General features: G+C 46.2%; 1 protein-coding gene across 1 annotated transcript; it reads right to left on the bottom strand.

The window, feature by feature from the left end:
• Positions 1 to 42,319: 42,319 nt before the first annotated feature.
• On the bottom strand, positions 42,320 to 58,635 carry NXNL2 (nucleoredoxin like 2). Its single transcript, XM_073653164.1, has 2 exons — positions 58,337 to 58,635; positions 42,320 to 42,491 (listed from the first exon to the last, which is right to left on the bottom strand). The coding sequence occupies exons 1-2, from the start codon at positions 58,633 to 58,635 to the stop codon at positions 42,320 to 42,322; spliced, it is 471 nt and encodes a 156-aa protein (XP_073509265.1).
• Positions 58,636 to 72,089: the final 13,454 nt, after the last annotated feature.

The raw sequence follows: 72,089 nt of genomic DNA, 5'->3' as shown, positions 1-72,089 counted from the left end.
GGCAAACCACCCCCGAGAACAGGCTCTGAATGCTGGCATTGCTAAACTACTGGCCCTTGAAATGCTATCATTCAGGCTGGTGGAGACTGACACATTCCGTAACTTTATGGCATTGGCAGTCCCACAATACAACGTGCCCAGCCGCTTTTAGTTCAGCAGGCAAGCCGTCCCTGCCCTGCAACATCATGTGGAGGGAAAAATTAAACATGCGCTACAAAACGCCATCAGTAGCAAGGTCCACCTGACCACCGATGCGTGGACCAGTAAGCATGGACAGGGACGATACCTTTCCCTCACTGCCCATTGGGTAAATGTTGTGGAGCCAGGTACAAATCTTGAGAGTGGCGCTGTACGTGATCTGCCAACTCCAAGGATTGCAGGAATCCAGTCTGTACACATTGACTCCTCCTCATACTCCAGTTCCTCTGAATCAGCGCTGCAGGAGCCGTCACGGTCTACCTCCACATCGACCCGTGAACGGGTTACCTGTTATGGTGACCAATATGAGCACAGCCGTGGCCAAACGTCAACAGGCCGTATTAAAATTAATTTCTTTGGGGAATCGAAGCCACACAGCGCAGGAGCTCTGGAATGCCATCAAGCAGCAGAGCGACGTGTGGTTTGTGCCAGCGAATCTCCAGCCAGGCATGGTAGTGTGTGACAATGGCCGAAATCTGGTGGCAGCTCTGGGCCTAGGCAACCTCACTCACATCCCATGTCTGGCACATGTGCTCAACTTGGTCATGCAGAGTTTTTTGAGGGACTATCCGGATCTTGATGCACTGCTTCACAAGGTCCGCATAGAGTGCTCTCACTTGCGGCGTTCCAGCAATGCAAGATCACGCATTGCAGCTCTGCAGCGCTGATTACGTCTTCCGGAACATCGCATCATATGTGACCTACCCACCAGGTGGAATTCAACGTTACATATGTTGGAGAGGTTGTGTGAGCAGCAGGCAGCAGTAATGGAGTACCAGCTGCAGCAGGCGCAAACAAGTCACAGTGCGGTCCGTTCACACTTCACCACCACTGGGTGGGCCTCTATGAAGGACATTTGCCACGTTTTGCGTGCCTTTGATTATTCCACGCGGATGGCGAGTGCAGATGATGCACTAGTCAGCATGACTATCCCCCTTATCTGCCTGCTTGAAAAAACACTGCAAGCACTAAGGGACGAGGTTTTGGAAGAGGTGGAGGATGACGAGTCACAAATGCCATCTGCTTCTCTACAGTCTGCGCAACGTGGTTCCTCACAAAGGCCTAGGCAGGGGACACTTTGTGAGGAGGATGAGGAGGAGTCAATGGATGAGGAAGACATCTGTCCAGAGGAGGGAGGTACACAATGCTCTAGTAGTCAGTATCTAGAGCGAGGGTGGGGTGATGCAGAGCAGGCAGAGATCACGCCTCAAGCAGGGGACAGCGTTTCTTGGCCAGTTGGCAGTCTGCAGCACATGGTTGATTTCATGCTGCAGTGCCTGAGAAACGACCGCCGCATCGCCCACATTCTCAACACGGCTGATTATTGGGTGTCCACCCTCCTAGATCCTCGCTACCGGGACAACTTACAAAGCCTCATAACACCATTGAACCGGGAGCGTAAAATGCGGGAGTACCAAGACGCACTGGTGCATTCCATCATGTTCTCCATTCCAACCGAGAGCAGTGCTGCTAGTGCTTTACAAAGCAGCTCAGTGCGTCGAGGCAGTGGAGGAAGCTCTGCACAAAGAGGGAGCAGAAGCAGCGCCTCAGCACAAGGCAAGACCAGTATGGCCGAAATGTGGCAAAGTTTTGTGTCCCCGCCGCCACAAATGTCTACACCATCACAGACGGCTCCAGTCAGCAGGAGGCAACGTTTCCGTCAGATGGTGACAGACTACATGTCTTGCCCTCTTAGTGTACTCCCAGACGGCTCTTCTCCCTTCAAGTTTTGGGTCTGTAAGCTGGATACATGGCCAGAGCTTAGTCAGTATGCATTGGAGGTGCTAGCTTGCCCTGCTGCTAGTGTATTATCGGAACGCGTCTTTAGTGCCGCAGGTGGTGTACTAACAGACCGTCGCATGCGACTATCCTCCGATAACGTTGACCGGCTTACTTTTCTCAAAATGAACAAGGCCTGGATCTCTCATGAATTTGCCAGTCCTCTTCCAGAATAAATAATTGGTTGGCAACAGTATCCAGGTCTCCTGTTCTGTTCATGTTTCTACCACCTGAACTGTAATCTGTAACGGGTCTGGGAGGCGGAACCTCTGAGCTACTATACAAGGGGGCGGTCCTTGTAAGGGAGCGGGTGGCGACCAGGGAAGACGGGCAGGCAGTCACAGCAGGTGACCGGGATAGTCTCTGAGTGAACGGGCTGGAGGTCACGGCAAGTGACCGGGGCAGTCTCTGGATGAACGGGCAGGAGGTCACGGCAAGTGACCGGGGCAGTCTCTGGATGAACGGGCAGGAGGTCACGGCAAGTGACCGGGGCAGTCTCTGGATGAACGGGCAGGAGGTCACGGCAAGTGACCGGGGCAGTCTCTGGGTAAAGGGTAGGTACGACCTGTGATGGCAGAGCCTCCAGGTAGGCTAGCAGGCAGATGGTAGATGTGTGCTCCCAGGTGAGCAAGCGAGAGTCTCTGGAATGGCAGGTGGTCACAGCACGTGACGGCGGAGCCTCCAGGTAGGCTAGCAGGCAGGTAACAGGTGTGCGCTCCCAGGTGAGCGGGCAGGAGTCTCTGGAATGGCAGGTGGTCACAGCACGTGACGGCGGAGCCTCCAGGTAGGCTAGCAGGCAGGTAGCAGGTGTGCGCTCCCAGGTGAGCGGGCAGGAGTCTCTGGAATGGCAGGTGGTCACAGCACGTGACGGCGGAGCCTCCAGGTAGGCTAGCAGGCAGGTAGCAGATGTGCGCTCCCAGGTGAGCGGGCAAGCTGGTCCATAGACAGACTGACAGGAGTTGGAGGGCAGACCGTCGGACCTCAGGCTAGCAGGCAGGTAGCAGAGGAGCGCTCCCAGGTGAGCGGGCAAGCTGGTCCTTAGACAGACTGACAGGAGTCGGTAGGCAGACCGTCGGACCTCAGGCTAGCAGGCAGGTAAGCAGAATATCAGGCAGGAATCAGACAGCAAACTGGCAGGAATCTGGCAGGTAACTGGCAACGGGACCTGAGGGCTGAAGCAGAGTAGTGAACAGTGCAACAACATTGCTCGGGCACCTCCATTTTGGAGGAGGTGCCTTATATATGGTGAAGTCCTCCGGCCATTGACCGGGGACTCCTTAGGACGGCGCGCGCGGCCCCTTCAAGAGGGAGGGAGCGCGCACGCCCTAAGCACAGTGGCCGGGAAGGAGCGCGCGCTGCCAGCAGAGCGGGAGGAGGACGCCGGGCTCGGAGCAGAGGGGTGAGGGGAACAGCGTCCCTGCCTAGCAGAGGGCAGGGACGCCGGCGCTACATAATCCCTGAGCTCCAACACCGCCAGTTGGCGCTCGGAAGTGCCGTCTGCACAGTCAACACTTGCTGCCGTGTTATTGGGGTTCAGTAACGTCAGCTGTTCCCCTGCTGTGCGGACGGCAATTTCTCCTGCTCTGTCCACATTCTCACTACTACAGATTTTAAAGTTGCTCCAATTACACCTCTGGCTCCTCTGTTTTCAGTATTATCCCTGAGCTCCAACACCGCCAGTTGGCGCTCGGAAGTGCCGTCTGCACAGTCAACACTTGCTGCCGTGTTATTGGGGTTCAGTAACGTCAGCTGTTCCCCTACTGTGCGGACGGCAATTTCTCCTGCTCTGTCCACATTCTCACTACTACAGATTTTAAAGTTGCTCCAATTACACCTCTGGCTCCTCTGTTTTCAGTATTATCCCTGAGCTCCAACACCGCCAGTTGGCGCTCGGAAGTGCCGTCTGCACAGTCAACACTTGCTGCCGTGTTATTGGGGTTCAGTAACGTCAGCTGTTCCCCTGCTGTGCGGACGGCAATTTCTCCTGCTCTGTCCACATTCTCACTACTACAGATTTTAAAGTTGCTCCAATTACACCTCTGGCTCCTCTGTTTTCAGTATTATCCCTGAGCTCCAACACCGCCAGTTGGCGCTCGGAAGTGCCGTCTGCACAGTCAACACTTGCTGCCGTGTTATTGGGGTTCAGTAACGTCAGCTGTTCCCCTGCTGTGCGGACGGCAATTTCTCCTGCTCTGTCCACATTCTCACTACTACAGATTTTAAAGTTGCTCCAATTACACCTCTGGCTCCTCTGTTTTCAGTATTATCCCTGAGCTCCAACACCGCCAGTTGGCGCTCGGAAGTGCCGTCTGCACAGTCAACATTTGCTGCCGTGTTATTGGGGTTCAGTAACGTCAGCTGTTCCCCTGCTGTGCGGACGGCAATTTCTCCTGCTCTGTCCACATTCTCACTACTACAGATTTTAAAGTTGCTCCAATTACACCTCTGGCTCCTCTGTTTTCAGTATTATCCCTGAGCTCCAACACCGCCAGTTGGCGCTCGGAAGTGCCGTCTGCACAGTCAACACTTGCTGCCGTGTTATTGGGGTTCAGTAACGTCAGCTGTTCCCCTGCTGTGCGGACGGCAATTTCTCCTGCTCTGTCCACATTCTCACTACTACAGATTTTAAAGTTGCTCCAATTACACCTCTGGCTCCTCTGTTTTCAGTATTATCCCTGAGCTCCAACACCGCCAGTTGGCGCTCGGAAGTGCCGTCTGCACAGTCAACACTTGCTCCAGTGTTATTGGGGTTCAGTAAAGTCAGCTTATCCCCAGCTGTGTGTCCGGCAAATTCTCCTGCTTTGTCCACATCCACTGTACTACGGATTTAAAACCTCCTCCAAATACACCTCTGGCTCCTCCGTTTTTAGTATTTACCCTGGGCTCTAATACCGCTAGTTGCTGCTCAGAAGTGCCGTCTGCACAGTCAACGCTTGCTCCAGTGTTATTGGGGTTCAGTAACGTCAGCTGATCCCCAGCTGTGTGTCCGGCAAATTCTCCTGCTTTGTCCACATCCACTGTACTACAGATTTAAAACCTCCTCCAAATACACCCCTGGCTCCTCCGTTTTTAGTATTTACCCTGGGCTCCAATACCGCTAGTTGCTGCTCAGAAGTGCCGTCTGCACAGTCAACGCTTGCTCCAGTGTTATTGGGGTTCAGTAACGTCAGCTGATCCCCAGCTGTGTGTCCGGCAAATTCTCCTGCTTTGTCCACATCCACTGTACTACGGATTTAAAACTTGGCACGGGTACTCCCTCCTGCCCAGCCTGGTTCCAGCACGCCAGCTGTTTCCGGGTAGTGTCAACGTCACTTTGCCTCCAATGCGTTGTCCTGTCGTGTTGCGGTCGGGTTAGCCGACTCTATGGTGGCTGCAGTTTAGGTGACTCCTATGTGGGCTGCGGGATCTGGCAATGAAGGCTGGTTCCATAGTGCCAATAGGACAAGCACCCCCTGTAGGACTGTGGGTTTTGGTAACTGCGGCCGGCTCGCGGCCTTGAACTTTTTTTTACATGGGTACCTTCTGCTACCCATCCGGGTTCCAGTACCGTCAGCTGGTTCTCGGCAGTGCCTTTGGATTAGGTGCCTCCTTCTCGGTATCCAAGTTCCACCAACGTCTGCTGGTCCTTGGTAGTGCTTTCTGGCACAGGTACCTCCTGCTTAGTAACCGAGTTCCAGTACCGTCAGCTGGTCTTCGGCAGTTCCATTGGCTCTTGTACCTTCTGCTACCCATCCGGGTTCCAGTACCGTCAGCTGGTCCTCGGTAGTTCCTCAGCTTTCTTGTACCTTCTGCTACATTTCCAAGTTCAAGCTTTTTGAAATGGTTCTTGGTAATCACTCTAGATCTCCCTGACGAGGACCCTGAAGACTAGGACCCTGAAGACCAACCCTAAGAAGACGAGGACCCCGAAGACGACGACCCTGAAGACGAGGACCCTGAAGACCACCCCGAAGAAGACGAGGACCCTGAAGACCACCCCGAAGAAGACGAGGACCCTGAATACCACCCCGAAGAAGACGAGGACCCCGAAGACGAGGACCCAGAAGACCAACCCGAAGAAGACGAGGACCCCGACGACGAGGACCCCCGAAGACGACGACCCTGAAGACCACCCCGAAGAAGACCAAGAAGATGACCCTGAAGAAGTTGACCAAGAGGACAAAGAAGAGAAGAAAAGCACCAAGATACAGAAGAACAAGAGACAGAAAACCAAGAAGCAGAAATACAAGAAGCTGCAGAACAAAAAGCGGAAGAACATTAAGCATAAGACTAAAAATCAGAGCAAAAGATAATATCTAAATTATAAGCAGAAGATGACTAAGCAGTGTATGGGGGTGAGTCCGTTCCTCCTCGTGGTGCCCCTGGAAAAGACCTGCTGCTGCAGGCCAAACTGAACGCGGACAAATCCTGTTGTAAATCTTTTGTGACGGGCAGAACGAAAGGTGTAATGTCCAACCTTTTATAGATAACAACTACAGGAATGCCTGCCACAAATAAGAATATGATGAAGAAGAAGAAGATGAAGAAGATGAAGAAGTAGAATATGAAGAATGTAAAAAAAAAGAATAATATGAAGAAGGTGAAGAAGAAGAAGATGAAGAAGGTGAAGAAGAAGTGGATGAAAAAGATGCTGAAGATGATGAAGGAGAAAGTGTGGGAGAAGTAAAAAAGAAGGTGAAGAGCATGGAAGTAGTGAAACATAAATATCTGACAAAATATAAAAATACTGTCACGCTGTCTCTGTATACTGGAGGTAGGGGGCCTAAGCTGACCCTAAGCTGGGGCCCTGACTAATCCCTCAACCTGGAGGTACTGTTAAAGGTACAGAGGTCCAGGCCACCAGCGTAACCCCTACCTCCTGAGGATCCCTGCACCTAAGTAATCTAGTCCTGAGAAGGACCCCGATCACAACAAAAGGGGACAAGTAATAATATGCCCACACACAGTACTTAGACGAACGAGACAGTACAAGGGAAAAACCAAAACCACCTTGCATACAAAAACTACACAACTACAACAGAGGGAACACCAACGGGAAAGGAGATAAATGATAAAGCGAGGAAGGGAAAAAACTCTCCGAATACACTTATCTCTGAAACTCCAAATACCACGATCCGCTCTGTTAGTCTGCATGAAATGCTTTCACCGACACTTCCCTAACAGACCAGCAGGCATTTGAAGGAGTCTCACTACAGCAGCATTGATTGCAGCTGGGCGAGGCTGGACCTCGTCTAGCACAGAGAGAGAGAGAATTAACTCCCTCACTGCCGAAAAACACAAAGCACCAAAAAGTCAGCTGCGAGAAGTCAGGCTGTGTAATCGTGACGATCTTCGTGGCGACACACCCGTGACAGTACCCCCCCTTCTACGAGGGGCCTCCGGACCCTCAGGGCCAGGTTTATCCGGGTGAGTCGTGTAGAAGGCCCGAACTAATCGGTCTGCGTTACTATCCGATGCAGGAACCCACATCCTCTCCTCAGGACCATACCCTTTCCAATGAACCAGGTACTGAAGGGACCGGCGATTAAAGCGTGAATCGATGACCCTCGATACCTGGAACTCCAAGTTACCATTGACCACCACTGGAGGGGGAGGTAAAGGTGACGGTACCACCGGCGCCACATACCTCTTAAGCAACGATCTGTGGAACACGTTGTGAATTTTAAACGTAGGGGGGAGGTCAAGACGGAATGCCACCGGATTAATTATAGAACTGATTCTGTACGGCCCGATGAACCTGGGACCCAGTTTCCAGGAGGGAACCTTAAGTTTTATATTCCTGGTAGACAACCATACCCGATCGTTCACACTTAGGTCCGGACCAGACACTCTCCTCCTATCAGCCATACGTTTGTATCGGTTCCCCATAGTATTCAGATTCTTCAGTACCCCTGTCCATACTGAAGCGAGTGATGAGGAAAATCGTTCCTCCTCAGGAACCCCCGAAGAGCCCCCCCTACTGAAAGTACAAAACTGGGGGTGAAAACCATATGCCCCAAAAAACGGGGACTTACCAGTGGACTCGCTCCGCCTATTATTAAGAGCAAACTCTGCCAGAGGTAAGAAAGAAGCCCAGTCCTCCTGGTTCTCTGACACAAAACACCGGAGATATGTCTCCAAGCTCTGGTTCATTCGTTCCGTCTGACCATTGGTCTGAGGATGAAAAGCCGATGAGAACGACAAATGCATCCCCCGCCGTGCACAAAACGCCTTCCAGAACTTGGACACAAACTGAGACCCCCGATCAGACACCACCTCGGAGGGTACCCCGTGAAGCCTCACAATCTCCCCAATGAACACCTGCGCAAGAGTTTTAGCATTAGGGAGAGCAGGAAGAGCGATAAAATGTGCCATCTTGCTGAACCTGTCCACTACAACGAGTATGACCGTTTTACCCGAAGACGGAGGGAGGTCCGTAATAAAGTCCATAGACAGATGAGTCCAAGGACGCTCCGGGATCTTCAAAGGTAAGAGGGCCCCAGACGGACGGGTATGTGAGGTCTTAGAGCGCGCACAAACCCCACAGGACGCGACAAAAGTTACCACCTCCTTATGTAAGTTAGGCCACCAAAACCGACGCGAGAGGAGATCCACAGTTGCTTTACTCCCCGGGTGTCCTGCAAAAACTGAGTTATGGTGTGCCTCGATCACCTTTTGTCGCAACTGATCTGGAACAAACAGTCTCCCCGGAGGTCCAACAGGGGCGTCCCCCTGAGCCTCCAATACCTCCTCCTCCAGCTCAGAGCATACTGCCGAAACCACCACCCCCTCCTGAAGGATAGGAATCGGGTCGTCCGTATTCCCGGCCCCAAGGAAACTACGAGATAAGGCATCCGCCTTTACATTTTTTGACCCAGGACGATATGTAACGACAAAATTAAACCTGGTAAAAAACAATGACCACCTAGCTTGTCTGGGATTCAGACGTTTCGCGGACTCCAGATATAGCAGGTTCTTGTGATCGGTGATAACGGTGACCGGATGGACTGCCCCCTCCAAAGAATGGCGCCACTCCTCAAAAGCTAACTTAATGGCCAAGAGTTCCCTATTGCCGACATCGTAATTCCTCTCAGCGGACGACAATTTTTTAGAGAAAAAGGCGCACGGATGCCACTTACCAGGGGACGAACCTTGTGACAATACTGCTCCCACCCCTACCTCGGAAGCGTCTACCTCTACAATGAATGGCTGTGACGCATCAGGTTGAATGAGTATGGGTGCCGAGGCAAAACATTTTTTCAAGGAGGAGAATGCTTGACAAGCCTTGTCAGACCACCTAGAAAAATCCGTCCCCTTTTTAGTCATGTCTGTGAGAGGCTTAACCATGGACGAGAAATTACGAATGAACTTCCGGTAATAATTAGCAAACCCCAGGAAACGTTGTAGTGCCTTAAGATTCTCTGGCCGATCCCACTCAAGAACTGCCCGCACTTTCCCAGGGTCCATACGAAAACCGGACGCTGAAACCAGGAAGCCTAAAAACTGGAGTTCCTGTACGGCGAACACACACTTTTCCCATTTGGCATACAGTTTATTATCCCGCAAGATCTGTAACACCTGCCTAACGTGCTCCTGATGAGACACCAGATCCGGCGAGTAAATTAAGATATCATCCAGATATATGACAACAAACTGTCCCACCAGGCGGCGAAAAATGTCATTAACAAAGTGTTGGAACACCGCCGGGGCATTAGTCAGACCGAATGGCATGACAAGGTTCTCATAATGCCCCTCCGGAGTGTTAAACGCCGTCTTCCACTCATCCCCCTCCTTCATCCTAATCAGATTGTACGCCCCCCTGAGATCCAACTTAGAGAACCATTTGGCGCCCACGATCTGATTAAAGAGATCGGGAATAAGTGGGAGCGGATACGGATCTCGGACCGTAATCCGATTAAGTTCACGGAAATCCAGGCAAGGGCGTAGGCCTCCATCTTTCTTCTTAACAAAGAAGAACCCCGCAGCCACCGGTGAAGATGAAGGTCTAATATGCCCCTTAGCCAGACTTTCTGAAATATAATCCTTCATGGCCTGCCTCTCAGGACCAGAAAGGTTATACAACCTAGCTTTAGGTAACTTGGCCTCAGGGAGCAGTTTTACAGAACAGTCATACTCGCGATGAGGAGGTAGTTCCTGACACCCTTTCTCCGAGAATACATCCTCAAAGTCCGCCAGAAATGGAGGTAAGACCCAAGGAGTAACCGCACCGATGACCGTGTTCATGCAGTTTTTATTACAGAATTTACTCCATTGGCTTATCTCTCTGGTTTGCCAATTAATAACCGGGTTATGCTTAGTTAACCAAGGAAGGCCCAACACTATAGGAGTGGGAAGACCCTCCAACACGTAGCAAGACAACAGTTCTTTATGTATCGCCCCCACTTGAAGTTTTACGTCATGCACAGCTTGCAAAAAACTTCCCTGACCAAGAGGCCTGGCATCGATCGAGAATATGGGGATGGGTTTAGCCAACTCACTCAATCGCATACCTTGAACCCGGGCAAACCGAGCATCAACCAGATTAGCCCCGGCCCCACTATCCAGAAGAACAGATATCCTCTCAGTTCTCGTACCCACCACCACCTCCGCCGGTACGAGAAACTGAGACGAACCTAGGGACGAAATACCTACTCCCAGATTGCCGTCCACCACACAACCTGGGATCAACAGTTTTCCGACGACTCTTCACTCTGCAAGGGACGGGATGGACACCCCCCAATAAAATGTTCCTTTCTCCCGCAGAAGAAACACCTTCCTGTCTTATGGCGCACCACCGGTCCCCTCCCCCGAAATGATGTCCCTCCTAATTGCATAGGCTCCTCTGGACTGACCAGGGGAACCACCATATGAGGGGACCTTGTAGGAGGTGGAGTCATCACAGGGGGTAGAGTTATCCCGCACCTCTCCCGAAGCCGTCTGTCAACGCGAATAGCAAGGGCCATAGCGGCTTCCAGTGACGCGGGAGAGTCATACTGTGCCAACACATCCTGTAATTTGTCGGATAAACCTTGACAAAACTGGATCCTAAGAGCCGGGTCATTCCACTGGGTGTCCGTGGCCCACCTACGGAACTCCGAACAGAATTCCTCCGCCGGACGATCTCCCTGCTGAATCCTACGTAACTTAGACTCAGCAAGGGAGATCCGATCTGGGTCATCATATACGAGTCCCAGAGCAGCGAAAAACCTATCCACTGACTGGAGAGCCGGGGAGCCCGGGGGAAGAGAGAACGCCCAAGATTGTGGGTCCCCTTGTAGGAGCGAGATGACAATTCCCACCCTTTGTTCTTCACTCCCCGATGACCGAGGCCGCAGCCGAAAGTACAACTTGCATGCCTCCCGGAAAACAAAAAACTTGTCCCGCCCCCCAGTGAACCTGTCAGGGAGAGCTACTTTAGGTTCTGGTCCGGCTTGCTCCTGAGGATACAAAACCTTGGACCTAACGTCCGCCAGCTCCATGGACAAACTCTGCAACTGCCAAGCTAGACCGGCTACTGGATCCATGGTAGCTGGAGAAAAACTAAGTGGTCGGTGAAAATGTCACGCTGTCTCTGTATACTGGAGGTAGGGGGCCTAAGCTGACCCTAAGCTGGGGCCCTGACTAATCCCTCAACCTGGAGGTACTGTTAAAGGTACAGAGGTCCAGGCCGCCAGCGTAACCCCTACCTCCTGAGGATCCCTGCACCTAAGTAATCTAGTCCTGAGAAGGACCCTGATCACAACAAAAGGGGACAAGTAATAATATGCCCACACACAGTACTTAGACGAACGAGACAGTACAAGGGAAAAACCAAAACCACCTTGCATACAAAAACTACACAACTACAACAGAGGGAACACCAACGGGAAAGGAGATAAATGATAAAGCGAGGAAGGGAAAAAACTCTCCGAATACACTTATCTCTGAAACTCCAAATACCACGATCCGCTCTGTTAGTCTGCATGAAATGCTTTCACCGACACTTCCCTAACAGACCAGCAGGCATTTGAAGGAGTCTCACTACAGCAGCATTGATTGCAGCTGGGCGAGGCTGGACCTCGTCTAGCACAGAGAGAGAGAGAATTAACTCCCTCACTGCCGAAAAACACAAAGCACCAAAAAGTCAGCTGCGAGAAGTCAGGCTGTGTAATCGTGACGATCTTCGTGGCGACACACCCGTGACAAATACTTAACATAGTCAATATTTCCGTAACTCAGAACGTCTTAAAAAAAAAATATTAATTCCTGCTATTCCATTTGATTGGGCTAAACCTCTATGCCTTTATTGTCTCCCCCACCTCCCCCAATACATTCTACATTATTCTTAGTTGTTTTCCTTCATGTAGAATTAACCTACAAGGAAAGAAAGGGTTTATTTTCATTCCGATATTTCTGTCCCATTGACTTGCATTGGTTTCCGGTATCGGAATCGGCGATATCCGATACTTTTTCGGTATCGGTCCGATCCAATCCGATCCGATATTTCCCGATATCGGAAGGTATCGCTCAACACTAATAGTGACTGAATACTACAGTACTGATCATTAATAAAAAAAAAAAACAGCTGCTAATATTACCATAAGTGCATTATACATGGGAGCTTTGTATATAGTATGTAGTGTAAGAGTACAGCGATCACCATTGACATTATACATAGGAGCTTTGTGTATAGTGTACAGGCAATACAGTGATCACCAGTGACATTATACACCGGAGCTCTGTATATAGTGTCAGTGTACAGGTAATACAGTGATCACCAGTGACATTATACACACGATCCCTGTGTATAGTATGTAGTGTAAAGTGTCAGTGTCAAGGGAACACACCGACTCGCCGGTGACATCTCTAGTTGCAGTCTTTCATCTTCACTTTTCTATTTCATCCAGTGCAGACCGCCATCACTTCCTCCAGTCAGGACTCATCTTTGCAGAAAATAACACAGTTATCTAGAGTCTTTTCCAGAACACATTCCCCAATTTTTCCCAACTTCTACACTACACCAGATGAAGAAAAAAAAGCGACATAGTGTCGCCCTGCACAGTAACAGCCCCCCCACTGAAAACCGTATCCTCAAAAATAAAATGCATCACAGCAGTAATAATATCCCTTAAATAGCCCCTACAGTAATAATGTCCCACATCCTGCCCCCATATGTACTCCATTCTGGACTCCACATGTCTTCACCCTGCCCTCATATGTTCTCCCATCCTGCCCCCATGTTGTCATCTCTCCATCGTGCCCCCATTATGTCATCTCTCCATTGTGCCCCCATTTTGTCATCTCTCCATTGTGCCCCCACTTGTCATCTCTCCATTGTGCCCCAATTTGTCATCTCTCCATTTTGCCCCCATTCGTTATCTCTCCATTGAGCCCCCATTTGTCATCTCTCCATCGTGCCCCCATGTCATCTCCCATGTCTCCTCCATGGTGCGGCATTACAAAAAAAGTAAAAAAAAAAAGTTTCTCCTTACCTTGCTGCCGGTCCAGCGGTGATACTCCTTCGTCGATCTGAGGCGCGGACACCAGCCAGTCACAGACCAGCAGGGACGTCATACGCCAGCGACATGTGCGCTGACGTCAACTGCCGGCATGTGATTGACTGTCGGCTGTCAAGTGAACCTGCGTCCGAGGACGCAAGTTCTGTTTGCTGGGGCCAGGTGAGCAGAGGGGGGGGTCCTGTTCAGGGCCCCATACGCCAGTAAGGGCAGTAATGCCCTGATGGCGGCCCTGGCTGGACGGTCCTGTCTAATGAACAGTTTATATGAGGAATATAGTAAATCTTGGTGCATGACAAGTCGGAGGATACATTGATAAATTCCGTTCTGTCCTGTCTGTGAGTTACAGAGGGACAACGGGAATCCCTCTTATCTGGGTGTGCAGTCTATGGGAGCCATCACAGCTGCTAGTCATCCCCCCTAGATCAAAGACAACTGAAAAGTTGAGACTGAGTTTTCATAAGACGGGGTCTGGTGAAAAATGCAGGATACAGATCATGTAAAATAAATAATATTATTTCTTATTTCTCATGTATTCATATGATGATGAAAGCACAAATATGCTTTATGTATAAAAAAGTATTTGTGAACTGTGCAGCACTGCTACATGATCATTTATTACTTAGAAACCATGAAATACTATTGGTGTCACTTTTATCTGGACTGTGCATAGAACTATTATTGAATTTGTGACAGTAAAGGCACAATTATTTATTAATTTTAAAATATTGTTATATAGGTGCGATATGGAAATCTTTGAGAAGTGTATTGTATTGCTTCCTGCATTTGACAGAGACATTTTTTTAATAATTCAAATAAATCAATCACATAATAACCAAGAACAATATGAGTCTGCAGTCTCAACATTCTTACAGTATTACTAACCGTGTACCACTAGGTGGTGTATGACGGCTGTCATAGTCTATAGCCATAGAGTTGTACAATAAGATGGTGTGAGGAAAGCCATCCTCAGACAACAGCCCTATCCTCTGGGAAATGTTGCATGGTTTCTAGGTTCACTTAGGGAAAACAAGTTGTTATCACTATGTACACATTATTTGCTGGAATCTCCAGAGGATAACTCATAGTCATTCTTACCTCTCATTTTCCTCATATAAGGAAGTTTGTGCTGCTACCTGCTTACAGCTGTGTGGAATAAAAGACTAGTATGTGTAAGTATATATATATATATATATATATATATATATATATATATATATAGTACAGACCAAAAGTTTGGACACACCTTCTCACTTAAAGATTTTTCTGTATTTTCATGACTATGAAAATTGTACATTCACACTGAAGGCATCAAAACTATGAATTAACACATGTGGAATTATATACTTAACAAAAAAGTGTGAAACAACTGAAAATATGTCTTATATTCTAGGTTCTTCAAAGTAGCCACCTTTTGCTTTGATGACTGCTTTTGATGCCAAGAGTGTGCAAAGCAGTCATCAAAGCAAAAGGTGGCTACTTTGAAGAACCTAGAATATAAGACATATTTTCAGTTGTTTCACACTTTTTTGTTAAGTATATAATTCCACATGTGTTAATTCATAGTTTTGATGCCTTCAGTGTGAATGTACAATTTTCATAGTCATGAAAATACAGAAAAATCTTTAAATGAGAAGGTGTGTCCAAACTTTTGGTCTGTACTGTATGTATATATATATATATATATATATATATATATATATATGTATGTATTCGATATTTGTATTATTTTTACTAAACAATTATTAAAAATCCTTTGCTAAAACTTGCATAACCCTTCAAGATTACCATTAAAACCATTGATCATTTAAGGACATTGCCAGTATTAGACTGCGTGCCCACGATCAGGAATAGCAGCGTTTTCGACACAGCGTAGTTTCGCTGCATCCAAAATGCTGCGTTCTGCATTACAAGCAAAGTGGATGGATTTCTAGAAATCCCATGCCCACTGTGCTTCTATTTAACGCTGCGTAAGCTCCCTGGCGGTGCGGGTTTTCGAGCCGCAGCTTGTTGATTTCTCCGCTACAGAAATTTCCACAATAGAATGTCATTAGATGCAGTAAGTCCACATATTACCTAAAGACAAGTGCAGTAATTAGAACACAGCGTTTTTGACACAGCGAAAATACGCTGCGTCCAAAACGCTGGTATTCCTGATCGTGGGCACATAGCCTTATGCTGTTCAGAATTGGTGGAAAGACTAAATCATGAAGACTGAGATAATATTAATTCTTTATTATAATTTTTTTACAAATATTAAAATATGATGTTAATGCTAAAAGCCAAAAAGTATATAAGGAACAATAATTAAAAGCATCCTCAATTCTCTATCATTGTGGTTCAGACTCATCTTATTTATTTATTTTACTCACTTATATAGCGCCATTAATTCCACAGCGCTTTACAGACATTATCAGCACTGTCCCCATTGGGGATCACAATCTACATTACCTATCAGTATGCCTTTGGAGTGAGGGAGGAAACCGGAGAACTGGGAGGAAACCCATGGAAACACAGGGAGAACATACACACTCCTTGCAGATGTTTTCCTTGGTGGGAATTAAACCCAGGATCCCAGTGTTGCAAAGCAACAGTGCTAACCACTGAGCCACCGTGCTACCCATATAAAACAATGAAATTCATATGTGTTTATGTATTATTTAGATTGATGATGGATAGATAGAAAGACAGACGAACAGATAGACGGACTGACGGGTAGAGGATAGATGGATATTGTCCAATGAAAGCATATTCTGCTAAGGTCAAATGCGTTAAAGACTTTGAAAGCAAATCCAATAAGAAGATTGTTGATAATCACACAGAGGGTGGAGAACTGACAAGAATACTCAGGAGCTGGTTTTAGTTAGTTGTGATCCTGATAATTTACACAAAGCTCCAGGGATTCGATCCATATTCTTTGTTTTTGCCAGCTGTAAAATCAGAAAGATGATACCAAAGCGGGTAACTGCAGGAATTAAGTTACACAAAAGGGAATAGAAACAAAACAATAGAAGGCTTTACCTACTCCGTTGGGGCGACAGCGTAATGAATGCACATGTTTATTACTGCCAATTACAACTTGTCAATACATAGAGAGAACCTGCTCTCGGGCACTTCTAGATGCCCCTTATTATTATTATTATATATTTGTCAAACTTAACAGTCTCTAACGGTAAATCCTTTAACTCATTCACTGACAAAAACCTGAATGCTGCATTTATTCAGGTTGCAAAGAGAACACTATTTAGATTTGAGAGTCCTCAGTGGTTGATACCTTTTAATAGCTAACAAAGAGAACACTTAAATTTTCCTTAGCTGTTTTTTGACATATTTTTTAAAATTTCATGTTGGTACAAAACTATGGAACCTTGTTGCAGTTTTAGACCCTATTTTGTACTTATTTTGCTTCCAATCCCCAGTTCAATCATGAGTCCAAGAATTAAGAGTTCTCTTTCAAAAAATTCATTTGACGTCATGGGTGGAACTACTCTTTCCTGCTCTCATCCATGCTTCATTCTGAAGTATCATCGCAGTGAAAAAGTGCATTGTATTGCATTTTAAAGGAACCTACTGGTTGATCCATGCTGCCGGAACCACAAATAGCATGAATCAGACACTTCTGCGTTTTGCAGCCATTTATGCTTTACCCTGAAATGGCTGTAACCTCTGAAAAGGCATTTATCTGAAAAACAGTGGGTACTGAGCAAGGTTGAGGCAGCCAATTTACACAAGATGACGTCTCAGTAAAAAGGTCAGTAACTGATGGCAAAAACCAGGTAAGGTGGGTAGAAACCTATTCAGACTGCTAGGAGGCAGGGAAGAAGTGGTTTATGTTGTGTGGTGTGTGTCCTCTGGAGAATCTGTGGAGTAGGTTTCAGTAGGAACCGTGTACGTGGTGACTGTGAGTAGGAAAATTCAGTCAGTGGCGCAAGTCGGTGAACTTCAATTCACAAGAGAAGAGCCAGGTTCTCCTGTAAACAAGAAAGTCATATGTTTCATCACCTCCATATTCAAAGCCGCTGTAAATATGGTTTAGGTAGTTTTTAAGAATCGACTTTGACAGTTCTGTGTCTTATTGAGGAGCCGCTTACTCTCTGGACAACAGGGGGTGCTAGGCTTCATCACCTGCACCTTTCTACAGAAACCTCCAACTGCTGCTTATCTTTTTGAACACTAAAAGGCTGGCCATCACAATTCAGAATGTCCAATCCAGCTCTCATAATTTGTCGGCTGAGTGTTTGGAGTCAAAAATCAGGTGGTTCAGCTAACATTAAAAGGAATCTGTCACCCCCTGGGACGTTTTAAAGCTATTAATATTAATATGGCCATACAGGTGATGGAATTGTTCAAATAGTCCTACCTGTATGCCTCATAGCTGCTGTCATTTTTTAATCCTTTATGTTAATGAGTTCTTCCAGGTTCTGGGGTTGTATGGTGCCTGGAAAAAAAATACGCTGCCCCCAGGGTTCATTTGTATACCACCCCCCTCCTATCAGCGTCACACTGCCATGTGACATGTACTCGTGAACCCAGAATCCTGCGCCCTGCAATAGCGCGATTCTACTTACTTTTTCCACCCTTCTATGGCTTCATTGTTCTTCTGCAGCATTTTTTTTCCAGGCACTTGATTTTTCTCAACAGCAAGACCACTAATATGAGGCATACAGGTAGGACTATTTGAACAATTCTATCATCTGTATGTCCATATTAATAGTTTAAAAATGTCCCAGGGGGCAACAGATTCCCTTTAATGTGTAGGGAGACCCTATGACCAAGTCATCTTTCAAAAATGCCTTAACTCCTTAAGGACCTTGGGTTTTTCCGTTTTCATTTTTTGCTCCCCTTCTTCCCAGAGCCATAGCCTTTTTATTTTTCGGTCAATATGGCCATGTGAGGGCTTATTTTTTGCGGGAAGAGTTGTACTTTTAAACGGCATCACTGGTTTTACTATATCATGTACTGGAAAACGGGAAAAAAATTCCAAGTGCGGTGAAATTGCAAAAAAAAAATGCAATTCCACAGTTGATTTTTGTTTTTGTTTTTTACCACGTTCACTGAATGATAAAACTGACCTTCCATTATTATTCTCCAGGTCTTTACGAGTTTGTAGACATCAAACATGTATAGGTTCTTTTTTATTTAAGTGGTGAAAAAAAAATCCAAAGTTTGCTAATAAAAAAAAAAAAAAAGGCGCCATTTTCCGAGGCCCTTAGCATCTCCTTTTTTCGGGATCTGGGGCTGGGTGAGGGCTTATTTTTTGTGTGCCGAGCTGACGTTTTTATTGATACCATTTTGGGATAAATCTGATGTTTTTATCGCCCATTATTGCATTTTATTGCAATGTTGCGACAACCAAAAAACGTAATTCTGGCATTTGGAATTTTTTTCTCGTTACGCCGTTTACCTATCGGATTAGTTCTTTTTTTATACTGATAGATAGGGCGATTCTGAATGCAGGGATACCAAATATGTGTATGTGGGAATTTTTTTTTATTATTTTATTTTGAATGGGGCGAAAGGGGGGTGATTTAAACTTTTATATTTTTTTATATTTTTAAAACATTTTTTTTTACACTTTCTGCATGCATCAATAGTCTCCATAGGAGACTAGAAGCTGCAGTTTCCTGATCGTTTCTACTGCATACAGGCGAGGAGCAGATCGCCTGTATGCAGGAGAAATGCTCCTGTGCTATGAGCGCCGACCACTAGGTGGCGCTCATAGCTAGCGAGACATGACCACCACAGGTGTCTGCTGCAGACCCCGGGTGGCCATGCCCACCCATCAGTGACCCGCGATCACGTGACGGGGTCACTGAAGGGCGGGGTTAAGGCCACGCTTCCGGCGCGGCGCTGTTAATTGCTGCTGTCAGAGATTGATTCCACTCGCGGCTGTTGCAGGCACATGTCATCTGTAAGAATCAGCTGACATGTGCCCGGTTCAGTGCGGGCTCAGCGCTGGAGCCCTCACTGAACCGGGGGTGATGGCCTGGGTCATACTAATGCGCCCCAGGCTTTAAAGGGTTAAAGTGTAACTGTCAATTTAATTTTTATTCCATAAATCAACAGTACACATAAAAGTAAGCAACTTTGTAATATATCTTATCAGAGAAATTTGCTTCTTTCTCTGCCAGAATTGACCAATTATTATGATATATGGAAAATATATACAGTTATATGAAAAAGTTTGGGCACCCCTATTAATCTTAAGCTTAATGTTTTATAAAAATTGGTGTTTTTGCAACAGCTATTTCAGTTTGATATACACTGTGTTCCAAATTATTATGCAAATAATATTTTCTCAGATTTTCCCAAATTACCTATATGAATTGCAGTCATTGTAATTTTCCAGTCAAATAACTATTAGAGTACAATTGAAATGTTTTTGTACAAACAGCCTATGATAACAGTATATTTTTTAAAAAATAAAAAACTCAAACTGCACTCAAAATGCATGTTCCAAATTATTATGCACAGCAGAGTTTTCAACCTTTTCATTTTAATAAAGAACAAAAAAACGGTCATTTTTGAAATTATAAGCATTAGCAGGTTATTACAAACTGAAATCAAACAGTTTTCAACTGAAAACTTTATTCTAGGTGATGCTACATTTGCACATAGGACCGCTTGTTCGAAAGGAGTTTCTGAACTCTCTCATCCATTGAATTTGTCAGGTTTTGGATGGTTTCTGCTTCAATTGTTTTGCATGAGGACAGAATACCCTCCCAGAGCTGTTGCTTAGATGTGAACTGCCTCCCGCCATCATAGACACTCCTTTTGATGATGCTCCAGAGGTTCTCAATGGGTTTGAGGTCAGGGGAGCATGGCTGCCACACCATAAGTTTGTCCCCTTTTATGCCCATAGCAGCCAGAGATGCAGATGTGTTATGTGCAGCATGAGATGGGGCATTATCATGCATGAAATGATCTCGATGGTCCAGATGCATGGAGTGGAGGATGGCTGGTTGATGGACACCCCATGCAAACACGGCTACGGCGCTAACAAGGAGGAGGTGGAGTAATGTTTTGGGCTGGAATCATGGGGAGAGAGATTGTCGGCCCTTTTAGGATCCCTGAAGGGGTAAAGATGAACTCCATAATGTATGTTGAGTTTCTCAAACAGCACTTCCTTCCATGGTTCAAGAAGAAGAACCATGCAAGATCATTTTCATGCATGATAATGCCACGTCTCATGCTGCACATAACACATCTGCATCTCTGGCTGCTATGGGCATAAAAGGGGACAAACTTATGGTGTGGTACCCATGCTCCCCTGACCTCAACCCCATTGAGAACCTCTGGAGCATCATCAAAAGGAGTGTCTATGATGGCGGGAGGCAGTTCACATCTAAGCAACAGCTCTGGGAGGGTATTCTGTCCTCATGCAAAACAATTGAAGCAGAAACCATCCAAAACCTGACAAATTCAATGGACGAGAGAGTTCAGAAGCTCCTTTCGAACAAGCGGTCCTATGTGCAAATGTAACATCACCTAGAATAAAGTTTTGAGTTGAAAACTGTTTGATTTCAGTTTGTAATAACCTGCTAATGCTTATAATTTCAAAAATGACAATTTTTTTGTTCTTTATTAAAATGAAAAGGTTGAAAACTCTGCTGTGCATAATAATTTGGAACATGCATTTTGAGTGCAGTTTGAGTTTTTTATTTTTTAAAAAATATACTGTTATCATAGGCAGTTTGTACAAAAACCTTTCAATTGTACTCTAATAGTTATTTGACTGGAAAATTACAATGACTGCAATTCATATAGGTAACTTGGGAAAATCTGAGAAAATATTATTTGCATAATAATTTGGAACACAGTGTATGTAATAATTGTTGGACACAGTAATGTTTCTGCCTTGAAATGAGGTTTATTGTACTAACAGAAAATGTGCAATCTGCAATCAAACAAAATTTGACAGGTGCAAAAGTATGGGCACCTCACCAGAAAAGTGACATTAATATTTAGTAGATCCTCCTTTTGCAAAAATAACAGCCTCTGGTCGCTTCCTGTAGCTTTTAATGAGTTCCTGGATCCTGGATGAAGGTATTTTTGACCATTCCTCTTTACAAAACAATTCCAGTTCAGTTAAGTTTGATGGTCGCCGAGCATGGACAGCCCTCTTCAAATGATACCACAGATGTTCAATGATATTCAGGTCTGGGGACTGGGATGGCCATTCCAGAACATTGTAATTGTTCCTCTGCATGAATGCCTGAGTAGATTTGGAGCGGTGTTTTGGATCATTGTCTTGCTGAAAGATCCATCCCCAGCGTAACTTCAACTTTATCACTGATTCTTGAACATTATTGTCAAGAATCTGCTGATACTGAGTGGAATCCATGCGTCCCTCAACTTTAACTAGATTCCCGGTGCCGGCATTGGCCACACAGCCCCAAAGCATGATGGAACCTCCACCAAATTTTACTGTGGGTAGCAAGTGTTTTTCTTGGAATGCTGTGTTTTTTTGCCGCCATGCATAACGCCTTTTTGTATGACCAAACAACTCAATCTTGGTTTCATCAGTCCACAGGAGCTTCTTCCAAAAAGAAATTGGCTTCTCCAAATGTGCTTTTGCATACCTCAGCCGACTCTGTTTGTGGCGTGCTTGCAGAAACGACTTCTTTCGCATCACTCTCCCATACAGCTTCTCCTTGTGCAAAGTGCGTTGTATAGTTGACCGATGCACAGTGACACCATCTGCAGCAAGTTGATGCTGCAGCTCTCTGAGGTGGTCTGAGGATTGTCCTTGACTGATCTCACCATTCTTCTTCTCTGCCTTTCTGATGTTTTTCTTGGCCTGCCACTTCTGGCCTTAACAAGAACTGTCCCTGTGTTCTTCCATTTCCTTACTATGTTCCTCACAGTGGAAACTGACAGGTTAAATCTCTGAGACAGCTTTTTGTATCCGTCCCCTGAACAACTATGTTGAATAATCTTTGTTTTCAGATCATTTGACAGTTGTTTTGAAGAGCCCATGATGCCACTCTTCAGAGGAGATTCAAACAGGAGAACAACTTGCAAGTGCCCACTTTAAGTAGCTTTTCTCATGATTGCATACACCTGGCTATGAAGTTCAAAGCTCAATGAGGTTACAAAACCAAAAAAAGTGCTTTAGTAAGTCAGTAAAAAGTAGGTAGGAGTATTTAAAACAAGAAAATGATAAGGGTGCCCATACTTATGCACCTGTCAAATTTTGTTTGAATGCAGATTGCACATTTTCTGTTAGTACAATAAACCTCATTTCAAGGCAGAAACATTACTGTGTCGAACAGTTATTACATATATCAAACTGAAATAGCTGTTGCAAAAGCACTAATTTTAAGAAAACATTAAGCTTAAGATTAATAGGGGTGCCCAAACTTTTTCATATAACTGTATTCTTGTACCGTGTTAGCCAGTAGATAGAAAAATATTTAAATTTGAGAGTCCTCAGTGGTTCACACCTTTTAATGGCTAACTGAAAAGATGGTAACAAATTGAAAGCTTTCGAGACTACTCAGGTCTCTTCATCAGGCTAGTATACCACAAAATCTGAAGAGTTACATATTTATACACAATAAGACACAAAAATAATGCAATAGATAGGACAGGTGATGGAAAGCAAAGTTATTATGGAAGAGATAAACAGTTCTGGCTATAAATATGTTAGCAGTTAATAGATAAGGAATGTGAAGGTTTTATTGTCCTGTGACTAGGTCCAGTGTTATGATGACCTCACAAGTCTGAGTGGCACATTCCTTAGTTGATGTAGAATGACATAAATCCATGCGACACATTCATTCCTGCTCTGAAAGTGTTAAGGGTCATCAGTTTATATTCTGAGATTCTTCTTTCTCTTTGAGATTTGAAGTTACCTTTTAATACCAGTAATTTCATGTCTTTTATGCTGTGATCAGGGGAACAAAAATGCTTGGCTACAGGTAGATCTATTCTTTTTTCTTTTATTGTGTGGCGATGATGATTCATCCTTATCCTACGTTTTTGCCCTGTCTCCCCTCCTACTAAGGCCCTAGATAAAACTGAACTCTCTAGTGATATGGAAAATTATTTCAGGACACTGCGCCTGAGGGAATACTTCAATGCTACAGAAGATTCAGAACCCACCCGAACTGAAGGAAAAGGGATCTTGACAACCAAGAAGAGGTTAGATTGGACACCTCCACCTGGACAAAACCCTCATTTGGATACACATATAGACTGCTTCAGACATGTGATAAAATCCACCATCCTAGACACAAACAGGAGACAAGCATCCAATATCAGTGCCCAGGAGAGAAAGGCCATACAATCTTTGAAAACCAACAAAGAAATCATCATTAAACCTGCTGACAAGGGTGGTGCAATAGTGATGATGAACACATCAGACTACATGAAGGAAGCAAACAGACAACTGATGGACACACGCTACTACAAAAAACTGGAGTCTGACCCTACACAGGACTATTACAAGGAACTAAACAAGTTGGCATCTTGTCTGCCTGACGAATCCATAAGAGCCGATGACCTGATACCAGAGAGTCCAAGAATAGGGACATTCTATATGCTCCCCAAAATCCACAAATCTGGAAATCCAGGAAGACCAATTATTTCATGTGTGGGCACCCTTACTGAGCAAGTTTCTGGATGGGTAGAGTGTGTTCTTAAACCACTGGTAAAGATTACACCCAGCTACATTCATGACACGACAGACCTACTGAATAAACTAGCAGCAATATGTCCTCTACCAGAAGGAATCATCCTGGCCACCATGGATGTTGAATCTTTGTATTCTAATATCCCACACCAGAGTGGATTAAATGCCTGCAAAATCTTCATGGAAAATACAGGAATTGTTGCTGATTCTGTGGTCAAACTTACAGAATTCATCCTCACCCACAATTACTTTGAATTTGATAACAACATATATCTACAGGAAACAGGTACAGCGATGGGAAGTAAAATGGCTCCACAGTACGCAAATCTTTCCATGGCCAAGCTTGAAAGTGACTTTTTGTCCTCATGTCCCATCAGGCCTCTGGCCTACTATCATTTCATTGATGATATTTTAATCATCTGGACGGGGTCTGACCAACAGCTGAAGACGTTCCATGAACACTTTAATCAATTTCATCCCACCATCAACCTAACACTCAACTACTCCTGTACTGAAATTAACTTTTTTGACACCATCATCAAGCTACAGAACAATGAAATAGAGACATCCTTGTACCAGAAACCAATCGACTGTCCTACATACTTTAAATGGGACAGTTTCCATCCAAAACACAAAAAAAACTATTGTTTTACAGCCAAGCCATCAGATACAATCGGATATGTTCCAACCCTATGGATAGAGACAAACACTTTGATGGCCTCAGAAAGACCTTTTTGAATCAGGGCTACCATCCAAGAACAATTGAGAACCAGATTACAAGAGCCACCAGAATATCAAGGAATCATCTCCTACATTACAAAACCAAACAAGAAAGCAACCGGGTGCCTCTAGTAGTTACCTACAATCCAAATCTGGAGGCGCTAAGGAGAGCTGCATGGAAACTACATCCCTTACTACAAAAAGATGCCAGATTACAATCCATATTTCCAGACCCCCCCACTTCTGTGTTTCAGGCTGCCCCCAAATCTAAGAAGCTTCATTGTCAGAAGCTCCCTGTCATCTCCTCCAGCTACAGGTACCTTTCGTTGCAACCAGAAAAAAATGTAAAACCTGTCCGTTTATAATGACCACAGACAAGATAAAGATCCCCAATTCACATCAGGACTATAAGATCCCAGATATCACATATAACGTAGTGTACTTAATTATATGTACCAAATGTCCAGCTAGGGTTATTTATGTAAGGGAGACAGGGCAAAAACTTAGGACAAGTATGAATCATCATCGCCACACAATAAAAGAAAAAAGAATAGATCTACCTGTAGCCAAGCATTTCTGTTCCCCTGATCACAGCATAAAAGACATTAAATTACTGGCATTAAAAGGTAACTTCAAATCTCAAAGAGAAAGAAGAATCTCAGAATATAAACTGATGATGACCTTTAACACTTTCAGAGCAGGAATGACTGTCGCATGGATTTATGTCATTCTACATCAACTAAGGAATGTGCCACTCAGACTTGTGAGGCCATCATAACACTGGACCTAGTCACAGGACAATAAAACCTTCACACTCCTCCTTATCTATTAACTGATAAAATATTTATAGCCAGAACTGTTTATCTCTTCCATAATAACTCTGCTTTCCATCACCTGTCTTGTCTATTGCATTATTTTTGTGTCTAATTGTGTATAAATATGTGACTCTTCAGATTTTGTGGTATACTAGTGATGCGCCCCCTGGGGCTGTGGGGCACTCAGTGGCCGGGCCGGTCATTGCTGGGGGATGTCACGGTGGCAGTGACCCGGTCCGGGACCCAGGGCGGTTAATTAAAGGGAAGGTAATAGGGGAATAAAGTTTTTATAGAGATAATGTTCATGAGGCCACCTGTGGTATGCGGCTATATGGGGCCGCTGCTGCGGTGCAGATCCTGTGGAGCTAATGGTGACGCAGCAGAGTTGGTTCAGCTCTCCACAGGTAGAGCTAAGCTCCAGGGCAGGATATAGTGATGCTATGAGGTAGATGGTGCTGGTGCTGTGTAGTGCAGGGCCGGTGATGGCGCAGCAATAATTCAAGGACACAGTGGGGTGCAGTCTTCAGGTTTTACTCACAGTTGTTCAATTCTCCAGGTTACAAGGGCCAGTGTGTAACCTCCCACGTCGTCCTGTGTCCTCTGGGGTAAGAGTTAAGCAATCTCTCAAGTATCTCAGGAGTACTTAAACGGGACTCCGTTCTATGTACCTTTCCCGATTTTCTCACTGCGCTGGCTCTCGCCCTCCTGCCCTGTGCCTCACAATCAGTGTCCCAAGCCAGTGGCCTCGGGCCTTGTCGGGCGACCTTCAGTCCCCTGGACCCTATACGCCCACCTTTTCAGCGATGTAATTGTGGATGTTGGCTGCAGCACCTTGAAAATGCAGCAGCCTCCGGTTGTCTAGCTGAGCCTGGTTATTCTCCACTAGTTAGGGGCTGGTCCCCTTCTGCGGCCTGATTCCTCCACTTCAGCGTGGATTCGGGCGCACGGGTGGCATCCGCACTCGCCGTGCCCCTGGGATCCCCTCTGTTCCTCCTGGAGCCCTCCTCACTGCTCCTCTCTTCTCTTCACTCTTTCTCCTGGGCGTCTCTGACTGGGCCCTGCTCCTTTCTCCACTCCTCCTGAGCAGAGCTCCTCCTGAGCTCCTGCTCCCAGCTGTCTCTCCTCTGAACTGTCTGACTGCATCTAGATGGTTCCCCTTCTTCTTATACTCTTCCTATCTGTGCTCCACTGATTCACTTCCTCCACCCACCTCCTCTACCTACTTCCACCCTCCAGCTAGGGACCAGGGACTGTGCTCTCCCTTAGGAGCAATCTCGCCCTTCCCTACTGAAGTGGAGTGTATTGGATGTGGGTGTGTGGGTCCCGGGTAGTACTCCCTCCTTACCTGAGAGTGGGGTACCACACCTCTGGGTGAGATGCAGTACCTCTGTGGTGACTGAACCCACAGGGGCGCCACACTAGCCTGATGAAGAGACCTGAGTAGTCTCGAAAGCTTGCAATTTGTTACCATCTTTTCAGTTAGCCATTAAAAGGTATCAACCACTTGGGACTCTCAAATCTAAATATTTTGCAATTATTATAAAAATTCTCTATTGTGCAATAAAATCTGCATTCAGTGAAGACAGATTTTCCCATTACTGAGATAGGAGATGGCAGTTGCTATAGATACAATTCTTTGTAGACGGGGAAGAGGGAGGAGCTAGAGACAGAGCTCCTCCCTCTTCCTCACCCTCCTATCTAGATAGAAACTTATCAGTAGAAGCTGCCATCTCCTATCTCTGTAATTCTGACTTCACTGAAAATAGATTTTACCTAAGAATTGAGAATTTTGATAACGACTGATCAATTTTTCCGGAGAAACAATTTTTTGTGATGAGATTTATTACAAAGTTACTTATTTTCCTATGTACTAAGGGGACTAACAAATACAGTTAAAAGTGGAAAAAAAGTTTTTAAAATATGAAAAGCATAAAAAACACAAAAGTTCAAATCATCCCGCTTTTACCTCATTAAAAATAAAGCAATAAAGAAAAAAGAAAAAAATACACATGTTTGGTATCACTGCGTTCGTAAACATCCAATCTGTCAAAATGTAAAATAAAAAAGTGCGATCAGTAAACAGCGTAACGAGAAAAAAATCAAAATGCCAGAATTATGAATTTTTAGTAGCCACAAAACTGCAATAAAATGCAATAAGAGGCGATCAAAACATTGTATCTAACCCAAAGTGGTATCAGTAAAAACGTCAGCTGAGGGCACAAAAAATAAGCCCTCACCCAGAAACAGATCCCGAAAAATGAGAATGTTACAGATCTCAGAAAATGGCGACCCAAGCAAAAAAATGTTTTTTTACAAATTTCCACTTTTTTTTATCACTTAAATAAAAAAAAACTATACATGTTTGGTATCTGCGTACTTGTACTGACCTGGAGAATATTTCCCTGTCAGTTTTACCACACAGTGAACATGGTAAATAAAAACCCAGAAAACAATTGTGGAATGGCACTTTTTTTTTTGAAGTTTCAACAGACTTTTTTTTCCTGCTTTCCAGTGCATCACATGATTTAAATAAATTGTGTCATTCAAAAGAACATCATGTCCCACAAAAAACAAGCCCTTATACAGCTATGTGGATGGAAAAATAAAAAAAGTTATGGCTCTTGGAAGAAGGGGAGAAAAAATGGAAAATAGCAAGGTCGTGAAGGGGTTAACTGACAAAAAGTAAGGATTCATTTAAAGTGAAAGCGACCCCTGAAGTTGAGCAGGCTTTCTAGCACTTAAAGCAACCTTTTGTGCGCATAAAGGATATGTGTGGCATTTGTGAAAAAGATGGATAGAGCATGTACGTGCAACACGGACACGTGAAAGAGGCCTCAGGATGTTTTTAATTAGTGCTGGATCCAACCGGTGCTTTACATTTGGAGGCTTTTAGTCTAGGAGAGGTCTGATAAAAATGGTTAGAGTCCCGCCAAAGAAAGGTCACTGTGCTGTGGCTAGTGAGCACACACAAATTGGCCAATTTGTGCGCTACATACCTTAATTTTATATGTATATTCTATATTGCAGCAATGAAGTATAAATTCAATATATATTCAGTCTCTGCATACATCAGTGTGCGGCTGTATTTTTTGGTTTGTCTCTAGTGTTGAGCGAGCATGCTCAACACTTCTCGGTACTCCCCCGAGCATCACGCTACTCGGGATGTTCGGCGAGCACCGAGCATTTCCGGGTTACTCGGGCGGGAGCTCGGGTCTCCGCCCTGCATGTTTGGCGCTCTTTACAGAGCCAATGAACATGCAGGGATTGCCAGCCAGTCACTGTAATGCCGCAGCCATGTTGGTTGTGGGCATTACAGTGATTGGCTGGCCGCACAGCGTCACCTCGAGTATTTAAAACCAGGTGCCGCCATCTTGGACACAGTCGCTCCGGATCAGACAGTGTAGGGACAGCGCTGCTGATTTATGGAGAGATATATCCTGCGAAATAGTAAGTGTAGGGTCTGTAAAGGCTGCCAGATCAAACAAACAGTCCTTCTCAGGACTAAAGGCCCCGTCACACGTAGCGACGCTGCAACGATACGACCTGTCAGGGATCGTTGCTGCGTCACTATGTGGTCGCTGGTGAGCTGTCAAACAGGCAGGCTCACCAACGATCAGGGGAGCAGCAACATCGTGGAAAGAATTTTTCCACGATGTCCTGCTCCTTGTTACCAGCCTGCTGAAGCAGAAGCAGGCTGGTAACCATGGTAAACATCGGGTTACTAGGGGCACACGGGCACCTAGTAACCCGCTGTTTATCATGGTTACCACTCTGCTACGGTGAGCGGGAGGTTACCGCTCACTTTAGCAGGCTCGTAACCATGATAAACAGCGGGTTACTAGGTGCGCGTGTGCCCCTAGTAACCCGATGTTTATCATGGTTACCAGCCTGATCGCTGCTCCCGCTGGTCACACACAGCGATGTGTGCTGACCAGCGGGAGGGCAACGACCAAAAAAAGGTCCAGGACATTCTGCAGCGATCAGCGACCTCACAGCAGGGGCCTGATCGCTGCAAAGTGTCACACATAGCGACATTGCTGGTGAGGTCGCTGTTGCGTCACCAAAACCGTGACACAGCAGCGATCTCGCTAGCGATCTCGCTATGTGAGATGGGGGCTTAATATCCATCCCAGATATCAGGCAGGCAGGCTGTATAGGAGACGCAGTGGTTATACCAGCAAACGCTGCATTACAGTCCTGTGTGCTCCTGTTGCTGAAATTGCTGGACTTAGCTCCAGGTCTCGTGGGCCAGGAAAAATCCTTTTTTTTTCATCTAAATCCTCTTTTTTTTTCCTCCTTCACACTGTACAAATACCCGTCTTATAAGACTTGTTGTGTCCCCCCCTCCCCCCCAAAAAAAAAAGTGTGTCTCTGATTTTTCAGACACAAATATATCTGTTGAAAATAGTCTGGTGTAGGCCAGAGAAATAGAAGTGTGGTTTTGCAGTTCCATGGGCCATTTGTATCTAAAAAAAACAGTTTGAGTGTGTCGCTCACTGTTCAGCCGCAAATATATATATTTAAAAAAGTCTGGTATACACCAGTAAATCATAGAATCATAGAATCATAAATTATAACTGTGGTTTTGCTGTTCCATGGTAAAAAATCTCTATTATCCTACTTTTAGCATTTTTTGCTGCAAAAATAAATAGTGTCTCCTGATTGTTCAGACACAAATATATCTGTTGAAAATAGTCTGGTGTAGGCCCGAGAAATACAAGTGTGGTTTTGCAGTTCCACGGTTCAAACCTCTGTATTATCCACTTTTGGGCCATTTGTATCTAAAAAAAACAGTTTGAGTGTGTCGCTCACTGTCCAGCCGCAAATATATATATTTAAAAAAGTCTGGTCTACATACACCAGTAAATTATAACTGTGGTTTTGCTGTTCCACGGTAAGAAATCTCTATTATTCAGCTTTTGGTATTTTTTCCGTAAAGAAAAACAGTAATATTTTCTCCCTGATTGTTCAGATTGTTTAAAAGAGTCGGGTGTAGGCCAGAGAAATAGAACTGTGGTTTTCCTCTTCCACGGTTCTAATCTACTTTATATTACCCTTTTTCCATTGATAGTGCGAGTGTAAGCTATTTTACTTACTTTACAATAGGCAAGGCGCGTGGCAAGGGACGTGGAAGTGGACGTTCTGGTGATGGTGCGTGCAGTGGACGGGGCCACTCTGAAGAGCTGTTCACTGGTCCATTTCCAGATTTGTGCCCCTCGCCTGCTCCGCTTGAAGTGGTGGAAGAGGAGATCCCATGTAGCGATGCCCAAATATTTGAACAGCCACGGCCACAGGAAGTCGACGCTGGCAATTTGTCACAAGAGGTGGACGATGACGAGACACAATTAGCAGGAAGTGAGGAGGAGGATCGTGGTGCGCAAGTGGAAGAGGAGGAGGTGGTGGATGATCTAGTAACTGACCCAGCGTGGCAGGAGGACATGCAGAGTGAGGCCAGCAGCACACAGGGGGAGGGAGGCAGAGTACCCCAACAGGCAGGAAGAAGCAGTGTGGTGGCCGCAGACAGAAGGCGGGCAACCCTTCCCCGTAACACCAACATGAGGGACGTTGCCAGTACAACCGGTAGGTCTTCCAGAGTCTGGAACTTTTTTAAAGACTCTGCTGATAACCCCAAAAAGGCCATTTGTACCACCTGCCATGCCAGCATCAGCAGGGGTGACAAAACTACCAGCCTGACCACCACCAGCATGATCAGGCACATGGCAGCAAAGCACCCGACTTTGTGGGGCGAACCCCAGGGTCCACGACCAGTGTCAGCGGGTGTCACCACTGCTTCTTCCACTGTTTTGCGTGCAATAAAACCCCCTGTTGTGTGTGCAAGGCAATCCCCTGTCCATACTGCATGCAAAGATGCCCCCTCCTCTCAGTCTTCACTTGTTATGGCAGTTTCTCAAGAAACAGCATCAACGTCCATGTCCACGTCCCACCGCAGCGTTCAATTGTCCATATCCCAGACCTTTGAACGAAAGTGGAAATTCGCAGCTAACGCCCCACAGGCCGCAGTCCTAAATTCGCACATTTCACAACTGCTTGCGTTGGAAATGCTACCTTTTAGGCTGGTGGAGACGGAATCCTTCGGCAACCTTATGGCGGTGGCCGTCCCTCGGTACTCGGTCCCCAGCCGACACTATTTTACCCGGTGTACCATCCCCGCACTACACAAGCACGTGTCCCAAAACATCTGCCGTGCCCTCAACAACGCAGTTACTGGGAGAGTCCACCTGACAACGGACACGTGGACAAGTGCTTGTGGCCAGGGATGGTACATCTCCCTGACGGCACACTGGGTAAACATAGTGGAAGCCGGGACCCAGTCGGACCTTGGGACGGAACACATCCTCCCCACACCGAGGATTGCGGGCCCTATGTCAGTCAGAGTTGCCCCCACAGTGTACAGCTCCTGCGCATCATCCTCCTCCTCATGTTCAGCCTCCATCTGAGATATCACCACATCAGTTACAAGCTGGAAGCACTGCAGTACTGCCTCAGCCAAGCGGCAACAGGCTGTGCCGAAGCTCCTAAGCTTAGGTGAGAAACCTCACACTGCTTGTGAGTTGTGGACAGCTTTGAAAGAGCAGGCAGATCTGTGGCTGAGACCGCTGAACCTACATCCAGGCATGGTCGTGTGTGACAATGGCCGTAACCTGGTGGCGGCTCTGACGCGAGGCGAGATCACACACGTACCATGCCTGGCTCATGTGCTTAACCTCGTGGTTCAGCGGTTTCTTAAATCGTACCCCGAGTTGCCAGATCTGCTCGTCAAAGTACGCCGCCTGTCAGCTCATTTTCGCAAGTCGGCTACAGTTTACACCGCCCTTGCTGTGTTGTAGCAGCGTTTGCAGCTTCCGTCACACCGACTTGTGTGTGATTTCCCTACACGTTGGAGCTCTACCCTCCACATGTTGCAAAGGATTTGTGAGCAGAAGAGAGCAGTTGTGGAGTACCAGCTGCTACAAGGCCGTCGATATTCAGGTCAGACTCCACACATAAGACCTCAGGAGTGGACCTGGATGTCTGACATCTGTACCATCTTGACAAACTTTGAGGAGTCCACCCAGATGGTAAGTGGCGATGACGCCATCATTAGCATCAGCATTCTTCTGCAACGCTCTCTGCAGGGAATTAAAGAGGAGGCATTGCAGCCAGAGTATGATGAGTTGGCTCAAGAAGCCGTAGCAGTCAATTACACACAGCCCAGCCTCATCTCATCCCAACGTGCATGGGGGGACAATGAGGGAGAGGACGAGGAGGAGGAAGAATAGGAGCATGTATCATGCGCTGTAGACGGTAGTACCTGTACAACTGTCATACCGTCGGTTCAGCGTGGGTGGCCTGAGGACAGGGGGGAGGAGGAGGAGGAGAGCATGGTCAGTCGTCATCTTGGTGAGGACACGGAAGTCTTGCCCGTTACCAGTCTGGCACGCATGGCTGACTTTATGTTACGCTGCCTTAACCGTGACCCTCGCGTTGTCAAAATGTTGGGTGACAGTGATTACGTTTTCTGAGACCCGCACAGCTTACAGGCCCTGAGGCGTGGGGTACTCTCACAAGGAGTGGAAAGTTTCAAAAGATGGTGAGGGAATACTTTGCCGACCGTACCAGCGTCCTCCGTGATTCCTCTGTGCCTTTTAATTATTGGGTATCCAAGCTGGACACTTGGAATGAACTCGCTCTGTACGCCTTGGAGGTCCTGGCCTGCCCAGCCGCTAGCGTGTTATCGGAGCGTGTTTTTAGTGCCGCTGGGGGAATTATAACTGATAAGTGAACTCGCCTGTCAACTTACAATGCTGACAAGCTGACTCTTATCAAAATAAACAAGGGCTGGATTGGGCCAGACTTCTCATCACCACCAAATGACAGCAGAGTAACATAAAGTCAAATCCACTGTGTTATTTCGGGAGCTGTATTCACATGCACCGCTTCACACCCACACATGGGTATACGCTTCCTCATTTCGGCTGTTTTATGTTCTTCTCCTTATCCTCAGCCTCCACCACCACTATACCACCAGGGTGACCGTGGTCCGTGTTGCCATTATTGAAAGTTCCTCCGTCCTTATTTGTGTCAGCTTTTGCTTGGAAGGCATAAGCAAAGACTGTGGGAGACCCACTCCCCAATAATGGGAATAATATTTTTAAGATGCTGTACTGTATGGTTCTTGTAAGGGGAATTAAAAGCGTCTTGTTAAGTTACTGGGACCTCCACCACTTTTCCGAGGGGCATTAAAAGCGTCTTGTTAAGCTACTGGGACCTCCACCACTTTTCCGAGGGGCATTAAAAGCGTCTTGTTAAGCTACTGGGACCTCCACCACTTTTCCGAGGGGCATTAAAAGCGTCTTGTTAAGCTACTGTGACCTACACCACTTTTCCGAGGGGCATTAAAAGCGTCTTGTTAAGCTACTGGGACCTCCACCACTTTTCCGAGGGGCATTAAAAGCATCTTGTTAAGCTACTGTGACCTCCACGTCTCTTCCAAGGGGCATTAAAACCGTCTTGTTAAACCACTCTGAACTCCACGTCTCTTCCAAGGGGCATTAAAAGCGTCTTGTTAAGCTACTGGGACCTCCACCACTTTTCCGAGGGGCATTAAAAGCGTCTTGTTAAGCTACTGGGACCTCCACCACTTTTCCGAGGGGCATTAAAAGCGTCTTGTTAAGCTACTGTGACCTCCACCACTTTTCCGAGGGGCATTAAAAGCGTCTTGTTAAGCTACTGGGACCTCCACCACTTTTCCGAGGGGCATTAAAAGCGTCTTGATAAGCTACTGTGACATCCACGTCTCTTCCAAGGGGCATTAAAACCGTCTTGTTAAACCACTATGAACTCCACGTCTCTTCCAAGGGGCATTAAAAGCGTCTTGTTAAGCTACTGTGACCTCCACCACTTTTCCGAGGGGCATTAAAAGCGTCTTGTTAAGCTACTGTGACCTCCACCACTTTTCCGAGGGGTATTAAAAGCGTCTTGTTAAGCTACTGGGACCTCCACCACTTTTCCGAGGGGCATTGAAAGCGTCTTGTTAAGCTTCTGGGACCTCCACCACTTTTCCGAGGGGCATTAAAAGCGTCTTGTTAAGCTACTGTGACCTCCACGTCTCTTCCAAGGGGCGTTAAAACCATCTTGCTAAACCACTCTGAACTCCACGTCTCTTCCAAGGGGCATTAAAAGCGTCTTGTTAAGCTACTGGGACCTCCACCACTTTTCCGAGGAGCATTAAAAGCGTCTTGTTAAGCTACTGGGACCTCCACCACTTTTCTGAGGGGCATTAAAAGCGTCTTGTTAAGCTACTGTGACCTCCACCACTTTTCCGAGGGGCATTAAAAGCGTCTTGTTAAGCTACTGTGACCTCCACCACTTTTCCGAGGGGCATTAAAAGCGTCTTGTTAAGCCACTGTGACCTCCACGTCTCTTCCATGGGGCATTAAAACCGTCTTGTTAAACCACTCTGAACTCCACGTCTCTTCCAAGGGGCATTAAAAACGTCTTGTTAAGCTACTGTGACCTCCACCACTTTTCCGAGGGGCATTAAAAGCGTCTTGTTAAGCTACTGGGACCTCCACCACTTTTCTGAGGGGCATTAAAAGCGTCTTGTTAAGCTACTGGGACCTCCACCACTTTTCCGAGGGGCATTAAAAGCGTCTTGTTAAGCTACTGTGACCTCCACGTCTCTTCCAAGGGGCATTAAAACCGTCTTGTTAAACCACTCTGAACTCCACGTCTCTTCCAAGGGGCATTAAAAGCGTCTTGTTAAGCTACTGGGACCTCCACCACTTTTCCGAGGGGCATTAAAAGCGTCTTGTTAAGCTACTGGGACCTCCACCACTTTTCCGAGGGGCATTAAAAGCGTCTTGTTAAGCTACTGTGACCTCCACCACTTTTCCGAGGGGCATTAAAAGCGTCTTGTTAAGCTACTGGGACCTCCACCACTTTTCCGAGGGGCATTAAAAGTATCTTGTTAAGCTACTGTGACCTCCACGTCTCTTATAAGGGGCATTAAAACCATCTTGTTAAACCACTCTGAACTCCACGTTTCTTCCAAGGGGCATTAAAAGCGTCTTGTTAAGCTACTGTGACCTCCACCACTTTACCGAGGGGCATTAAAAGCATCTTGTTAAGCTACTGGGACCTCCACCACTTTTCCGAGGGGCATTAAAAGCGTCTTGTTAAGCTACTGTGACCTCCACGTCTCTTCCATGGGGCATTAAAACCATCTTGTTAAACCACTCTGAACTCCACGTCTCTTCCAAGGGGCATTAAAAGCGTCTTGTTAAGCTACTGTGACCTCCACCACTTTTCCGAGGGGCATTAAAATCGTCTTGTTAAGCTACTGGGACCTCCACCACTTTTCCGAGGGGCACTAAAAGCGTCTTGTTAAGCTACTGTGACCTCCACGTCTCTTCCAAGGGGAATTAAAACCGTCTTGTTAAACGACTCTGAACTCCACGTCTCTTCCAAGGGGCATTAAATGCATCTTGTTAAGCTACTGCGACCTCCACCACTTTTCCGAGGTGCATTAAAAGCGTCTTTTTAAGCTACTGTGACGTCCACCACTTTTCCGAGGGGCATTAAAAGCGTCTTGTTAAGCTACTGCGACCTCCACCACTTTTTCCGAGGGGCATTAAAAGCGTCTTGTTAAGCTACTGCGAACTCCACCACTTTTCCGAGGGGCATTAAAAGCGTCTTGTTAAGCAACTGGGACCTCCACCACTTTTCCGAGGGGCATTAAAAGCGTCTTGTTAAGCTACTGTGACCTCCACCACTTTTCCGAGGGGCATTAAAAGCGTCTTGTAAAGCTACTGGGACCTCCACCACTTTTTCGAGGGGCATTAAAAGCGTCTTGTAAGCTACTGGGACCTCCACCACTTTTCCGAGGGGCATTAAAAGCGTCTTGTAAAGCTACTGGGACCTCCACCACTTTTTCGAGAGGCATTAAAAGCGTCTTGTTAAGCTACTGTGACCTCCACCACTTTTCCGAGGGGCATTAAAAGCGTCTTGTTAAGCTACTGGGACCTCCACCACTTTTCCGAGGGGCATTAAAAGCGTCTTGTTAAGCTACTGTGACCTCCACGTCTCTTCCAAGGGACATTAAAACCGTCTTGTTAAACCACTCTGAACTCCACGTCTCTTCCAATGGGCATTAAAAGCATCTTGTTAAGCTACTGCGACCTCCACCACTTTTCCGAGGGGCATTAAAAGCGTCTTGTTAAGCTACTGTGACCTCCACCACTTTTCCGAGGGGCATTAAAAGCATCTTGTTAAGCTACTGTGACCTCCACCACTTTTCCGAGGGGCATTAAAAGCGTCTTGTTAAACCACTCTGAACTCCACAGCTCTTCCAAGGGGCATTGAAATGTTGTTTTTAATTAACTCTAACCTCCACGACTCTTCGAACGGGCATTGCATTTCCTCCTAATTTTTGGCAGCTTTTGCTTGGAAGGCATAAGCCAAGACTATGGGAGACACACTCCCCAATAATGCGAATAATGTTTGTAATATGCTGTACTGCATGGCTCTTGTAAGGGGCATTGCAAGTTCCTCCGTCCTAATTTTTGGCAGCTTTTGCTTGGAAGGCATAAGAAAATACTATGGGAGACCCACTCCCCAATAATGGGAATAATGTTTGTAATATGCTGTACTGCATGGCTCTTGTAAGGGGCATTGCAAGTTCCTCCGTCCTAATTTTTGGCAGCTTTTGTTTGGAAGGCATAAGCAAAGACTATGGGAGACACACTCCCCAATAATGCGAATAATGTTTGTAATATGCTGTACTGCATGGCTCTTGTAAGGGGCATTGCAAGTTCCTCCGTCCTATTTTTTGGCAGCATTTTTTACTTGAAAGGCATAAGCAAAGACTATGGGAGACCCTCTCCCCAATAATGGGAATAATGTTTGTAATATGCTGTACTGCATGGCTCTTGTAAGGGGCATTGCAAGTTCCTCCGTCCTAATTTTTGGCAGCTTTTACTTGGAAGGCATAAGCAAAGACTATGGGAGACACACTCCCCAATAATGGGAATAATGTTTTTAAGATGCTGTACTGTATGGCTCTTGTAAGGGGCATTAAAACCGTCTTGTTAAGCTACTGCGACCTCCACCACTTTTCCGAGGGGCATTAAAACCGTCTTGTTAAGCTACTGTGACCTCCACGTCTCTTCAAAGGGGCATTAAAAGCGTCTTCTTAAACCACTTTGAACTCCACAGCTCTTCCAAGGGGCATTGAAATGTTGTTTTTAATTACCTCTAACTTCCACGACTCTTCCAACGGGCATTGCATTTCCTCCTAATTTTAGTAAGCTTTTGCTTTTCAATGCAAAGGCGAAAACTAAGGGAGACCCATTCCCCAATAATGGGTAGAAGGTTTTTAGTACGCTGTAATCCACGTCTGTTTCAAGGGGCATTGCAGTTACTCATAATTTTTGGAAAGCCTTCCATTCACTGCTTAGGCCAACAGTGTACAAGAGACCCAGTTGCTATAAATGGAAAAAACGGTTTAGTTAAGGCCCTCTGACCTCCATGTCATTTCCAAGGGGCATTGGAGTGCCTCAAAATTTTTGGTAGGCATTGCACTCACTGTATGCCCTATAACTGTGTAGCCAAACCACTCCTTTTGTTACAGAAACATATCCTACAAGACATATGTGGTTTACTGGCCTGATATTGATGTGAATGGTCCCTGTTCCTCCTGCTCTTTCTCCTTTGCCACTGCCTCATCCATCATTTATCACCTGAAGCTTTGTTTTAACGGGCATCATAGAACTGGGATAGTAGCAGGAAAACATCCAGCAATCCTCGGAGGAGGTAGGATATGCGCCAAAACGCTGACCACCTCAGGCCTAGCCGCTACTACATACATGCGCTTGCATTCCATGAAAACAAAGCAGATGCTAACTTCTATCATCATCATCATGCTCCTCACCTTGGCACTCTCAACTCCCCTGATGGAGAAGCCAGGGCCCACCGGAGGAGTCTAGTTCTCTGGTGGGCTCGTCCAATGCTGCCCTAAAGCAGGCCGGGCTAAGAAAAGTGTGTGGGGGGAAGTTCCAAGGAGAAATAGGGGCGGCTGGGGACCGTTTATGGACACCCGGCTGCCCCCAGGCGGCTGGGGACGGAGTATGGACACCCGGCCGCCGAGCGGCTGGGGACTGAGTATGGATTCCAGGCCGCCAACGCAGCCATGACGTGGTGGTCAGATTCCGCCTCCACATGCCTAAAAGGCCCAATTTCAAGTGCAAGCAAGCAGTATGGTATTGCAGCCTGGGGGTGGGTGGGTGGTTGGCTGCATATTTGCGCTTGCATTGCAAAGAATGGGGTAGGTAAAATTGAACACTGCCCTCGGACAAGAACTTGCACAGGGATAGTTGCAAGTCTGCATCTTCTTATGCGGAAAGGATGACTTCTGATGGGCACACTTTTAGGCAGTGACCTGGGTGTCAGAGATTCTTCCCCATGCTGTTCCCATGTCTTTTCAGCACTGTATGCATGTGTCACACAGCACATGGCCAGATAAGGTTGTAAAATGTTAAAATGACATTTCCCGGTGAATGCATTTGTCACGGTTGAAAGCAATACAAAAGTGCAAAAACGCATAAAAAATGCTACTTGTGAACATAACCCAAGGTGTGGAGGGGTATTTTTTGGGGGGTTATTTATTTTACCTTATACACAAGTCTTTACCCTGGAAAGGAACTTCCTTAACATATTTCACAGGAAAGCACTTTCAGTTTCATTTTGAACGTTTTATTGTGAACCCTTAAAAGTGGCTTAATACCTCTGACCACGTTGTTGACAGCAGTGACATGGGGGTCAGAAATGCTTTCTGGGGCGATCCCCATTCTGTTCCCATGTCATTTGAGCACTGTCACTATCGTTTTGGGCACTTGTTAGGCTTTTAAAAGACTGCCGGGGGTGCAGCCGCAAAAATGCTCGGGTCTCCCATAGACTAACATTGGGCTCGTTGCTCGGGTCAAGCACCCGAGTATCACGGTGATCTCAGCCCGAGCTTCGAGCACCCGAGCATTTTAGTGCTCGCTCAACACTATTTGTCTCTCGCTCTCTATCAATATATATCTTTTTTTATATAAAATGGAAAGAAAATCGATGGGCATGTTGTAAGTAATCATTTTACTATGGCAATTATAACATGTACATGAGTGCGCTGCACTGCTTGATGGAAAGTGAGGAAAGGCAGCATGTGAAGTTTTAGTAGACATCATCTCATTTATTATTATTATTATTATTATAGTGCCATTAATTCCATGGTATATACATAGCAAACAACAAGTACAATAATTTGAACAAAAACGAGTCAGCGACTGGTACAGGAGGAGAGAGGACCCTGCCCGCGAGGGCTCACAATCTTCTTAGAGCAGTTTTGTTCCAACATTCTGCTTACACGTCCTTTTAGGAGATTTAGAGATAAGTAAGATATTACTAAAAGGGGAAAAACAAAAGACAAACAAAAAAAAATCCCTTCTAATGTAAATGTGTTACATAGCATTGAAATAGAAAATTATGTGCTTTTTTTTTCTTGCAAAATCTCAGGCGTTAATACAAAGGGCCAGATGCATTATTGCATTTTTGCACATTTTGTTCATTTACAATATATTCATTTTTCAATTTGTGCCCCCTTTTTAACCCATTCACTGCCTTGGGATTTTCCTTTTTAGAGTTTTCGTTTCTTGCTCCCCTTCTTCCCAGAGCCATAGCTTTTTTTATTTTTCCATTAATATGGCCGTGTGACGGCTTGTCTTTCCGGGTTGAGTTGTACTTTTAAGAACGACACCATGGATTTTCCCATATAGTAAACTGAAAAAAGGAAAAAAAAATCTAAGTGCGGTGAAAGTGCAATTCCACAATTGTTTTTTTGGACTTCTTTTTACTATGTTCACTAAATGCTAAAATTGACCTGTCAATATGATTCTCTAGGTCATTACGAGATTGTAGATACCAAGCATGTATAGGTTCTTCCTTAATTAAGTGGTGAAAAAAAATCCAAATTTTGCAAAAGAAAAAGAAATGGAGCCGTTTTCCAAGACTTTTTTTTATTGTTTTATTTTGAGTGGGGCAGAAGGGGGGTGATATGAACGTTTATATTTTTTAATTAATATTTTTGAAAAAATGTATTTTCTACTTTTTACTGGCTTCAATAGTCCCCTTAGGAGACTTGAAGCTGCGATCTTCTCATCGCTTGTGCTACATATAGCAGGGACAGCATTCATAGGAGATCTGCAATGACAAGCATTGTTGGAAAAATAAGAAATCACTGGTCAACTTTTAACCCTTATAACGCCCTAACAAAAAAAAAAATGTTTCCAAAATTGTGCTGATGTAAAGTAGACATGTGGGAAATGTTATTTATTAACTATTTTGTGTGACATATCTCTCTGATTTAAGGGCATGAAAATCCAAGTTTGCAAATTGCTAAATTTTCCAAATTTTCACCAAATTTCCGTTTTTTTCACAAATAAACCCAAGTGATATCAAAGATATTTTACCACTATGATGAAGTACAATATGTCACGAAAAAACAATCTCAGAATCAGTGGGATGTACCAAACAGACCTATTGCATAATGGATGTAAATGGAAGCAGAGCTTTTGTTATGTGTCTTTTTAAGAACAGAAGAAAAATCCTATCATGCAGAACATTTTTATTTGTTCTAAAAACTGACTCATAACGGAACCCAAACGGACCCCATAATAATCAATCAGGGCCATCTGCTTCCATTTGCATCCATTATGCAATGGATCAATTTTCAACATTAGAGGGAATCTGTCACAACGTTTTTGCCATGTAATCAGAGAGCAGCATTATGTAGGGGCAGAGTCCCTGATTCTAGCGATGTAACACTTACTGGGCTGCTTGCTGCTGTTTTGATAAAATCACAGTTTTCTCTGCTGCAGATCTACCAGTTCTCTGAATGCTGAGCTCTGTATAATCCAGCTCACACCACTGATTGGCAGCTATCTGTGTACACTGTGCATAGGCAGAAAGCTGCCAATCACTGGTGGGGGCAGCGTTACACAGAGAGGAAGGACTACATTGCATGAGACAACTAGTCCTCTAGTGATAATCTCCTGCTGATAACATACTGGTTTTATTTAAACTACAACAAGCAGCTCAGTAAGTGATACATTCACTGGAATCAGGCTCTCTACCCCTTCATTCTGCTGCTCTCAGATTCAGTAGCAAAAACCTGCTGACATATTTCCTTAAACTTAATTTGTCTGTTTCTAAAAATGGAATATACAGAATGTCTAAACATAGTTGTTAACAAAGTCTTAATAAGATACAAAAAATAATAATATTAATTGTCACCAGACTATTATGTTCTCTTATTTTTGAATTCTCACACTTAAGTATTCTATATAGTATCTATCTGACTTGTCTGCATAACGCATTTGCTAAACAAAACAAATTCACATCAAATATCAATCTTTATTCAATAGTTACATGTAATACAATGTTTATACATTTTACAAGTTTAATTATTTGAAAATTTAAGTGTCCTGAGATATAATAAGGTACATTTTACAGTATGTAAAATTCTGTTGAGCCAAATCTATTGCCATCAAATGCATAGAAAACATGTCAAATATTCTTTGGATAAAAAACGCTCGAGAACATACCGGAATTTATTTATAATCCATTTTTTTTTAATAAAAAAAAAATGTCTATTTGACTTATTTGCCAGTGAAGTTCTGAAAGATATCGCCTACTTCAAGCCAAGTCCGAATGCAGGCGAGTCCTCGGTCTCGTATCTGCTTTCTCCCTTTGTCTGTAATTACCTCTCCGTTTTGTTTGACAATGACAAGCTTTGGTATAGCTGTAATCTTGTACTTGGTTTTTAGCTCGCTGTAAATGAAACAGAAGAGATTCCAAATGTGTGAATAGTTTTATACAAGACGAGTAAAGGTCTTCTTATATATTTTTAACAAAAAGGATTCTAAAAATTAAGTTACTAATGATTTGAATTTAGAAAAAAGACAACTAAATGTTTCCAACCTTTTTAGATAGGCACGGAAAAGAAATGATTGTTCAGGGTGTTTGATAACTGCAAGGGTATGTGCACACTTTCCGGAGCCGCCTGTAGCCCCGACACAGTGGAATAGCCACCAACGTCTTCCTCCTATTTTATGCAAATGAGCGGCGCCATTTTTTTTTTTCACCTGCGGACTTACCTCATAGAGGTTAAATCTATGGGTATGTGCACACGGTCAGGAGCCACTGCGGGTTTGACGCTGAGTGTTATGTAGCGTCAAACCCGCCACACACCCTGTGGCCCGTCTTTCCTGACCGCAGCATGTCAATTTCTCCGGAGGGTCCGAATGAGGGCTTTCCCCATAGACCTAACCTCTATGAGGAAAGTCCACAAGTGAAAAGAAAATGGCGCCGCTCATTTGCATAAAATTAGAGGAAGCCACCACTGGCTATTATGCTGTGTCGGGGCCACAGACAGCTCTGGACAGTGTGCACATACCCTATGGGGAAAGCCCGCTTGCGGAGAAATTGACATGCTGCGATGTGGAAAGACATGTCAGTTTCCGCAGGTGTGCCGCAGACACATAGTGGACATAGGATTTCTACAAATCCCATCCAATATGCTGTAACATCTGGACGCTGCGGGTTTGACGCTACATAACATGCAGCTTCAAACCCCCAGCGGCTCCTGATCGTGGGCACATACCCCAACTGTTCTACCAGATCCAGTTATCTACTTCAAAAATGATCTTGAAATTTTTTAAAAAGATTTCCCTAGGTCTTTTTATTACAGCAAGCTGATGCACTTAGCCATCAGTTCATATAAACGAAAAGGACCCATTCTACTGATAAATGTTGACACTCATGGAAGTTGTTCAATAATCTGCAGAGTAGTGATATTTTTAACCTCAGAACTGGGACCTAAGACAGTCTCAGCTTGCAACTGCACGTGTTCACTGAGGGCCTATATAGTTATTTTCCTTATGACCATCTTAATTATAATTATACAAATCCCATCAGGAAAGCAAATGGTTAGAATTGATTTGGATTTTTTTCCTGGAATAAAAATACATTTTCTTTATAAATAAATTTAAAGAGAACCTGTCACCTCCAGAAATGCTATTTACCTTCAGATAAAGTGGAAATCTACAAGTAAGGAGCATTGAAATCATGCCTGGCTGGCTTACTGTCGCAGCGGCTACAGGGAGAAAATGTAATTATATTCTACCTGCAGCACTCACGTCCAATCATCAGGATGGTGAAGGGAGCTGTTTGCTACTGCTCATTATACAGTGAATGTGCACTAATCACTCATCAGCATATTGATTGACAGCCTGCATTATATCTGCAGGTAAATAGCATTTCTGGAAGTGACTTGTTCCATTTAATGTGAAAATTACAGCTAATCCATGCTGCCGGTACCACTGGCAACAAGAATCAGACATTAGCTCTGCTATTCCAGCCACGTATGTTTTATTCTGAAACTTTGCAGTGTTTCAGAGAAAACATATATTTCAAAGTTGGCGGGAGAACATGCAGCTTGGGTGACTAATCCCAGAAGCCAGAGTCCTGCCTGCTCCCCTTAAATGATTGGTCTCTCCATATACAAAACATGTGGGGAGAGTCCTGTGTCATGCGTCTGGGTCCGAACCCTTGAGCCTGTGCTTTGTGGTCAGCTTCTCTGTTCGCCGAGCCACAGCAGATACACCTTTTCTCCTGGTGTTTAGTTTTGGTTATCCTTGCTTTAGTCTTTTTAGGGTAACACGTGTTTTCATTTACTCATTTGTCTGCCATATCACCTTTCGGGTGCGGCTTTATATACTTTTGGTATTTCCTGCAGGTGATAGTCTCATTTTGATGTCAAGTATAGATTGGAAAGGGAAAAGAGGAAAAGATGTGAATGGAAAATAAAATATAATGTTTATTGAAAATTGCTATTAAAATAGATACATTTGTGCAAAACGTGCATTAATAAATGCATACAGGGTCACAATCTATCAAATGGTGACCCACAAAAAACCCGGTCCGTAGTGAGGTGGAAAAAATATTAATAGAAATGCCTAACCCAGTCCCTTATTTATTTGGTCATGGCTGTATATTATACAATTAAATTAGCCCAATGAAAATTAATTACCAGTTATCTATTGAACAATTGACATAGATTGCTCATATAAATGTGAGTTGCAGTTTTTAGTGTGTTACCTATTTTCCCAAGTGAGTTGCTACATTATCATAACAACCTGAGAATTGAAGGGAGTGACACATGGCAAGTTGTTGAAGACCAGCCTCTTGGACAAGTCACATGTTCCGCAGCCAGCTTTTAGGGAGGATCTTTCACCAAATTTGGCATGTTAAACTATTTACATCATGGGATAGTGACTGCAAAGCTGAATAAAACACAATTTTTATTTTTTAATTTCTTCTTACCGTTGCAGAGATATTAGGTTGTAAAGTTTTGGTTATAATTTATGATAAGTCCTAGTGAGCATTCTCAAAGATTTGTCTCTGGAGGCATGTAGAACACATCTCCTGAAAAACTTGGAACTGGATTTCTCCTGTGTGAGACAAGTAACCAGGTGTGTAAGTATAGAGTGTGCAAGTATTGCAGTCCCAGCCGTGGCCCAAAAAGTCCCTTTGGCCGATATGACAAAATCAGTGCAATTAAAGACCAGTGATAGCTGGGGGCCCTGTTGTAAATTTAGCACTGCAGCCCATGAGTTTGAAGTTACGCCACTGCATGTAATGATAAACAACTCTTCTTTCTCAGCTCTGATCTCTGAAGCTACTGTGTACTCTATTATGTAAAACATAGCAGAGATGAGTGTGTTTACAACGAACACCACCAGATCTCCTTTTAGGGCCGACAAGGTGGTGGGAACGAGCAGGTAATTTGGATTTTCCAGAGTTAATCTCACAGGAGTCACTACTCCCTCTTTCCCCACACTGCCTGACCTGAGAGGAGACGTGAAGTTGTTTTATTATACGTCTACACAGTATCTGCAGAGATCAGGGCTGAGAGAAGGGCTATTTATCATTACATGCCTCACACAGGAGAAAGCCAGTTTTAAACTTCTCTGGGGTTGTGCTCTTTTTGCCCCTGTGTAGCATGGCGTGGTGTGGTGGCCGAGAGTGAGGCACTGATCTTCTCCTGTGACGCCCCGGTGCGCTACATCTAAGAGTGGGTCCTGGCTGGGTGTTGATGCTGTGAGGGCCTTGCACCCGTGCAGGCCGCCTGTAGCCGGTGGTGTTGGCCGGCCAGGACCATAGGTTTCAAAGTTCAACAAAGGAGACTCCCGTTCAAAAACACAGTCTTTTCTTAACGGTATCTTGGTAACGGTTATGTACAAGGGATAGCAGGTACAAATTCTTATGGACATTTCCTTCTCAGTGAAAAGTATTTTCACGCACATCATTTCCTTCCACTGTAGTCTGCTCCAAGGCCGGTGAAGCACACTGTGTCGTCATACTTCGTCACAGCCTAGGTTGTCGCCACTGTCCTGATCAGCAGGTCTCTTTACCTGCTCAGCTCTTGCGTGTCCTATTTCCTCCACTGCTGGTGCTCTGGATCTACCGCTTGGTACCACCCACTAGTCCCACGAGCGCAGTCCTGTTTAGGTCCGTTACCTTCGGTGTTTAGCAAGCTCAGGGTTTCTCATGACACGTTGTCCTATCTAAGGACCCCGTTTTGGTTGGAGGCCACTCTGTCTCCTCAGTCAGTTCCAAGTTAATCCACTCCCTCAGCCCCTTAATCTCCTCCTTAATAAGTCACAGAATGGCAGCACTGCTCACAGACACTTCCTACTAGAACATTAACATGTTCCTATCTGCCTAATTACCAGAAGTGGTCTCTTTCCCTAACACTAAGCCCCTCCCACTATAGGCTAGTCCCGAACAATAACACTTACTTTACTCTAATGTCATTATCTAACTACAGTTACTGCCTTATCCTACCTATTTTATGTTCTAAGTCTTAACCTATGTCCTATCTTATGCTATCCTATACTGTACGCTATGCATTACATTATACTATTAATACTTATCACACTCTATGTCACAATACATTACACGATACATTATATACAAAAGATGCAGGACAAAATTCACATTATATAACAATAACGCGATTGGTGTCTTCCAGGGTAGGAAAGTGACAGTCCAGTCCACACCTTTTACACCTGCATGACACCGCCTGATTGCGATTGGTCAATGTCAAGTAGATAAATTCATTTTCTCCCTGTATTAATTGTGTGTGTATCTGTAGGTCGGCACTTCAACCGCATACGTGTGGTCTCATCTGACAGCCCACTCGCATGGGGATTATAGGGAAATTGTGATAGTGTGTGCAATGCACACTGTCAAGATCCAGCAGGGTGACGTAGGGTGACTGCAGACTTTTCTTCAGAGACTAGACATCCCCTCATGGCTACAGGCAGTTCTGTGGATTCGGTTTTCTGCATGTGCTTATGGATGAGTAGAGAAGATATAAATGGCCAAGTGCTGGATGTGGCCTTGATTATATGTAGGCATGAGCGAACATTTCAATGTTCAGTTCGGAAAGTTCGCTGAACAAATTGATATTCGGCAGGCAGAGTCTGTATCAGAATGCAGCAGGCAGAGTCTGTGTCAGGAGGGCAGCAGGCAGGGTCTGTATCAGGAGAGCAGCAGGCAGAGTCTGTATCAGGAGTGCAGCAGGCAGAGTCTGTATCAGGAGTGCAGCAGGCAGAGTCTGTATCAGGAGAGCAGCAGGCAGAGTCTGTATCAGGAGTGCAGCAGGCAGAGTCTGTATCAGGAGTGCAGCAAGCAGAGTCTATATCAGGAGTGCAGCAAGCAGAGTCTGTATCAGGAGTGCAGCAGGCAGAGTCTGTATCAGTGGTGCAGCAGGCAGAGTCTGTATCAGTGGTGCAGCAGGCAGAGTCTGTATCAGGAGAGCAGCAGGCAGAGTCTGTATCAGGAGTGCAGCAGGCAGAGTCTGTATCAGGAGTGCAGCAGGCAGAGTCTATATCAGGAGTGCAGCAAGCAGGGTCTGTATCAGGAGTGCAGCAGGCAGGGTCTGTATCAGGAGTGCAGCAGGCAGAGTCTGTATCATGAGTGCAGCAAGCACAGTCTGTATCAGGAGTGCAGCAAACAGAGTCTGTATCAGGAGTGCAGCAGGCAGAGTCTGTATCAGGAGTGCAGCAGGCAGAGTCTGTATCAGGAGTGCAGCAGGCAGAGTCTGTATCAGGAGTGCAGCAGGCAGAGTTTGTATCAGGAGTGAAGCAGGCAGAGTCTGTATCAGGAGTGCAGCAGGCAGAGTCTGTATCAGGAGTGCAGCAGGCAGAGTCTGTATCAGGAGTGCAGCAGGCAGAGTCTGTATCAGGAGTGCAGCAGGCAGAGTCTGTATCAGTGGTGCAGCAGGCAGAGTCTGTATCAGTGGTGCAGCAGGCAGAGTCTGTATCAGGAGTGCAGCAGGCAGAGTCTGTATCAGGAGTGCAGCAGGCAGAGTCTGTATCAGGAGTGAAGCAGGCAGAGTCTGTATCAGTGGTGCAGCAGGCAGAGTCTGTATCAGGAGAGCAGCAGGCAGAGTCTGTATCAGGAGTGCAGCAGGCAGAGTCTGTATCATGAGTGCAGCAGGCAGAGTCTGTATCATGAGTGCAGCAGGCAGAGTCTGTATCAGGAGTGCAGCAGGCAGAGTCTGTATCAGGAGTGCAGCAGGCAGAGTCTGTATCAGGAGTGCAGCAGGCAGAGTCTGTATCAGGAGTGCAGCAGGCAGAGTCTGTATCAGGAGTGCAGCAGGCAGAGTCTGTATCAGGAGTGCAGCAGGCAGAGTCTGTATCAGGAGTGCAGCAGGCAGGGTCTGTATCAGGAGTGCAGCAGGCAGAGTCTGTATCATGAGTGCAGCAAGCACAGTCTGTATCAGGAGTGCAGCAAACAGAGTCTGTATCAGGAGTGCAGCAGGCAGGGTCTGTATCAGGAGTGCAGCAGGCAGAGTCTGTATCAGGAGTGCAGCAGGCAGAGTCTGTATCAGGAGTGCAGCAGGCAGAGTCTGTATCAGGAGTGCAGCAGGCAGAGTCTGTATCAGGAGTGCAGCAGGCAGAGTCTGTATCAGGAGTGCAGCAGGCAGAGTCTGTATCAGGAGTGCAGCAGGCAGAGTCTGTATCAGGAGTGCAGCAGGCAGAGTCTGTATCAGGAGTGCAGCAGGCAGAGTCTGTATCAGGAGTGCAGCAGGCAGAGTGTGTATCAGGAGTGCAGCAGGCAGAGTCTGTATCAGTGGTGCAGCAGGCAGAGTCTGTATCAGGAGAGCAGCAGGCAGAGTCTGTATCAGGAGTGCAGCAGGCAGAGTCTGTATCATGAGTGCAGCAGGCAGAGTCTGTATCAGGAGTGCAGCAAGCAGAGTCTATATCAGGAGTGCAGCAAGCAGGGTCTGTATCAGGAGTGCAGCAGGCAGGGTCTGTATCAGGAGTGCAGCAGGCAGAGTCTGTATCATGAGTGCAGCAAGCAGAGTCTGTATCAGGAGTGCAGCAAACAGAGTCTGTATCAGGAGTGCAGCAGGCAGGGTCTGTATCAGGAGTGCAGCAGGCAGAGTCTGTATCAGGAGTGCAGCAGGCAGAGTCTGTATCAGGAGTGCAGCAGGCAGAGTCTGTATCAGGAGTGCAGCAGGCAGAGTCTGTATCAGGAGTGCAGCAGGCAGAGTCTGTATCAGGAGTGCAGCAGGCAGAGTCTGTATCAGGAGTGCAGCAGGCAGAGTCTGTATCAGTGGTGCAGCAGGCAGAGTCTGTATCAGTGGTGCAGCAGGCAGAGTCTGTATCAGGAGTGAAGCAGGCAGAGTCTGTATCAGGAGTGCAGCAGGCAGAGTCTGTATCAGGAGTGCATCAGGCAGAGTCTGTATCAGGAGTGCAGCAGGCAGAGTCTGTATCAGGACTGCAGCAGACAGAGTCGGTATCAGGACTGCAGCAGGCAGAGTCTGTATCAGGAGTGCAGCAGGCAGAGTCTGTATCAGGAGTGCAGCAGGCAGAGTCTGTATCAGGAGTGCAGCAGGCAGAGTCTGTATCAGGAGTGCAGCAGGCAGAGTCTGTATCAGTGGTGCAGCAGGCAGAGTCTGTATCAGTGGTGCAGCAGGCAGAGTCTGTATCAGGAGTGCAGCAGGCAGAGTCTGTATCAGGAGTGAAGCAGGCAGAGTCTGTATCAGGAGTGCAGCAGGCAGAGTCTGTATCAGGAGTGCAGCAGGCAGAGTCTGTATCAGGAGTGCAGCAGGCAGAGTCGGTATCAGGACTGCAGCAGGCAGAGTCTGTATCAGGAGTGCAGCAAGCAGAGTCTATATCAGGAGTGCAGCAAGCAGAGTCTGTATCAGGAGTGCAGCAGGCAGAGTCTGTATCAGTGGTGCAGCAGGCAGAGTCTGTATCAGTGGTGCAGCAGGCAGAGTCTGTATCAGGAGAGCAGCAGGCAGAGTCTGTATCAGGAGTGCAGCAGGCAGAGTCTGTATCAGGAGTGCAGCAGGCAGAGTCTGTATCAGGAGTGCAGCAAGCAGAGTCTATATCAGGAGTGCAGCAAGCAGGGTCTGTATCAGGAGTGCAGCAGGCAGGGTCTGTATCAGGAGTGCAGCAGGCAGAGTCTGTATCATGAGTGCAGCAGGCAGAGTCTGTATCAGGAGTGCAGCAGGCAGAGTCTGTATCAGGAGTGCAGCAGGCAGAGTCTGTATCAGGAGTGCAGCAGGCAGAGTCTGTATCAGGAGTGCAGCAGGCAGAGTCTGTATCAGGAGTGCAGCAGGCAGAGTCTGTATCAGGAGTGCAGCAGGCAGAGTCTGTATCAAGAGTGCAGCAGGCAGAGTCTGTATCAGGAGTGCAGCAGGCAGAGTCTGTATCAGGAGTGCAGCAGGCAGAGTCTGTATCAGGAGTGCAGCAGGCAGAGTCTGTATCAGTGGTGCAGCAGGCAGAGTCTGTATCAGGAGTGAAGCAGGCAGAGTCTGTATCAGTGGTGCAGCAGGCAGAGTCTGTATCAGTGGTGCAGCAGGCAGAGTCTGTATCAGGAGTGCAGCAGGCAGAGTCTGTATCAGGACTGCAGCAGGCAGAGTCTGTATCAGGACTGCAGCAGACAGAGTCTGTATCAGGACTGCAGCAGGCAGAGTCTGTATCAGGACTGCAGCCGGCAGAGTCTGTATCAGGACTGCAGCAGGCAGAGTCTGTATCAGGACTGCAGCAGGCAGAGTCCGTATCAGGAGTGCAGCAGGCAGAGTCTGTATCAGGAGTGCAGCAGGCAGAGTCTGTACCAGGAGTGCAGCAAGGACTGGTACGCAACCTTACACAATTTAGACTGCAGAACAGGAAGGTTCCACTACAGCCAACCCAATAGATGGAGACCCAATCAGGATTCCCCACATTTAAAAACATTAGTGGCAGACTCTAGCAATGTCTAATCAATTTCACTACAGTAGAAATAGTGTCAATAAGACCCACTCCTCCTCCAGGACAGCCAACCCAGGAGATGGAGACCTAACCAGGAGTGTTCACATTGACCTAAATGAGGGCCTAACACCACCGAAGTGGCATCATTGTCATCAGACTACAAGTAGTTTAACGCAGACCCATACCTGTCCCACTACAGCCAACCCAGGAGATGCAGACTCAATCGGAATTGTTTACATAAAAAAAAATAGGGCCTAAGACCACCATTTCCGTGGCCAACAGATTGGAGATGGTGGAGTTCAACCTCTTAGCTTTGTCATGTGTAGGATGAAACAATCTTTTACGTGACCACAACAGCGGGATTGAGGGCTGGCAGCAGTGCTGAGAGAGGGCAGAGTACAGTGAAACGGACAAACCGATAGATCGTGAGTGAGGTGCAGGCGGAGATGTTACGGTGGCTTGAGAAACATGTGGTGTGCTCAAAGAAGCAAACACAGCAGGCATGTCCGCTTCACATACAGCTGACGGGCTGTCACACAGCCTAACTGCAGCGGGTATACAGCTGGTTCTGTCGGACACCTGCGTGACACAACTTGGCACGGTAACAGAGGAGGAGGAAGAAGCAGCAGAGGTGCTTGATGGGGCGGCTGATGGTTGTTTATTGAAAATAAATTTAGAATTTATCACGTTTGCGTACCTGTTTTGGGAGAACAATATCTGCACCAAATGCTCAATTTCACTACAGTATAACTATAGAAATGCATGGAGACCAAAACCTCTTCCACTACAGTCAACCCAATAGATGGAGACCCATTCAGGATTCCCCACATTTCCAAAAATTAGCGGCAGATGCCAGCAAAGTGTAATCAATTTCACTACAGTAGAAATAGTGTAAATGAGACCCACACCTCTTCCAGTACAGCCAATACAGGAGATGGAGACCTAATCAGGAGTGTTCATATTGCCCTAAATGAGGGAGTAACACCACCGAAGTGGCATCAATTTCACTAGAGTATAAGTATTGCAAAGGAGGCCAAAACCAGTTCCTCTACAGCCAACCCAATAAATGGAGATCCAATCATGATTCTCCACATTTAAAAAAATTAGTGGCCGACACTAGCAATGTCTAATCAATTTCAATACAGTAGAAATAGTGTAAATAAGACCCACACCTCTTCCAGTACAGCCAACCCAGGAGATGGAGACCTAACCAGGAGTGTTCACATTGCCCTAAATGAGGGTCTAACACCACCGAAGTGGCATCAATGTCATCAGACTACAAGTAGTTTAATGCAGACCCAAACCTGTCCCACTACAGCCAACCCAATGGATGGAGACACAATCAGAATTCTCCACATTTCCCAAAATTAGAGCCTAAAACCTGCAGCAGCAAGAGCAGGCACAGAAGCCATATCACACTCTGCAATTTCAAGAGATCAATGCAGCACACTCAAAACGACAACATCGCCTACTCTGTACAGTCTGCAATTGGGGTGCAAAAGTCCTTGGAGATCCATGACTTGTTCATCTTGATGAAAGTTAGGTGGTCTACACTTTCAGGGGACAGCTGTGTGCGCTTATCCGTCAAGACACTACCAGCAGTGCTGAAGACACGTTCAGAGAGAACGCTGGCTGACGGGCATGATAAAAACTCCAAGGCGTGAGAGGCGAGCTCAGGCCTTCCATCTATTTTTGAAGACCAAAATGTGAAAGGGTCAAAATCCTCCCTGATGGTATTTATATTAAGCTCTAGATACTCCTCCACCATCCTCTCCAGTCATTCACCACGTGTCAGACTTGTACTCTGTTGTGCTGGTGCACAAGCTGATGCAAAAAATGTGTGAAAGGACTCCCAGAAACTGCCTCTGCCACTTAATCTGCTGCTGCTAATGTTTTGGCGTTGACGAACTGACATGCCGGAGGTTGAAAGACTACAGCTGCGATGCACACAGTGTGCCTCACTGTTATCTTGGGGAAAGCCTCTATTAAGGTTGCTTAAAAGTTTGTTTCGATACTCCAACATAAGCGGGTCCCTTTCCAGGGTGGGAAGCATCTGGCAAAATTGACTCTTATAACGTGGATCTAACAGAGTGGCAACCCAGTAGTCAGCATTATTTTGAATCCTAACTATATGGGGATCATGTTGCAGATAGTGAATCAAGAAAGCACTCATATGTCGGGCTCTTCCTGGAGGTCCAAAGCCAAGCTGTATTGTGGGCTGCGTAACACTGATGCATGTTTCCTCCGTCCCCTCCTGCCAATTACGTTCAAACGAGAGGGGATGATTATCCTCTTCATCTTCTGACTGTTGCTCGCCCATCACCTCTTCCTCCTCCATTAGTTCCTCGGCTCTTGCACCTTCACTAACAGTTTGCCTGGTATCACCAAACCCCCTCGATCGCTGTAATCCACCGTCACTTGGCATCCGCCTGTGTGACGACAGTCTGGAAATTAAGACATTGGTATCCCTTACACATCCTCCTCTTCTTCTGGGGCCACCACTTCCTGCCGCAGGTTATTCAAAGTTTGCTACAGCATGTATATGACCAGAATAGTGATGCTGATGACGGCATCATCAGCGTTAACCAGTTTAGTAGCCATTTCAAAACCGTGCAGAAGGGTGCAGAGGTCCTTAATCTGTTTCCACTCCGCAAACGTGATATGCCCCAAGTCCGTACTGCATTGCCCCAAGCTATATGTCATGACATACTGCGTCAGAACTCGTTGCTGCTGGCACAGTCGCTGCAACATGTGCAGAGTGGAATTCCACCGCGTTGGCACATCGCCGCTCCACCTGTTAACTGGCACGGACAAAGATCTCTGTATTGATGCACGTCGATGGCATGAGGGGTACGAATGGCGGAAGTGAGCACACAGCTTCCGTACTTTGTGAAGCAGCTCATCCAGGCCAGGATAGTAGCGGAGATATCGCTGTACCACCAGGTTGAGGACATGAGCCATGCAAGTCACATGTGCAAGCTTGCCTAGGCCTAGGGCAGCTAACATGTTCGCACCATTATCGCACACTGCATTCCCTGGCTCTAGGTTCAGCCGTGACAACCATTGCTCAAACTGAGCTTGGAGAGCTGCCCACAACTCTTCACCTGTATGACTGCGATTTCCAAGGCATATTAATTTGAAGACTGCCTGATTACAGTGAGCCCTGACTGCGCAGTACGGAGGTGGTGTGTATTCGCTCCGCACCCTTGGAATGCGTGTCTCGTTAAGGCAGAGGTTGAGTGCGCAGGTGGAGGCCCTAGAGGAGGTGGAGGACGCAGAAGCAGGAAGTGGGAAATACAGAGGTTTCTTCTGCAAGACTTGGGGATTCCAAGATTTGTGGAGCAGCCCCTTCTCCGTCTGCCCCCCACAGCCACCAGAGTCACCCAGTGCCTAGTCAGCGAGATGTAACTCCCTTGGCCATGCTTACTCGTCCAGGTGTCTGTGGTGAAATGCACCCTGGCACACGTAGATTTAGACAAGGAATGGGTGATGTTGTCTGCGACATGCTGGTGTAGTGCAGGCACAGCTTTCTTAGAGAAGTAATGCCAACTGGTACTGGGGGACTGCGACGGCCATCAGTTTTCGGAAACCGTCTGTATCTACCAGGTGGAAAGGCAGCATTTCCATGCCCAACAGATTGGAGATGGTGGAGTTGAACCTCTTAGCTTTGTCCTGCATAGGATGAAACAATCTTTTACCTGACCACAACTGCGGGACCGAGGGCTGGGAGAGGGTGGAGTATGGTGAACCGGATAAACTGGTTGATCATGAGTGAGGTGCAGATGTTATGGTGGATTGAGAAACATGCGGTGTGCTCGGTGAAATAAACACAGCAGGCTTGTCCACTTCCGTTACAGCTGACGGGCTGTCACTCAACCTGACTGGAGCGGGTAAAGAACCGGAGTTTCTGCGATGGGAGACCTGCGTGACAATGCTTGGCATGGTAACAGAGGAGGAGGAAGAAGCACCGGATGCGTTTGATGGGGCAGCTGATGGTTGTTGAGGTGTGCTGGTCCGCATTTCAGCGCGGTAAGATTTCCAGCATAAAGAATGTTGTTTAAGCATGTGAACGTTCATACATGTAGTAGTCAAATTATTGCAGTTTTTCCCTCTACTGAGTTTTTTATCGCAAAGTTTGCAGATAACGTGAGTTGGCTGATCCTTTGCAGTGACAAAAAAGGCCCATGCTAGACAACCCTTGCTGCCCCTGCGAGCTGCAGACCTGTGACCGCTGCTGGCCACAGCCACGGTTGTGGCTAAGGATGCAGTGCTTCTCGTGCTTGCATCACTCCATGTCATTTCGTAGGGCGAAATGTAACCTCCTCGTCTTCCTCCTCCACCTCCTCAGATGAGCTACTTGGCTGCATGACTCTAGGTTCACACCAACTAGGATCTTCAACCTCGTCATTATCCAATGTGTTATCCCATTCCTCGCCCTCAGAGTGACCCCTCTCCTCTTGTTGCCCTAACAGCACAGTACAGTCTGCATGAGCCTCAGGTATCTGAGTCTCATCAGGATCACCTCTCTCCCCTGTGGTTAACGTCTTGTGACGAGGGTCAGGAACCTGCTCAGACCCTACTTTGTCCTGCCCCAAATCCAAGCTGAAAAATTTTGGGCATCAGTGCAGATGCTTTCCTCCCCTTGACTCTGTGACTGTTTGGAGTACACGTCTGATGCTCATGGTGTAGAATGGGTGAACAGTTATACAGACTCGCCCATCTGTTGTTTGCTACAGTCAGTTGGGCAGTTGGCCAGTTATGAGGTGGGGGAAAGCATGGTAATTGCGGTGCTACCTCTGCTGACTGTACTGCATGTGATGTTGAGGTAGAGGAAGAAGAGGAGAGGTCACTGGAAGCCGAGCTTGCCATCCACTGGAGCACCTGCTCTTTCTGAGCCTTATCAACAAGGCATATCGCGGTGCGGCTGCCAAAGGAAGGGAGTGCAGTAGGCTGTCCACTAACATAAGTTGTCAGTTGTTTTTGGATAGGACCTGTTTGTGTTGGTTCACTAGTGCTTTCACTAACATTACCACATACCCCATGTACACCTTGAACACCAAGCCTATTCTCCCTTCCACTACGTCCTCTCTTTTTCCCACTCATGTTGGTCAGATACAGTGGTAGGAGCACGCAATTAACTAAAGAAAAATATGTTTTTTTCCTGTGCAATAGCTCAGCACACACCTGAATTTCAGCGACACTAAATGACAAGGTAAGATATGGCCTGCCGTATAACGTTACTAACAGACAAAATAAATTTGTTAATGTGCATGTGGTTGATAAAACCTACGAGATATTCTCCAAACAATTTCAAACTGAGTTGTCCCCTGCTGTATTACTTTAGGAACAGAAGAAATTTTTTTTTGAATGTGGATGAGGCCAGTATGACATAGAATATATGCTGCAAAATATTTCAAACTCAGATCTAGCCACTGTATCACTTTACTCAGAGCAAAAATTCTTTTTGGGTTACTCTGCATAAGCTCTGCGTCCAGCTGAATTTGACCGCCACTGACGTAGTAGCTGGCTTATAGCACTGTATGACTTTTGGCACAGGAAAAAATATTTTTGGACTGGGGCTAGTAAGAGAAGTTGTTTTTTTTTACTGTGAAACCAGGACAAGTTCAACGCCGCTAAAATAGGATCTGCCTTTTAGCAGACTGGATCAACTTTGCCACAGTAAAAAACCTTTGGTGAACTCTGCCTGCCAGTCAAAAATATGTATAGGTTTGATTGTGCGTACAAGCTGAATTTGACCGCCACTGACATAGTAGCTGGCTTATAGCACTGTATGACTTTTGGCACAAATATTTTTTGGACTGGGCGTAGCAAGAGAAAAAATTTATTTTTTTAACTCTGAAACCACCTGAAGTTCAACTCCACTAAAATAGTATCTGACACTAAAAAAAACTTTAGTGCACACAGCTTTCAATATCACAATAGCAACAGAAAAAGAAACAGATTTTGTGCTCTGCAATAAGAAGCTCTGCAGACTGTGCAAAGCACAATTTCAACCTCACTAAATGAAAAGGTGCACTGCGCTTGCTTGATCACATTAGCAAGTGCAAAAAAAAGATTCAAGTTATACTGAGACATGGAGCTCTATACCAGCGGTGCACAGCACTATTGTATAACATGGGCCCTCTGTTTCTGTCAGAATCTCAGTACTTGCACAAGAACACCAAAAATGTGCTGCACCAGCGGTTGCAGAGGTACACAGGCCAGGAATTATCTACACTATCTGACTACCACACAACCGCCCATCTCATTAGCTAATATCTCTCATTACACAGGAGAACACTGAGCTGCGTCTGTCTCCAGCAGTGACATGGATATAATGGCGCTGAGGGAACATGGCCGCTTTTTATATTGAGAGGACATATGATTTCTGCAGCCAATTGCAGAAGCCCTTATGTCTGGACAGTGTAGATGCTTCCTGCGCTATGATTGGCTGGCCGCACTTTCTTCAGTTAAAGTTACACTCACCTGGCACATGTCACCGCTCATCATACACTTGCACTATGCTAACAAAACTGTTTAATACGCCGTGGTTGCCCTGTATTCGAGGGCCCACGCAAATTCATCGAAGTTTTCCGATTTTAAGAAAATTTGCTCGCCTTTGCGATCACGAATCCGAATGTGCCATATTGGAATTATATGGCACATTAATTTGAAACTTTCAAAAATTTGCCAAACAAATTCGCTCAACACTAGTTATAAGTGTAGTTCCAGGAATACAGTGTAGTACTGGGATCTATATATAAAGTATATATTTAATAACATTAATAATCACATTTGTTTGGTACCCAGGGAAGGCAGGAAAAGAAGTCAGCTCTGTGTGGCTGTGTCCTCTGTGCTTTGTATTACTTCGTCAGCTCTATTATGTAGGTGTAAGTAACATATTTATATTTAAGTACCGTGAGGTGTGTAAAGGCCTGAACTGTGTGTGTATATGGTAGTTATCACAGAATAAGTGGGTTGTGTAGCAAATAAAGCTTCCAGACTATTGGGACTAAATACAAACGCAAGTTCTAATTTTCACTTAAAATTACTAAAGCTAAAAGTTGAACAAATGCATTTTTAATAATTGATCATGTCTTATCTTTTACTTTATTCTTTACGTCCTTTTTTTATTCTTCAAACAGATACACTTAAAAGGCCTACAGCTTATACTGAAATATTTTTGCTTTTTGACCATGGGATTTAAAATTGTATTTATTACATACAATGGATTTTTTTAATTTAAACATCAGACATTGGGTACAAAAATAACAATACTAATGGTACAGTGAAATAAACATACAATCACATTAGGACACATAGGACACCAGAATTACTTACTGTTTGTATGGATTGTGCCAAGGTAAAGCCAACCAATCCCCATGCATTTGATTCAAGTATTCCACCATGTCTTCTGCACTTTTATCCGAAGATATAAATACAATCTCAAACTGTGCAGGCTGGTTTGCTTCTTCCACCAGCTCAGTGTAAAAGTCGCACAATACAGGGGTAAAGTCCCTGCAGGGAGAACACCAACCAGCAGAGAAATATAAACCGACTATTTTATTTTGCAAAGCCTCCTCAGGGTCCACCTTCTCCCCATCCTTATTCACCAGGATATGTCCAGTGAATATATCCATTCGAAATATATGTATAGGATAAGAGTGGAGTTCGTTATAGAGAGTAGTGGTTCCTAACGCTCCGAACAAGAGCCGACAGTGATATACAAGTACTCATTTCTTCTAATTCCTTTTAATCCCATTCCGATGTAGCCCTGTGTTGCACATTGTCTGCTGCCATCTGTTCTTTAGCTGCTACAAAGCTGCCTGCTGTATAAGGAAAGTGTCAGACAGTAGATATTAGTTTTCTACTTTATGGTGTTCCTACTTTGCTTATTTCAGCCAATTAAACCTTAAAAAAACAAAGAAACTAAACTGAACTCTACACACAACGTAGTCAGTTCTCAGAGTAATGAGGCAGGAGGTCAGTTCTCATTCTAAGATATTTATTGTCTATACATTCATACTTACAGTGACATAGCTCCTTGCTTATCTTTTCATTTGCTCCATTTAATATTGGAAGGTTATTGAGAGATTACATAACGCCAGGCTCCACCTCGCCTTTGGATCTCAGATCTATTACATTCTTGAATATTACTGCCACCTATTGGAAAGTGATAGAAACGATGGTGCCGTATACGTTTCCCAGGTGTCCATATGGTAGAAATTGTCTTTTTTTTGCATAACAGATGTGTCCCAAAATGATGCCACAGGGAAAAAATTTGCAAGATACAGTGGTAGCGGGTCATAAATATAGTTTGTGTGCAGAGAAATAGTTTTCTATTTAAAATATTACGTTTTAGGTTAAGATCTGAACAAAGTAGTACAAGAGCTCACAGGATTTTACGTGTGAGGTCACCAGAAACCAAAATTATTTTTCAGACTGATTCCCTGTTACTAGTGATGAGCGAGCCTGCTCGTTACTACTCTGTGCTCGCCCAAACATCTCACTGCTCGAGATGCTCGGCGCTCGTCGAGTATTTCCGGGGTTGCTCGGCGGGAGCTCGGGTCTCCTCCCTGCATGTTTGGCGCTCTTTAGAGTGCCAATGAACATGAAGGGATTGTCTGCCACACACTGTAATGATGCAGCCATGTTGGTTGTGGGCATTACAGTGATTGGCTGGTCGCACAGCGTCATCAGGTCTATATCAGACCTGGCACCGCCATGCTCGTCACAGTCTACTCCGGAATCAGGCAGTGTAGGGAGAGGTGCTGCTGAGCAAGGGAGAGATTCTCTTAGTTAGTGTAGGTATACCACAACATATTCTACACATATCCATCTCAACTAACAGTCCTTTTGAGGACTAATCCAGCTGCATAGATATCAGTGCTAGGGAGGCAGGCAGGGTATGTGGCAGACTGCAGTGCATATAGCAAGAGGGTCCATTCCAGTTCGGTCTGCTGGTGCTTTTACAGATATTTCTAGAAATAGCCCCAGGTATCCAGGGCCAGGAATAAGTTTATTTTGGCTCTTAATCCAGATTATTTGCTTAAAAAGCAATACAGAGAACACCATTTTTTTTTGCTCCATTTGCTTGTTGGCACTGCAGAATACAGCCAGATCCTTTCCATATTACAGCGCTAAAAATCCATCTATTTAAAACTGTGGTTTGTCCGTCACACGGATCACATATTATTGCTCTGAAAATTCTGCCATTTATGGCCTCCATTGAAATTTTGTTGCAGTGTGTCAGTGAAGTTATTGATACGAGGTCACTGTTAAAATAGTTACCTACAGGCCAGCTATTTAAAACCGTGGTTTTCCATCACACATATCACATATCACTGCGGTTCAAATCCAGCCATTTGAATGTGGAAAATATTGTCCTCCATTTAAAATGGGCAAGGTGCGTAGGGCAAAGAACGGGGAAGTGGACGTGATGGTGATGATGGTACATGCAGAGGACAAGGTCGAGGCCGTGGGCTAGCTGAAATTGTGCCACAACAAACACCCACATCTAATCTCTCGACCTTCCTGTCCCAATTTATAGGGCACCGCAGAACACCACTATTGAACACAGAGTAGTGTGAAAAGGTTATTGGTTGGATAGCAGATAATGCTTCCAGTCACTTAGCCGCCACCACCACCACCCTGTCTTCCACATGGTCTAGTCTCAGTAGCCGTGAGTCTGTACCGCATATTCCTCACCCTGATCCTCCTTCCTCCCACCATGCCGAGTGCCTGGAGACAATTGATCCCAAACTTGGACACTCCGAAGAGCAGTTCACTTTTCCATTTATAGATTAGGGCCTTTCGCCTGGTCCACTTGAAGCGGGGCAAGAGAAGATCGCATGTAGCGATGCCCAAATATTTGAGCAGCGACGTTCACACGAAGGCGACGGTGGAAAAATGTCACAAGAGGTGGATGATGATGAGACACAATTGCCAGAAAATCAGGAGGAGGACCAGGGTGCGGAAGTGGAAGATGAGGTGGAGGATGATATAGTAACTGACCCAACCTGGCAGGGGGACAAACAGAACAAGGACAGCAGTACACAAGGGGAGGAAGACGTAGCACCACAACAGGCAGGAAGAAGCAGTGTGGTGTCTGCAGACGGAAGGCGGGCAACCGTTCCCCACAACATCAACACGAAGGAAGTTGCCAGTACAACTGTTAGGTCTTCCCGAGTCTGGTTGTTTTTTAAAGAATCTGCCGATAACCCCAAAATGGCCATTTGCACCACCTGCCAGGCCAGCATCAGCAGGAGTAGCAAAACTAGCAGCCTGACCACCACCAGCATGATTAGGCACATGGCAGCAAAGCACCCAACTTTGTGGGCCGAACCCCAGGGTCCAGGAACAGTGTCTGCTGTTGGCACCACTGCTTCGTCCGCTGTTGTGCGTGCAAGCCAATCCTCTGACCATGGCGCATGCGAAGATGCCTCCTGCCCTGCACCTGTCGTTTCACACTCTCAAGTAGCACCATCTGCAAGCACGTCCACGTCCTTGTCCCAGCGCAGCGTTCAGTTGTCCCTACCCCAGTCCTTGGAACGCAAGCGCAAATACGCAGCCAACGCCCCACAGGCCTCACTACTAAATTCACACATTCTGCGACTGCTTGCACTCGACATGTTGCCTTTTAGGTTCGTGGAGACGGAAGTTTTCGCAACCTGATGGCAGCGGACGTCCCTTGGTGCTCGGTCCCCAGCCGCCACTATTTGTCCCGGTGTGCCGTCCCTGCATTACACGAGCACGTGTCCCATAACATTAGCTGTGTCCTCAACAACGCAGTTACCGGGAAAGTCCACCTAACCACGGACACATGGAGAAGTGCTTGTGGGCAGGGACGGTACATCTCGCTGATGGCACACTGGGTTAACATAGTGGAAGCCGAGACCCAGTCAGACCTTGGGACGAAACACGTCCTCCCAACGCTGAGGACTGCGGGCCCTGGGTCAATCAGGGTTGCCCCCACATTCTACAGCTCCTGCACCTCCTCCTCCTCTTCAGCATCCATCTCTGAAATAATCACATCAGTCTGGAAGCACTGCAACACTGACTCGGCCAAGCTGGCAACAGGCTGTGCTGAAGCTAATATGCCTAGGTGACAAACCACACAACGTTGAAGAGTTGTGGACAGCTCTGAAAGAGCAGGCAGATCTGTGGCTAACACTTCTGAACCTACAGCCAAGCATGGTCGTGTGTGACAAGGGCCGGAACCTGGTCGCGGCTCTGAGGCGAGATGAGCTCACACATGTACCATGCCTGGCCCATGTGCTTAACTTCGTGGTTCAGTGGTTTCTGAAAAACATACCTGGAGCTGCCGGATCTGCTTGTCAAAGTATGCCGCCTGTGTGCCCATTTTAGAAAGTTACCTACAGATTCCGCCGCCCTTGCCAAGTTTCAGCAGTGTTTTGCAGCTTCCGGCTTACCGACTGGTGTGTGATGTACCCACGCATTGGAACTCTACATTGCAGATGTTGGGAAGGATTTGTGAGCAGAAGAGGGCAGTTGTTGACTACCAGCATCAACAAGGCCATCAGTATTCAGGTCAGACCCCACACATAAAACCTCAGGAGTGGACATGGATGTCAGACAAATGTACCATCCTCCAAAAATTGAGGACTCCACCAAGATGGTGAGCGGCGCTATAATTAGAGTCACCATCCCGCTTCTCTGTCTTCTGAAATGCTCTCTGCTCACAATCAAAGAGAATGCATTGCAGGCGGAGCACGATGAGATGGAGCAAGGAACCATACAGGGTGATTACAGACAGCCCAGCCTCATCTCATCCCAACGTGGATTGGGTGATAATGAGGAAGATGAGGAGGAGCTAGTTTCATGCGCTATAGAAGGTACTACCTGCACAACTGTCATACTGTCTGTTCAGCGTGGATGGCCTGAGGACAGGGTGGAGGAGTCTGGCACGCATGGCTGAGTTTATGTTACGCGCTGCCTTTCCCGGGACCCTCGCGTTCTCCAAATTTTGGGTGACAGTCATTATTAGTTGGTGACACTTCTAGACCCAAACTACAAAGAGAACTTTCTTTCTCTTATTCCAGAGGCAGACAGGTCTACTAAAATGGGGCAGTATTATTAAAAAAATTCCCATCTGAAAACACTGGCGGCAGAGGTCACAGTTCGTTGGACAACCAAGGAGTACAGGCGAGAGAGACACCACTCCAATCCAGCAGAGGCAGGGAAACACTGTCAAAGTTCTGGGACATTTTCTCAGAGCCTCCCATCTTACAGGCCCTGAGGTGTGGGGTACTCTCACAAGGAGTGCAAAGTTTGGGAAGATGGTGAGGGTGTACCTTGCCAACTGTACCAACGTCCTCCGTAATTCCTCTGTGCCTTATAATAATTGGGTATCCAAGCTGGACACGTGGAATGAACTGGCTCTCTATGCCTTGGAGGTCCTGGCCTGCCCTGCTGCTAGCATTTTGTCAGAGCAGGTTTTTAGTGCCACTGGTGGAATTATAACTGATAAGCGCATCCACCTGTCAACTGAAAATGCTGAAAGGCTGACTCTTATAAAAATGAACAAGGGCTGGATTGGGCCAGACTTTTCAACACCACCGAATGATAGCAGCATAACATAAACTCAAATCCAGTGAGTGGGAGGTCTATTCCCATGCACCTCTTCACACCTTCACATGGGTATATGGTTCATAGAATCATAGAATCATAGAATGGTAGAGTTGGAAGGGACCTCCTGGGTCATCTGATCCAACCCCCTGCTCAAAGCAGGATTCACTAGATCATCTCAGACAGATGTCTGTCCAGCCTCTGTTTGAAGACGTCCATTGAAGGGGAACTCACCACCTCTCGTGGCAGCCTGTTCCACTCATTAATCACCCTAACTGTCAAAAAGTTTTTTCTAATATCTAATCTGTGTCTCCTCCCATTTAATTTCATCCCATTGCTTCTAGTCTTTCCTTGTGCAAATGAGAATAAAGATGATCCTTCTACAATGTGACAGCCCTTGACATATTTGTAGACAGCTATTAAGTCTCCTCTCAGTCTTCTTTTTTGCAAGCTAAACATTCCCAAATCCTGCAACCGTTCCTCATAGGACATGGTTTGCAGACCAGTCACCATTCTGGTCGCTCTTCTCTGAACTTTTGTCTATTCTCTGATTTTGTCTATTTGCTCTTGTCCTCCTCCTTCTCCTCATCATATAATTTACCACCATATCTACCATATCACCTCCTCTACGTGTCTTGCAAGGGGCATTGGAGTGCCTCCAAATTTTTGGCAGCTTTTGCATTCACTGCATAGGCAAACACTATGGGAGACCCACTTCCTAATAATGGGAACATTGTTTTTAGGAGGCTCTCCGACCTCTATGTCTCTTGCAAGGGGCATTGGAGTTCCTTCAAATTTTTGTCAGCCATTGCTTCACTGCATAGGAAAACAGTATGGGAGACCCTCTCCTTTCTAATGGTAATATGTCATTACTGTGGCCCTGCTCTATGTGTCTTTAAATTGTTAGTGGGGTTTTCCCAAATTTTGGCACCCCTTGCAGTCACAGCATGGGCATTACCACTATAGGAGACCCGCTCCTTTATAATGGGAACATTTTTTTTACTGAGACCCTTCTCTATGTCTCTTCAAAGGGGTATTGGGTTGCGTCCGTATTTTTGGTAGCCCTTGCAGTCACTGCATACGCAATAACAGTATAGGAGACCCACTCGTTAATAATGGGAACAACAAAGCATAGCTGGCTGATGGCTCTATAACAATAGCGAGGGCCGACTGCTGGCCCTTTAAGAATAGTAAGGGCCGCCTAATGGCCCTATAAAAATGGGCTTTGTGACTTTCAGAGTCCCTCCATCATAAATGAAACAGGATGTGTCTGATGATATGTCACACACCACATGGCCCGATAAGGTTGTAAAATGTTAAAATGGCATTTCCCAGTGAATGCATTTGTCTTAAAAAAACAGTAGGATATTTCTTTAGTATCAAAACCAGAGTTGCCAATGTAACCTCAATGTAATAAAATTGATCAGCTCCTGCACCTCCTCCTCCTGTTCGGCCTCCATCTCCAAAATGACTACATCAGTCACAAGCTGAAAGCACTGCAGCACTGCCTTGGCCAAGTGGCAACAGTCTGTGCTGAAGATAACATGCTTAATGCTTAGGTGACACACTGCCCAGCGCTGCAGAGTTGTTGAAAGCTGTAACACAGCAACCTGATCTGTGGCTCTCACCGCTGAACATACCGCCCGGCATGGTCGTGTGTGACAATGGGCGGAACCTGATGACGGAGAAATGACGGTAGATACGGTTTCCCTCTATGCCAGTCCTTTCACCAAGCTAAAGAATATGGCTGTGGTGAAATACAACTCCCACTGAGAAGCAGTTTCAAACTGAAAAACATTGGGCCCACCAGAGGATTTGATTCTGAGGGCTCACCTTTCTCCCTCGCTCAAGAGCTCCATAGCTGCTGCAAAGTTTGCGCTATCATGAACTCTCCTGATGGAGAAGCCAGTGCACACCCGAGGATTCCCTGGTATGACTGTCCAACCCTGCCGAGAAGCATTCCTGGCTAAGAAAAGTGTGTGGTAAGGTTCCCAGACACTCTATGGATCCTTTTTTTTACTGAGGTGGAAACCCACGTAAACACAGGGAGAACATACAAAATCCTTGCAGATGTTGTCTTTGCTGGGATTTGAACCCAGGATCCTAGCGCTGCAAGGCTTCAGTGCTAACATCTGAGCTAATGTGCTGCCGTTCTCCCTCTGATATCTAACAGGCTGGAGAAACTTGCACCTACTGCCATTCTATCTTCAGCTCCTTTGTGAGAAACTAATGTATTTGGGCAGCCACTCAGTCTACCAAATAGAATTCCTGAGAAGGAAATTGGGGATGGCTTCGCTACTGATACTGGCGTCGTACCATAGTTCACTGGAAAGAAATATTACAGGCTGGTAGGAGGCAAGCAGATTCCTACAGAAAAGTACCAGCTGTACTGTTCAGGGACCTTTGTTTCCCACTAAGTGCACTGGGGAGGGCATGAGTAATGTTGTGGGACCCATGCTTGTGGAAGGCGGAGACGACACCGGGACAAATAGTGGCAGCTGGGGACTGAGTATAGACACCCGGCCACCGCCGGCATGAGGTTGTGAAAAGCTTCCGCCTCCACGAGCCTAAAAGGCCACATTTCAAGTGCAAGCAGCTTTAGAGGACTTCCTGGGAGAAATGACAGCTGGAGTAGATACGGTTTCCCAAAAGTCAGTCCTTTCACCGAGCTAAAAAATATTGTTATGGTAAAATACAACTCACCAACAAGCTGTGGACTGGTTCCGTATCATCCTTGGCCACATTCACTTGATCACGTGTTTGTGGTTAGGCGGACCTTCCCAGTGAGTGCACTGGGGAGGACACGGGTAATGTTGTGGGACCCGTGCTTGTGGAAGGTGGAGATGACATCGGGAGAAATAGTGGCGGCTGGGGACCGAGTATGGACACCCGGTCGCAGCCGGCATAAGGTTGTGGACAGCTTCCGCCTCCACGAGCCTAAAAAGCCACATTTCAAGTGCAAGCAGCTGTCAAAAATTTGGCAGTATAGTATTGCATCCTGTGGGTGGGTTGCTAGCTGCATACTTGCGCTTGCATTCCAAGGAATGGGGTAGGGACAACTGAACGCTGCACTGGGACAAGGATGTGGACGGTGATTGTTGCAAGTCTGCAACAACAGGTGCATGGCAGAAGGTATCTTCGCATCCACCAAGGATCATTTATGATAGGCACACTTTTAGGCAGTGACCTGGGAGTCAGAGATGCTTCCAATGGTCTTCCCCATGCAGTTACCATGTCTTTTCAGCACTGTATGCATGTGTCTCATGATGTGTCACACACCACATGGCCAGATAAGGTTGTAAAATGTTATAATGACATTTCAAAGTGAATTTGTCTTGGTTGAAAGCAATGCAAAAGTGCAAAAACGCATCAAAAACACTACGTTTGAACATAGCCCAAGGTGTGGAGGAGGATTTTTGTTTTTGTATATTTATTTTGCCTTATATACAAGTCATTACCCTGGAAAGGATGTTCCTTCACATATTTCCCAGGAAAATCCATTTTGGTTTAGCTTTTGTATGTTTTATTGTGAGTCCGTAAAAGTGGCGTAATACCTCTTACAATCTTGTTGACAGCAGAGACCTGGGAATCAGAAATGCTTCCAGGGGTCTTCCCCATGCTGTTCCCATGTCATTTGAGCACTGTTCCCATCGATTTGGGCAATTTTTAGGCCCTCTGCAGACCGCCGGGGGGAGCTGCCTGAAAAATGCTCGAGTTTCCTATAGACTTACATTGGGCTCGTTGCTCGGGTCGAGCACCCGAGTATTCCAATTTGCTCCACCAGAGCATCGAGCACCCGAGCATTTTTGTTAGAACCATCCTGTTAGTTTTTTCTATTTTGCTGGTCACATGACTTTTTGCCTATATATCCAGCTCCGCCCTCCTGGCCTTGCTGGACTTCAGTGTTTCATTTACTCTTAAGCTAGCCAGGTGCCTTGTACCTTACTCTGTAGTTTGCTTGTACTTTTGACCACTAGTATTTCTGTTTGTTTGTTTGTCTTTGCTCTGCTACAATTTCTGCTAGGAGGTGTCCAACTATATCCTTGTCCTTAGTTCTTGTAGGGACCCCTCCCTTATATCTATAGGTCTGCGTTCAGACTAGCCGAGGACTTAGGCAGGTCTGTTCACAAGGAACAGGTCCCCCGCTGCATCGTAGGGAATCAGCTTAGTCCTATTGTAGGGACAGTTTTCCTATCTTTCCTTAGTGTTTGTAGCAGTTCATAACAATTTTAGTGCTCGACCATCACTACCTGTTACTGACCTCGCTTGAACCTAACATTGTTCCTGTCCCTAAACTCCACACCTGCAGTCTTTGTATTCCATTGATACCTCACAGTCGATGAGTGTCATTTCATTGTGCCAGCTGCTGCTAATTGATGTAACCTGCTTCACCTGATATGTCTTTCCAGTTCTTCAGTGACACTCCAGGTAAGATGTTGCTATAGAATAACTGCTTTTCCATTACTCTCCAAATCTTCACACCCTTTAAAGGGACTCTGTCAGCACAGAATGACTGTTCATACCAAGTACAGACGCTCGTTGCATCCTTGGTGTGGCCAAACAGCCCAGTGCTCCCTCCCACCTATGAGTTTTCCATCTGTCTTTGCCCTTTTCTTGCTCCATAAAGCCGGAGCTGTCAATTAAAGAATGGGGGGAGATAGAAGAAAAACAAGCAAGTGGAAGAGTGTACTTCCTCGAACCCCTTTACGACCTACTGTTACGGGTCCAGGTGGTGGAACCTTTGTGCTTCGGTGCAAGGAGGGACCAGAGGGGCGTAGCTAAGTGCCTACTCGAATCGACCCAGGTCACACGGTGGCTTAGTTGACTCCGTGAACCAGGGAGAGACCGGGCAGGTGCCACTCTGGGACCGACCTTGTGTGAGAGCAGGTGACTCCCATGGGTCAGATGACAGGAGCTGACCGGCACAGCGGATGAGCACAGCAGGAAGGCTGACGGGTGGTCCGGGTAGATAAGCAGGCAGGTACGGCAGATAGCCAGACAGGTGCTCCGGATAGGCAAGCAGGCGGGTACGGAGGATAGCCAGACAGGAGCTCCGGGTTGGCCGGCTGGCATGCACAGCAGGTTACTGGCAGATGCTCCAGGTAGGCAGGCTGGCGGGCACGACAGGTAACTGGCAGGTGCTCCAGGTAGGCAGGCTGGCGGGCACGGCAGGTAACTGGCAGACTGGTGAACAGGACTGTTAGACAGACTGGCGGGAGGGACTGTAAGACAGACTGGTGGGCAGGACTGACAGGCAGCGGGACCTGAGGGCTGAGTAAAGTGTTATCACACAAAACAACAACCTTGCACAGGCACCTCCATTTTGGAGGAGGTGCCTTGTATAGAAGTCCTCCGGCCATTGGCCGGGGACACTTTAGGACGGCGCGCGTGGCCCCTCTTGAGAGTGAGGGAGCGCGCACGCCCTAAGCACAGTGCCCGGGAAGTTGCGCGCGGTGCGTGCCACAGCAGGAGCAGGGGAGCAGGAAGACGTCGGACCGGGACCGCGGCGGTGAGGAGAACGGCGTCTCTGTCCGGCAGGAGGCGGAGACGCCAATGCTACAGTACCCCCATCTGTTACGCCCCCTTTTCTTTAGGCCCGCAAGAAATTTTTTAAGAAGATGAGGGGCATGAATGTTCTCCCTGGGTTCCCAAGACCTCTCCTCCGGGCCAAACCCCTTCCAATCCACAAGAAAGAAAGTCTTTCCTCTTACCCTCTTGGTGGCCAAAATGTTTTCTACCTCAAAGACGTCCTCAGCGGAGACTGGAGCTGGGGTGGTACCTGTTATGTTCTGCTACCAAAGCTAAGGAAAGAGAGGAGATCTGTCCCTACTATAGGACTCAGCTGAATCCCTACGATGTAACAGGGAACCTGATCCTGCGATCAGACCTGCTAAAGTCCTAATCTAGTCTGTACGAAGACCTATAGATGTGGGGAGGGAATCCCTACAAGTACTAAGGACTGGAAGGAATATGGGACACCTCCTAACAGAAATAGTAGCAGACAGACGAACAAACAAAATAGATAGAACATAGAGGTCCGTAGACCAAGCAAACTAACAGAGATAGATACAGAGCACAGGCTAGCTAGAAAGTAGATATACAATGTAGTCCAGCAAAGCCAGAAGGGCGGAGCAGGATTAAATAGGCCAACAAGGTCATGTGACCAGCAAAGGAAAAAAAAACCTAACAGCAAGGTTCTAACAGTACCCCCCCTTCTAAGAGGATCCTCCGGATCCCCTAGGACCAGGCTTATCAGGAAATCTCCTGTGAAACGCTCTGATAAGTCTGGACGCGGAAACATCATCTGACCTCACCCAAGAGTTATCCTCGGGTCCGAAACCTTTCCAGGCCACAAGATACTGCAAACTACCTCTATACCGTCTAGAGTCAAGGATGCGAGAAATTTCATATTCCCCGTCCTCCACCACCGGAGGAACAGAGGCAGAGGCGTCACCATCCGACACAACAGCTTTTTTTAACAGAGAGACATGAAAGACCGGATTAATTCTCCAGGAGGTAGGAACCTCCAACCTAACAGCAGATTGGTTGACAACCTGAAGCACCTTAAAGGGCCCTACAAACTTGGGACCCAATTTCTTAGAAGGAATCCTCAACCGCAGATTCCTAGAGGACAACCAAACCATGTCACCAACAGCGAACAAAACCTCCTGTCGTTTCCTATCAAAGTAGTCTTTAGATTTTCTGTTGGCCTCCTGAAGATTACCACGCACATCCGTCCAAACTCTTTCCAAATCACCGGAAAAATTCTCCTCCTCAGGCACGGCAGATCCCAACTTGGAGAACGACCCAAACGACGGATGTCTCCCAGAACAACAAAAAAAAGGCGAACAACCAGCAGAAGAAGATGTATGATTGTTCAGAGCAAATTCGGCAAGTGGCAGAAACTCAGACCACCCCTCTTGATTGTCTGCCACAAAACAACGCAAGAACTGCTCAACATCCTGGTTTTTCCTTTCTGTCTGGCCATTAGATTCAGGATGATATCCGGACGAAAACGACAAATGAATTCCCAACCTGTCACAAAAGGCACGCCAAAAACGAGCCACGAACTGAGGACCCCTATCAGAAACAATGTCAGTAGGAACGCCATGAAGTCTGACAATTTCTTTGACAAAGGTCTTAGCGAGAGTTTTAGCGCAGGGCAGTTTGACGAAGGGAACCAAGTGACACATCTTGCTAAAACGGTCCACGACCACCCAGATGACAGTAAAACCCTCAGAGGGGGGAAGGTCAGTTATAAAGTCCATAGCCAAATGTGTCCAAGGAGCACTGGGGACCTCCAAAGGACAAAGCAACCCCGCAGCAGGAGTATGTGAGGACTTAGATCTAGCACATATAGTACATTGGCGCACCCACTTAATGACTTCCTTCTGCCATCCAGGCCACCAAAAACTGCGACCCACCAGTCTCTTGGTCTCAGAGATTCCGGGATGACCTGCCAACCGAGATTCGTGACACTCAACAAACAAATCTCTCCTAAAGGTCCCAGGCACAAACAACCTCCCATGAGGAGTGTTAGATGGGGCATTCTCCTGAGCTTTAAGAATCTCATCTTCCAAAACGGAGTCTAAAGCAGCTATCACAACACCTTCTTGTAAAATGTTTTCCTCTTTCTCAGCACCGACTATGGGAGAAAAACTGCGAGACAAGGCATCCGCCTTAATATTCTTAGTACCAGGGATGTAAGTAACGGAGAAATTAAACCGCGAGAAAAACAGTGCCCACCTAGCCTGACGGGCATTCAGGCGCTTGGCAGCATCAAGATATATCAGATTTTTATGATCCGTAAGAACCTGAACGGGAAATTCCGCACCTTCCAAGAAGTGGCGCCAGTGTTCAAATGCGAGTTTAATAGCCAATAATTCCCGATTACCAACATCGTAATTCAATTCAGTCTCCGAAAATTTTTTTGAAAAAAAGGCACAGGGATGTAATCCATCCCCGTTATCCTGAGACAATACTGCGCCAACCCCCACAGAGGAAGCATCAACCTCAACCAAAAACGGCCTAGTAACATCAGGCTGCATAAGGATGGGAGCAGAGGTGAACCTCTCCTTGAGATACACAAAAGCTTCAATGGCCTCAGAAGACCACTGAACCGCATCAGCACCTTTCCTGGTGAGATCAGTCAGAGGTTTGACAATACTAGAAAAATTTTTTATGAATTTTCTATAGTAATTGGCGAAACCCAAAAACCTCTGTATCGATTTCAAACCAATAGGCCTAGGCCATTCCTGCACAGCCTGAACCTTAACCGGATCCATCTCAAAACCTTTGCTGGAGATAATGTAGCCCAAAAAACTAATTCTCTGTACAGCGAACTCACATTTCTCCAGCTTAGCAAAAAGCGAATTGTCCATTAATAACTGTAATACCTCACGCACGCTCCGCCAATGAGACTCCAGATCTGGCGAATAAATCAAAATGTCATCCAAATACACAACCACATTTTTACCGATCAAAGGTCTAAGGATGTCATTAATCA

This window comes from Phyllobates terribilis, unplaced genomic scaffold (assembly GCF_046119375.1).
Source record: "Phyllobates terribilis strain yellow unplaced genomic scaffold, ASM4611937v1 Scaffold_1__5_contigs__length_1240528914, whole genome shotgun sequence".
Classification (NCBI taxonomy): Eukaryota; Metazoa; Chordata; class Amphibia; order Anura; family Dendrobatidae; genus Phyllobates; species Phyllobates terribilis.
Note: the sequence above shows the minus strand (reverse complement) of the source record. Positions and strands in the feature narration are given on the sequence as shown.

Bases quoted from the DNA above. Each gene is read 5' to 3' on its own strand.
- NXNL2 (XM_073653164.1), bottom strand. From the start codon at position 58,635: ATGGATATATTCACTGGACATATCCTGGTGAATAAGGATGGGGAGAAG. The intron at 42,492-58,336 runs GTAAGTAATTCT...TTTCATTTACAG, and splicing joins TGGCACAATCCATACAAACA to CGAGCTAAAAACCAAGTACA.